The sequence below is a fragment of the Mauremys reevesii genome, linkage group 2 (genome assembly GCF_016161935.1).
Source record: "Mauremys reevesii isolate NIE-2019 linkage group 2, ASM1616193v1, whole genome shotgun sequence".
Taxonomy (NCBI): Eukaryota; Metazoa; Chordata; order Testudines; family Geoemydidae; genus Mauremys; species Mauremys reevesii.
In genome coordinates, this window is record NC_052624.1 from 162,552,505 (window position 1) to 162,624,593 (window position 72,089).

Here is a 72,089-nt window from a genome sequence, read left to right on the forward strand (position 1 = left end):
ACTACAAACAGCTACTTTATATGTACATTTCAGTAATGTTCTCCCATGATAGCATATTGTATTCATATTAGAGACTTTTCTAAATTCATAAGAAAGTTCATTTCATCCTGCAGGGCCAAAATATGAGGATAAATTGCAACCTATTTTGGTTCATTTTTCTCTAATCAGAAGCTGAGTGATTTATAACTTTTTGCATCAGGAACAATGATTTATTTTAGTCTCTATATAATAGCTTGAAAAAAATAAAAGTATTTGATATCTTTGTTTAGAAGCAGTAGCTTCTGTTAAATTGAATTAATTTCCCTTGTTGCTTTAAATAGAAACCAGCTTCTATTTAAGGAAAGGAATACAAGAGAGACACAACACCGACCTTCTTAATGAAATTGATAATAAGATGAAAAGGATAAGTGTGGTGAACTTGGCAGCAAAGAGGAGAGAGAATGGACTTTTTATGGCAATGAACTTTTTTGGAATCTTTCACTGAGGTAGGAACTGATTATTGAATGTAATTAATAAAGACTTTTATGCTTGAAAAAGTATCATAGCCTTTTCATCTGGTTTTGGCTACTGAAGAAGGGCATCTTCTACTAACAATTGCTTGGTAATGCCCCAATTCTGCTAACACTTTATACTCATGTGTGCATATACTTAGTCCCAGTGATGACAATGGGATTACTCATATATGTAAAGTAAAGTATGTATATAAATGTTTGTAGGATCAGCATTTTATGACCCCAAACCAACAAACCAGTTAAGCACGTGCTTAACTTTAAGCATGTGCTCTGGATCAGGGTCTGTATGTACCACCACAGACTAAGAAGTTAGGTCCATAACATTCTACCCACTTCTCAGAAATCCTCCTACCGCATCAGGAAAGATTTTAAAGTGAAAAGCTCAGAACCCTACTGAACCTGGAAATGTCTGATAGAATTTCCTAAGGGAGGTTCTTACAGGTTTTCTGAGACACATTATTTAACTCGAAAGAAAACTATGTACCTGCTACAGACGTCTATAGGGTGATTCAAAAAACCTATAGATTGGTTATAGTTCTTTATTAAACTCTATAGAGCTGTAATTTTTACACATCCCTATGCATTTCTCTAAACCTTTTAGTTTTATCTCTTTCAAAATCTGTAGACATTTTCCATAAGGATTGTGCCTGGTAATTGTACCTTGTGGGCTATATTCACAAAGAAACTTAGTCATGTTGATGCTGTGCATTATCGTGCCTAACGTTTAGGTGCCTAGAAAATCGCTGTGATTCATAAAACCTGAGTTAGGCACCTAGGTATCCTCACACAGTGAATGGGGAGAGATAGGAGCATCAGAATTGGATTCTGAAGCAAGAATATTAGGCAACTCCTGCCCTAAAATGGCATCTCTCATTAACTAGGCACAAGGGTGTATGCTAAGCCTTGTTCTGCTCACAGATATAGGTGCACTCATATGGGAGACCCAGGATCCAGTCCCCCTTTGCCAGTTATTTTTTTTCTAAATTATTCATCCAAGGGGCACAGCCTCACCAAGAGAGACTGAGACAGTGCCCCATCTCACCGTATCCTGTTTCCCATTGGTTAGAACACTCACCTTACCTCAGGTGGAGGTGGGACTTGAACTGGGGGTCTCCCACATCCCAGGGGAGTACCCTACCCACTGGGTTAATATTTTCCCTCCAGCCCTTTGTGCAAGCTTGCTTATAGAGTCCCAATCTAGTAGGTGCGCTCTAAATTCTACAGGATCAAGTCCCAAAGGTGCTTTAGGAAGAAAAGCACTTATCTTCCCCCAGTATGTGCATCCATCTGGTGCTTAGGTGTCTGGAAGACTGGCATGGGGCTGCAATGAGCATGCTCAGAGACAGAAGTATAACTGCCTAGGGAACTTTTACTACAAAAAATTAGGCACTGTGTGAATTTAGGCACCTCCAGGTTTCAGTGGCAGCTATGTGGGGGTTTTGTGAATCCCAAAGTGGCAGTTAGTCTCCTAAGTCTTCTATGAATCTAGCCCTTCAAAAGCTACCCAGCATACTATTCCACCTGCACTTTTGCTCATCTGTGATCAGGTCAAGAACACAGCATAAAACAAAGCCATAAAGAAGTTAAGATAATGTGCCACATTCTTTTTACCCTAAAAGAAATGTTCTCTACCAGGGATCGGCATCCTTTGGCATGTGGCCTGCCAGCGTAAGCACTCTCGCAAGCCAGGCCAGTTTGTTTACCTGCCACATCTGCAGGTTCGTCCAATCGCAGCTCCCACTGGCCGCGGTTCGCCACTCCAGTCCAATGGGGATGGCGGGAAGCGGCACGGGCCAAGGGATGTGCTGGCCACAGCATCCCGCAGCCCCCATTGACCTGGAGCGGTGAACCGCGGCCAGTGGAGGCCACGATCGGCCGAACCTGTGGACGCAGCAGGTAAACAAACTGGCCCGGGTCGCCAGGGTGCTTACCCTGGCAGGCTGTGTGCCAAAGGTTGCCGATCTCTGTCCTATATCATTAAATGAAGATGAAATTATTTCTTAACTTCAAATAACGGTAATATTAATGTGTATTAATATTAACAGATTATTACAAAGGAAAGAATTTTAAAAATCTGATTTACAGTACTTCAACTATTTTTGCTCTTTGTTTACTTTTTTGCATTTCATTCAGTTTGGACTTAAAAATAATACTAGTTTAACTTTTCTAAATATTTTCACTTGCAGGTTCATAGCGCTGCAGCTTTTGGATTTCAGTTTTCTTTAAAAACGGTTTTCATGGCACTTGTTAAAACATTTCCTTATCATTTCCGTTGGACTTTGGTTTTACCAAAGCTGGGTTTTACAAGATTTAAATTGTCCCAATTTTATTAAATTAAATGCCATTAAATGTAATGCAAAATTTAACTTTACATTGTCCTTTTAAATATCCATCCTTCATATTCACGTGCAACTCCTGCATTTCTCAGCACCATGAGAAGCACTATCACATAAATAATTCCAGGGGCAGATTTAAGGGTCAGATCATGGTCCGCAAACATGCAACATGGGGCCCAATGATCACATCACATCAGGTCACATGACCTGAAGTAGCGCTCTGTGTAGATTGAAAGATTGTTTCCTTCAACAACATAAGTTGGTCTATTAAAAGACATTACCTCAACCAACGTCTCATGTCATCTTAGGCTTTTTTAAACATAAACATTTCACAAAAACTCACACATAAAAATCACAGGCCTAAATTAAAATGGAATCTTACCCAAATTGTGTTAGCTCATGCATGTCCAATTACTGGAACCATGGCAACACTTTTCATTGGCAGATTGTTCTGTGATGCTGTCCAGCTCCAATCGTGCTGCTTCATCTTTCTCAATTGCAAGGAGAACAAGATCATTCAGCCATGTCTGTGATAGTGTTGAATGCACATAGTTTTTGACATGTCTTAATGAGTTCATTACAAGTTCAACATTAGCTACTCCAACTGGTATGGAGAGAAATAGCTGAGACAATGTTTTCATTTCTGGTAAAACATCAAGAGAACTCAACAATATGAAATTCAAGTACCTCAGGATTCCAAAAGACAAATTGAATACTTCTGTGTCTTTTGTAAAATAATACATATTGAAAGATATAGTCTCATGAACCAAGTCTAAAGAAACATGAGTATTTTCCCATGAGTTTAAGAAGTTCTTCCTTTGACTCTTCTAAAGTTATATTTTGAAGTCTCCTGGGGATGTAGGAAACCCAAATAGAACATCTACCTCTTGAAATCCTCCACATTGAGATTTTAGCTCACTGATCATATTGTCTAAGTCCTCAAAATATTTTCTTCAATAGTTATCCTTTGCTTCTAACACAGAATCATGTCCAAATTCATCATTTATGCTGTGTACACATCTCTTCCTGTGTCTTGGAAAGTTTTCATTTTCAAAATCCATTGCTTCCTAACTGTTCTGAGATTTTAACAATTTTCTCACACTTTTCTTCCAGTTTGAGTTCGCTGAGATCATTCACTGTGCTCTCAAATGTCCAGAGAACTTAGAACAGGTCCACTTTATTTGACAGAAGTATTCCAAACTCTGCAGCCTTGATAAATAAGATACTATACAACCATAATAGATTAAGGTAGAGCATCCACTCCACAAAAATAGGTTGTTTTTTGTTCAATGTGTGTTCTGTCTGCTCCTGCATTCAGTGACAGTTTAATCTTCTAGGCATTCAGTTATAATCTGAAAATTTACTATCATTGTCTCAGTGGCTTTCATTTGAGCTGCTCATCTAGTCTTTCAGAGTGCTTTTAGGTGTAAAGGCCTCCTTTGTTCTTCTGAAAGCTGTTCAATTTAATCTGTTGCATCAGTCATGTCAACTTCTTCAGGGGCCTGAATTGCATCATCAACTTCCTCGTCTCTTGGCAAAACCGTAGTCTCTTGAGCAAGAATTTGCAGATCAAAATTATTTTTATACTTAGTCATTAGTTTTTCCCATGGGAAGAATCTGCAAAATATTTATATATTTCCTGCAAAATTGTGAAGAAAACCTTCATGTCTGGACTGGCTTTATCTTCAGGAATATGCACCAAAACCAAGATAATTTGATGTGTTGAACAATGAATATGTGGTGCATACAGTTTGTTTCCTTTGCTTGAAACATATTCTCTCATTTTTGTTTGGAATCCTACATGAGTCTAGTTCATAACACTGGCCCCATCATATCTCTGTCCAGACGTATTTGGGGTCTTTCAGAATAAAACGGTTGACTGGTCATACAAGAATGCAGCATCTGCCTCACTTACTGCCACAAAGCTTAAAAATGTTCTTTTATATCTATTTTTCCTTTGATATGATCAATTTTAACAAAGCTAAGCAGAATGGGCATTTGACCAATGTGGCTAATACAGTATCTGTGGTTGCATCTGCAATGACAAGGTGAAAAACTTATTTGAAGCTAAGTATGCACTCCTGGTTTCTGATGCTGAAAGACTTGTAAGTTCAGCAGTAATTGTCTTGTCAAGTATTTGATTCTTTTGGTGTTACTGATATGTTGGGCAAAAGTTGTATTATGTCTGGCAAGTAGGTTAATGATGCTCAAATAAATACTACTATTGTTGCTCTCCAACACTTTAAGATGGTCGTGGGAAGGGGAGACCTAAGCTAGCTAAAGCGAACAATATTTTATTACTTATTGCTATTTCCTGATGTTTTCATACACTTTTTTTGTCAAAACATGCATTGATAGTATGACCCTTCATGAACTATAAAGCTGCCATATGTCACTGCTTATGTTATTTGCTCCTCCAATGAACAGACATTGAGATGTGAAAAAATTATCTAAGTTATATCTATTCTTCCAGTCATTGAAACCTGTTATCCAAGCTTATTTTCTGTATCCAAGTGTGGTGGGGGAACGATTCACTGGTGCAGTGCCTCCTGCTGGTTGTCCAGGGAATTAGCTCCTTCCAGCTCAGAGCACCCTCTGCAGGCAGGTGTCTCGCCTGCCACTGGCCCCATGTCCCTCCCAGACCCTGGTGCCCTTTGCCCAGGAGTTCTTCCCACCACGGTACCCCCTCACTCTGGGTCTCCCCTCCCAGGGGAACCCCCAACCCCCTATCCCCACCTTGCCTCAGTGGCTACTGCCACCATTTATTTCTCACGTCTCCATCTGGCATGGGCCCACACCTCTGGCATCTGGCTGGCCCCGTTCTCAGATCACCACTTGGTGACCATGACAGCCTCTCTCAGTTCGGAGAGGCCAAGGATGGCCTATTGGCATTTTAACAACAGCTTGCTGGAGGAAACGGGCTTCATGGTGTCCTTCCAGGAGTTCTGGCTGGCCTGGCAGGGGCAGCAGCGCACCTTTCCCTCAGCAAGGCAGTGGTGGAATGTAGGGAAGATGCACACAGGGTTCTTCTGTCACCACTACTACTGGGGTGCCAACCAGCAGAGAGATGCAGTGATAGGGCAGTTGGAACGAGAGGTCTTAAAACAAGAGAGGCATCTGGCCTTTGGCCCCAAGGATCCACCCCTCTGCGCAGCATACTGGGAGAAGCGGGAGGAGCTCCGGGTCCTGGAGGACCATCGGGCCCGGGGTGCCTTAGTTCAATCCCGCATCCGTCTCCTTTGGGAGATGGATTGTGGCTCACGCTTCTCCTGGAGAAAAAGAGGAGGGCCAAAAAGCATGTCACCTGCTTCCTGGTGAAGGATGGTGCCCCCTCATGGATCTGGAGGAGATGCGTGGAAGGGCCAGGGCCTTCTACGCCAATCTTTTTTCCCCAGATCCGACTGATGCCAAAGCCTGTAGGGTGCTCTGGACCAAACTCCCAGTGATCAGTGTGGCCGAGCTCTCGGAAGCCCTCCGTCTCATGCCCACCAACAAATTCCTGGGCATGGATGGGCTGACCGTGGAGTTCAACCGCATGTCCTGGGACATCTGGGCCGAGTCGTTGCAAAGCAGGGTCCTCCCTCTCTTGTGCAGGCAAGCCATGCTCGCCTTATTGCTGAAGAAGGGGGACCTCCACAACCTACGAAATTGATGTCCCATCTTGTTCCTCAGCACGGACTATAAAGTCGTAGTGAAGGCCATCTTGCTATGGCTGGGGTCCGTGCTGGCAGACATGGTCTATCCCAACCAGACCTACGCCGTCCTGACCAGACCATAGTCAATAACTTGTATTTGGTTCGGGACGTCTTGGAGTTGGGGTGTAGGGATGGTCTGTTGTTCACCCTCCAGTCCTTGGACCAGGAGAAGGCATTTGATAAGATGGAACACGGGTATCTCCTGGGCACTCTGCGGGCGTTCGGCTTCAGGCCCCAGTTTGTGGGCTTTCTCCGGGTGCTGTATGCTGACACAGAGTGTCTGGTCAGGCTCAACTGGACCCTGACTGAGCCGGTCAGCTTCGGGCAGGGAGTAAGGCAGGGGTGTCCCCTCTCGGGCCAGCTGTACCTTCTGGTGATCGAGCCCTTCCTCTGTCTCCTCCGCCGGAGGTTGACGGGGTTGGTGCTTCGGGAGCCGGAGCTGAGGCTGGTCCTGTTGGCATATGCCAACAACATGCTCCTCGCAGTCCAGGACCCAGGTGACTTGGTGCAGGTGGAGGTCTGCCAGGCCGTTTACTCGGCGGCCTCCTCCGCCTGGGTCAACTGGGTCAAGAGCTCTGGCCTGGTGGTCGGGGACGGGTGGCAGGAGAGCTATCTGGTGGAGTGCGGGTCCCCTGCTCTATCTTGGCATTTATCTATCTGCCACACATCCTTCTCCACTGGAGAACTGGCAGGATTTGGAGGCCAGGGTGGGTGAGCGGTTGCAGAGATGGACAGGACTGCTCCAGTGTCTCTCCCTGTGAGGGAGGGCACTGGTGCTGAACCAGCTAGTCCTGTCCATGCTCTGGCACCGGCTCAACACCCTGAGCCCAGCCCCGGGGATCCTGGCCAGGCTCAAGAGGATGGCCCTGGAGTTCTTCTGGCTGGGGCTGCACTGGGTATGTGCAGGGGGTTTGAGTCTTCCTCTGGAGGAGGGAGGGCAGGGCCTAATCTGCCTTCGCAGCCAGGTCCATGTCTTCCACCTCCAGGCCCTGCAGAGACTCCTTTATGGTGCACGCCTTCCTCCGCCGCCTCCGAGGGCTCCGATATGACTGGTAGCTCTTTTTTCTCCACCCGAGGGGTCTTCCGCGAGACCTCTCACAGCTGCCGGTCTTCTACCAGGACCTCCTCCAGACCTGGAAGCTCTTTTCGGTGACCAGGTCCTTTGTTGCCACTGAGGGGGCGGACCTCCTAGCAGAGCCCCTGCTACACAACCATGATCTATGTGTGCAGGTGGCGGAGTCTCCCTCGGTACGCCGGAGGTTGGTCCTGGCAGAAACCACCAGGGTCAGAGACCTCCTGGACTACAATGGGGGGACTGGGTGATCCCCGTGTTCTCGGTCGATGCATGGGGCTCTCCACCCTTCCGACCCCCCTGCGTGTACTCCAGGAGGTGAAGGCCACTTTGTCACCCGTTTCTCTCATCTTCCTGCAGCGGGCCCTGCAAGAGAGCACTCCCTGCCAACCCCTCAACCCAGGCCCTCCAGACTTTTTTATTCGGCCCCTGTTCTGCAAACCCCTCCCCCTCCCCGCCGCCCCACTCCCGTACTCCAAGCCGGCTGCACACCCTTCAGCCGGTCCGGTTCCAAACCGCGCCTAGAGACCAACTGTATACGCTCGTGCTCCACACACTGCATTTCCTCACCCTCGCATCCCGCCCCGACACCAAGTGGCAGGACTATCTTCCATCTAAAGAGGATGAGGAGCCCTGGTGGGCCAGCCTTTATTCCACCTTGGTCCCACAGGCCGCTGGGTACATCAGTTGGTGGCTCCTTCATGGAGCTGTGAGAATGGGCGTGTACGTGGCGCGGTTCACCCCTACACCCATGGCCTGTCCCTTTTACGGCATGAGGGAGAACCTGGTGCACGCCTATCTTGAATGCGCCAGGTTGCAGCCCCTATTCCGGCTCCTCCAGAACCTCTTGTTGAGGTTCTGGCTGCACTTTTCCTTGCACTTGTTCCTTTTTGCACACCCCATCCGTGGCCGCATGAAGTTGTGAGACCTCTTCATCAACCTCTCCTGGCCATGGCCAAAGTTTTCATCTTTAATACCAGGAGGCGGATGCTGGAAAAGGGAGTGCTCTGCAACTGTGGGGCCTATTTCTGTTCCTCCCTAGTTTCACACATCCAGGCAGAGTCCCACTGGGCAGCATCTGCTGGCTCCCTTGACAGATTTGAGGAGCAGTGGGCACTGTCCGGGGTTCCCTGCTAGGTGTCCCCATCTGGTGCCATCGTTTTGGACCTATGGCCTTCACCTCAGTCCCTGTTTTTCTCATTAGATGTCCTCCGCATTCATTTGGTCCCTGGGTCCAGTGGTCCCTCCTGCTAGGCTGGGGCAGGGGCCTTTAGAAGTGGGCGGGCTTGTGCCTGCCGACCTCCCAGGTTTTCCAATAAGACTACACCAAGAACAGCCAACAAATTATCTGAAAGATATGAGCATGCTAGCCACGTAAATCTTCATATGGTGTATTTTTCATTCTGTAAAATGAATCGCAAAAAATGGCGATTTGTAGGGAAAAAGGGAAACTGCGCATTTGGCATATCACTTTCGGTGGACTGGCAAGGACCAATTCATATAAGCATACACAATTGCTCAGGTGATAAAACTGAATTTTGAAAGTGACTTTTATCAGATGGGAACTTCAGACCTATTTTATCACTAAGGTTGCTTTGACCTACTTAATTGTTGACCTGCTCATCTACAGGGTGTTTGTTTTTTTGGTTTTAAGATCATCTACGGGATTTTTTGCTTTGTTGGCTTATAACTTAGAGAGTCCTCATTTGTGCTGATTTCAAGCAAAGTTTCTCTAGAAATATCATCAGCTACTATTACAGGTGCAAATTCAGTGGAACTGCACTAACCATTTTCCTGACTTAAACCTTGACACAATGTCAGATTCAGGCTTGCTGAATTTAGATGTGGTTCTTGACTTTCTACTTCAGACTGCAGAGGTGAATCAGGAAGTTTACAAAATGATAGTTTCTCCTGCTTAGGATACTTGGAGGCAGTTTGTAATAATAACGTCTCTTTCTTTTTCTTTTCTAAAACCAGACTTGTATCTGTAGATATGATTTTCATTTTCAGACCTCTTCCAGTAGGAGAATAGCTAAGTGTATTTTTGTGTTGCTTAATTTATCCTTCAGTTGTGTGGATAACGTAAAAAATGTTGATTTTCTCTCTAGAATCTACCAGTGATAGGCAGAATTAATGTGCGGGTGGATGGGGAGAATGTTGTGGGGCGGGGAAAGGCAGGCAGACACATACCTTTCAATGTCCCACAGCAAGAGGAGGCTATGGAAAAAAACTACATATCACAATGGCAACCCCTTCAGAACTGGAGCAAGTCCAGTGGCTGCAACACCTCCAGGACAGGGTAGGAAATTCCTTCTACTGCCAGGCACTCCTGGGCATCGTCAAATGCTGTGGAAATTGTGCAAAGGCATTACAGGACTGGTGGGTGAGTCCCCTGGAACCCTTAAAAAAAAAATTGATGATGGCTTGGGTTTGTGTTAGACACATGCAACCCATGCAATTGCAGTGAGGGGGACTCTAGCCATGGTAACTGAATCAGTTACTTGTGAGGGTGGGGCCCCAGAATCAGGCAGGGGAGAGGAGAAGGCAGTGGAGGCAGAATAGCTAGTACAGCTACTTAGGGGCCCATGCACTTGGAGGGTTCTAGCAGGCTCAGGGCTGCTTGGCCACACAAGATATACCCAGCACAGGCTGCTGCTATTGCTTGTGGCCTTCTAGAACTTGTAGGAAGAGCAATGCACTGGTCCCCACTGCCCACATTTGAATTTGCCTAGGGAGGGAACCTCCAAAGGGGTGGTTCTGCCATGAATTCTGATTAGTGGGACTGTCAGTGGCAGTGCCTCCATTTTGATGAGAGGCCCCTCCACTCCTCCCACTCCTGGGCAAATTCAAATGTGGGCAGCAGGAACCAGGATGCTGCTCTTCCTAGTGGCTCTTGCTGCTCTGGCTCCCATTACAGCAGTTCTGGCTTTAACAGTGGTGAGAGTCGTAGGCACAGCAGTATTGGTGCAGGGCCCAGGCCAGAAAGAACAAACAGCACAGCATTTGCTGACCTTGCTGACCTTGCCACTGAGTCATTCCTTTTGGTTTATACTGTAACTTTATTTGTGGTATGATTCTAAAGCCTACCTATTGCTTGAGCTTCCTTCTCTGTGTGAATGCAAACTGCTTTCATATAGACTGTGTTCTTAAACTGCCAGTGTATAGGGTGAGGGACTGCACATAGTCACTCACAATAAGAATTTACTGTTTGCAATCAGCCATTATATGTGATATTTGTATTAATAAGAAATTGCTTGCATTTATATAACTGTTATGAAGAAAACAAATCTGTATGTAGAATATTGTTTTCAGTGATGTATCCATTTATTTAATGAAATGTTTTAATAATAAACATAACTGCAAGTTTTTGCAAATAAAGCAACATTTGTCAAATGGTTTAGGTAGGCCTTTGTCTAGCATGATATCTATTAAAATAAGGAAAAAAAAACAAGACCATATTAGTTGGCTAGTCAAAGAAAATAAAATCAATTAGAATTACTGAGGAATAAAGTCAGTCATGAAATCCAAAAATCCCTCCTAGCCCATCATTTCCCAGTGAGAGGCTTTTTGAGAGGAGTTTGTTGATATAATTAAGGTTTGGGTGTAAGAAAAGGTAAAATAACTAATACAGAGTATATTCTTTTGTTTTACTTATATACATTCATTTAAAATATTATCTTCCCAAGGGCATTCTTTTGTTAGGAGACAAGTACATTCCTAATAACACAATCATCTTTTTACACATAGAGGAACAAAAAGGGATTTCATCTAATCACAGCCTTAAAAATCAATTGGAATTCTTTCACAAATAACAATGAAATTATTGTTGGTATTATTTGAGTCCAGTCACAACGCTGATTCCACCATATCGTTCAGGAGTTCAGTTGTTAGCTGTCACCCTTGACTATTATTCATCTAAGACCCCAGTTCAATTACCCATTGAATGCTCCCAGTAAGACCAAGGCAAAGAATCTTTTTATTTTGAATAGTGTTTTATTGGATTGGTTTTCAAGTATATATTTTATAGCAGCTCCATTATGAGCACACGGGCATAGTGGTAAAACTCTCTCAGAAAAATATGTTTTGGACAAGAAACATTTTTTTTCTCCAGGTATCTGTGTTAAAGTTTTTATGCATTGTCCATTTTATAAAAGGAATTTCAGAAAGGAAAATACATGTAAGAGTAAAAAAAAATATGAAACCAAAATTACAAAATGCTCAAATGTTATTTTTCTTGCAATGTTGTGGTTTAATTAGTATAATGTATTTGTTTAATTATGACCAGATGGTGATACTTTTACTCACCATGAGTATTACCTTACTCCAGAAGTATCCCCACTAATGAAATAAAAGACCATGTTGCACTGTGGGAGATGTATTCTTGCCAGTGAGCCCAACCCATAAGGCATTGCAGCGTCATAGGGAAATTCAGTTTAATACTAAAATGACACATAACATTTTGACTGTCAATTTCTAGCATAAAATTTATCTACATTGTAACAAAAATGATTTTGAAGAAGCTGCATTTTCTGCTGAAAATTCCTGACCAATTCTTACTCTCAGCACAACTGAAAATCAGGCTACGGATTTAGGAGCCAACTTTTTGCTCATAGTTTTGAAAATTGTGGCCTGATTGTTTTTTTTTGTTTGTTTTATAAAATTCTGTGTTGCTACATATGTCTTTTCCAATTTATTCATATAGTTAGTTTCAAAAATATAGTGCATTTTCAGATCTGATTTTACCTATATGTTGCATTAAGCTGTACTTAACTGTACACAACAAAAGGCAACTGTACACAGCAAAAGATGTAAAATATAAAGACATATTTTTAGATTGTTATAAAAAGTGAATATAAAATATATCTAGGACACATTGGGCTAGATTCACAAAGGATGTAGGTGCCTAACTCCCAGCATTAGGCCCTACAGGGATTAAAAAAAAACCTCAACTAACCTGCTGCCAAACCCTGTGTGCACCTAAACTCACTTGGCATCTAGTTTGTTGGAGTGAAAGATCCCTACAGGCCTATGTTTCTTCCTAATCACTGGGCTAAAAGTTGCAAGGGAAATCCTCTTCCTCCTCAGCCCCCAACCCAGCATCATACAAAAATGTTTAGGACCCAACAGCAAGACAGGGTTTGCAGCTAAGAATCCCAAGCAAAGGGAGGCACAAACCGCCAGCCCAGATTAAGGCACCAAACACCCGGAGAGGCTCAGGATTTAACACCCCCCATTGGTTTTGCATCTCCCATTGGCTATATTAGATGAGGAGCTGCCTAGCATGCTGGCTTTTGTGAATCCCATTCTGAGGAGCCTGTTATCCCCATTCATTGTTCAGGGAGCCTAGATGCCTAAGTCAGGTTTTGTGAATCCGATGATTTTCTAGGCATCTAAAACATCCACTTCACCTAAATTCCTTTGTGAATGTAGTCTGTGGCTGTTATGTCACTCAATGGCTTTGTTTTATAGATGTTTGTAATTCTGTACTTTTTTCTTGAATAATGGTGTTAAATTATTTGAAAAGACTTGGGTTCTTTGACAGAAATCTTCATTTGATATTGTACTTGTTTAGACATTTCCTAAAGGCTTGCTGTACACACACCCACACAACCCAATTGTACTTGAAACTGCTTTTGACTTCCATAAACCGTTACATAAATTGCATAAATCTTTCAGATGGACATTTTTGTTTTTTAGACCATACCATTTTGTTCTGAGGGGGAAAGGAGCTTTAAAATTAATTAATTTAAAACACAAGGAGTTAAGTTTCTGCAAATTATGCAGTACATAGTGTGTACCATGTAGCCTTGATTATCACTTGATAATACTGCTAAAAACATAGTGGTCAAACTTTTAAATCTGACTACAGAAATAAAACTGATGTTTTTAATTCATACCCTGGAAGAATGGCACTAAAAGACAAATGTCTTCATATAGTAACACCAATTTTGGCTGCTTCCACACATTAAAATAATAAAATAAAACCTTTCTAAACTCTGCTTCAATAGTTGACCTTCTGTTGGATTTCCATTAGCTGTGTGGATGAATCCATATTTGATTAATACATTTTTGTGGAGATGTTTCAAAGGAATGCTAACCATTTCAGCTGCATACTATGTATTTCTTCTTGTATGTTCTTACAGCTTGTGTATTGTATCAGTTTGAGAAGATTGTTTTACAAATTAAATTACTTCTAATGTTTTTAATCTGTAAAACACAATGTCCTAATTTCCTACTTCCTTATAAAAGATTCTTGTGAGGGAGGGAAAGGAATACCACACAAGCTCTGGTAGAGACAAAGTTAAAAGTAGTGCTCAAATAGCCAACCTCTCATGTAATATGGGCTGTGAGGGATTATCAGGTGCCTCGGCCAGGCATGCATTGTCTCATTAGCAACATGCAGTTGAACTTCTACTGGGGGGAGTGATATATAAAGAAGCACAGAGGGGCTTATCAGGCAAAACCTGTTTGAGGGGAGCGGAGAATGGTGAATAACATAAAAAGTAACATTGTTAAACCTGGTGACTTTCTCTGTTACTTTTGGAGTTATATTATTTGTTGATTGTGAGCATGGGGATGCTTGAGGATTTATTTGTAAAAGTCTTGAAAAGTTTCAAGAGGTTTCAGCACCTATCATTTGTCTGAAAATTCATAGCTTATTTCCTATTTCTTCTTGTTATACCTCAGTTTAAAAAGCTTGAATCATCCAGTGAGGGAAGAGGAACAATATTGTATGTTTAGATGACTAATCGTACTATGAGTAATGCATAGTCAGTAGCTGAAACAAACTGGTTACAAACAACTTACAGGCAGCAGTTTCATTGCTAAATGATTTAGCATGTTCTTAGAGTTAAGAAATATGTTCTGGGACACTGGGATTGGTTTGCAGACAGGAGAAAAAAAGGCTTATTGAGTTGTATGATTTAATTTGTAAATGAACAATTAGACCACCTCCAGAGCTGAAAGAACCACCAGGAGATTGTTGCTTCTTCTCTGATACAAGTTATACCTCAAACTGTTTCCTCTGGATTACAGCTGACAGAAGCTCTTTTGTCTCTGAGGCCTTGTCTGCATGAGGAAAAAAGTGAGTTCTTACTTTGTCAGCTAATTTGAAGTAAAAGTCTAATGAAGATGAGACAGTGTGTAGCAGGTGTGGTGGAAAATCCCTAGAAATGGGGGCGGGCACTGGTGCTTGAACTGTGGCCCTCCTCCCCCCAAGGCTCAGTCTCCTTCCCCCTTACTCACCCGTATGGCCAGTAGAAGTGGGAAGACAAGGGCCTGCTGCCCCCCTCCCCCGCTGGTCTGATGCCCCTAGTTTTCACAAAAGTTACCTAGTCAAGCTAAAGACCATGATGGATTCTAGGGTTTATCTTGACCTGCTAACTCATGTGAAAAATACATGCTGCCTTTTTCTTTACTAGATTTTACCTGACATTAATTACCAAAATTTAGCTAATGCAAAATAAGAATGCATCTTTGCTCCTAGCGAAGATGTACCCTCAGCCTACACTGGGCAAAATGTTTATAGATTTAACTTGTATTTATTTGGTGTCAATAAAGTTCTGCACGTGTCTTTAATTAAGGCTATGTCTACACTAGCATTTCTGTCTGTGGAAAAAAAACACATTTGTTGGGGATGGTTTAATTATGCCGGTGGGAGAGCTCTCTTCCCATCAGCATAGAGTGGCTACACGGGAGACTTTACAGCGACACAGCTGCAGCGATACACCTGTGCCACTGTAAGGTGTGTGGTGTCGCCATAGGCTAAGCATATACCTCTGGCCTGTTCAGCCCGTGTAACACTGACCATTCTTTGATACCTAGTGAAGTATGATGAAGTGATAATAAAATATGGATAAGATATAGATCACTCACAGTTTTATTTTAATGACAGTGTTTACTGATATTTTTAATGTTCCTCAATTTTAATAGATGCAGGAAAAAGTCAATCCACCTAAATTAATATGACTTTAAGAGGAATATACATAGTACAGGTCTTCACCTCAAGTCCCTGAAATATATTTTGCTTCACATCTGAAGTTGTTTTTTGAGATGTTTATGCTATGAAGAGTGTAGCTTAATTTCTTCACTCATTAAATGAGTTCTAAATATGTGTCAATGTTCATTCTAATCGGGAGTGCTTAGTGATAATTAGTTATGAATGCATATTTATAAGTTCATCAATAGGCCAAAGGTGCAGGCAAAATGTAGTTTGGAGTCACTCGTATATGATATTTTGTGATTACTCAGCTACAAAGTAAGTACATGAATTTAAAAGAAGCCATTTAGCCTACTTTATTAACCACTGATTTAAACCTAGTTGGTTCTATTTATCTAGCATATAGAAATGTTGGTCAACTCTCAGTTCTCTCGTTTTAGCACTGGTGTTATTCTGCCTGCTCCTGCTTTCATTGACATTAATGGGAAGTGTACCATTCACTTTTGTAGGAAGAGGATTGGGCCTTAGTTGTAAAGTATGGTATGCAATTCCTTAATTTATGGCTCAGAATTTGTTTTGACTTTTGTAACTTCTTTTGGGAAAATTCACCATAAAAAAGGTAGCGAGAAAAGAGTCTATAATTGCTAGCTCTTTTCATCATGTAGAATTCAGGGATCAGATTCAACTTTCAGTTACCCCAGTGTAAAGCTAGTGTAGTTAGCCTGACTTACATTAGTATTAAGAGAAGACTTTGGTCCTTTCCATTTTAAGGGCATCTGCTTGCCAAGTCTATATTCCTGATAATCTATTTTTCCCTTTTATGAACAAGCACATAATCAGTGTATTTCCAAGCATTAATTAAAGTGTCTAGTACAATTTGATCTGACTTTAATTATCTTGTGTTTACACTTTTAAAATGTCATAATTGTTCCATGTGGCTAACCCTATTGCCAACCTGTTCCACCTGCTTCTTCTGTTTACACATTACGAAGCATATCACTGAGCTCTTTCCAAGCAACAAATAATACAATTAAAACACTTCACGGTGTCGGTGAAATAATAAAATGCAATAAATGCTAATAATATTTTGCACTTTTGTTTTGTTTCCCATCTCAGAATGTCAGAGCACCTTTTTAAACTTTAATTCATTTTTTTACACTAATCCTGTATGGTGAAATGACTTGCCTAAGATTACAAGCAAAGTCTATGCCAAACCTTGGAACAAGCCCTACATCCCTGGTCCTCTAATCCTACTCTTTAGAAACCAGTCACTTGAGCCATGGCCTCACAGCGAGGTGAAGATATCAAAACCAAACTATGATTTAAGTATACTCTAAGTGCAAACAAACAATACTGTTCAGACCAAATGCAATTGAAATATATATTTTTATAAAAGATTTGTTCCATGCAGCAAACTCTCTCATCAGGTCCCTGACCTTCTTGATTTTGTTACTACAATCTTCTCTTCTGTCCTTCCACGGGGATCCAGACCACCCCATTCCAAACAAAATGCAGCTGCTGAAAACTCTTCCTACTTCATAGAAAGGCACAGGCAGGTCAATCCTGAATCCTCTCCACGAAACAAAATTCAAGTGTCTTGTTGTCTTCAAGGCCCTCCCTAATTATACATCTCCCTACTCATCCAGCTCCTTAGTCTGCTACATTGTATCCCCCCTCCACCATTTGATCTATTAATGAAACCAACTTTGATGCACTGCTTGTTGTCTCCTTCCCAACCTATATCTGTTTTTGTCTTTTACAGTGTAAGTTCTTTATTTCTGGGGCTGGGCATTCCTCTTTTTATAGAGTGAGTAATTCATTTTGGAATGTTAATGTATTAATAATTACCAGGACCAGCTCTACAGTTTTCGCTGCCCCAAGCAGCGCACCGAATTGCCTGCCGCAGATGGCGGGGGCACTCCCTGTGCCCTTAGGGCAGCAGGCGCATTTCCATGACGGCGGCAATTCGGCAGCAGCGTCTATGTTTAGCTGAAGCCGCTGCGAACAGCTAAATATAGAAGCTGCTGCCGAATTGCCGCCACCGCGGAAACAGACGTGCCGCCCTAAGGGCACACGGACTGTCCCCGCCACTGGCGGCGGCAATTCAGCGCGCTGTTGGGGGCAAAACAACAGGGACTGCCGCCCCTTGCAGATTGCCGCCCCAAGCACCAGCTTGGAATGCTGGTGCCTGGAGCCGGCCCTGATAATTACTGCTACTTTGAATTCGCATATTGCCTATTTTGTTATAACTGATGTGAACTCGGATTTGCAACAATCCATTATGGAAATACATCAAAATATTATATTGTATAAATCCACCAAAAAATTTTACTATTATATATACTTTATTTTTCATTTGTTTTCTTATTTTTTTTCCAAATACAACAAATATACCAAAATATCAGATTCCTCATAATACACCACATAAGTAAACAGTATAGGATTTACTTATCCTATAAGTAAATAGGATAAAGGCAGGAGAGGGGAAGCAATATAATACATTAAGCATAGGTCTCTAAAAGCCAGCCCAAATCACTTTGAATTTTTTGGGCATTCCCTTTCTATGGAATGCCAGTTGTTCATTAGCTACAAGGTCAGCCATATCACTGAGCCAGGTATCAATGTTTAGTGGGAATTGACTTTTCCAGTTTTGCAGAACTGATTTTTAGCACCCAAAACTGCACATTGGAACCATGCTGCCGTGCTACCAAGTAACCTCCAAGTATCAGGAATATATCCAAGAACAAAACCTAAGGGGGAGGGTTCCAATTTAGCATCCAATATCAAATTGGTCCTTTGACCCATTTCATACAAGAAATTCTGGATACAGGGGCACTCCCAAAACATATGAGCTAATGTAGCACCAAGTGTTACATTTCTAACTGTGGCCAGAATTGATAAGACCTATTCAAATTAGCCTATGTGGGGACCAGAATATTTAAAAAAATAAAGTGTATTTTGTGAATAAATGATAGTCTCCAGTCTGTAGTTGCTTTTTAAAATATTAGCTATAATTGTATTCCATTGGGTCAGAGATAGTTGTGTACCCAAATATCTGTTCCAAACAACTCTCAAGTTATCAGTCTTTGCCAGAGTTTTTTGGCCAAATCATGAAAGGATGCTGCTGGTCAAGTAAATCCAGGAAGTTTTCTCCAGAATAATAGAATTTCTGGAGGTTCTGGAGCTCCCGGTGTATCTAGTCCAAATAGATTAATAAACCTTAACTGGAGATATTTCCATGCTTTGGAGCAGGGCAAAGCAAATTGTTGCTGAAGATGTACAAATGGTTTTAATTTATCATTGTCAATTAGCTGGCAAACGGACATAATTCCTCTCTCCATCCAATCCCTCCACATCCAGGTTTTGCCACCAATTTTAAGGATAGGATTGCTCCACAGGATCACGTCTACATGGAAGGATGGATGGAAGCAAAACTTTCAAGCCAAGTTTGACCAAGCTTGCCTCACAGCCATTATTGTGGGCACTCTGGAGCCATCAAATCTATAATTATTTGATCCTACAATGGCTTAAAGGAGGAGAGGGTATATCAATTCTCATTCAATTTAAACTTAAGGTTAAACCTGTGATCATATCTAAGACCCACAAAGATGCCTGGATTAACAAAAAGGAGATTTGCTTTTTTTTTTTTCAAATTAGGAAAATGAAATACAGCCAGAGACAAGGGAAGCTGTAATTTTGTTCAGATACAGTCTAAATTACTTAACCTATACCCCCTAAGGAACATTTTGAAAATATAGAGTATCTTAAAACAAGAGGTGAGGAATAGAAAAAGGGGGACCCCTCAGGATATACAAATTTCTGGGATGGACATTTATTTTCAATATATATATTTTACCCGCAAATTGAGGGTTAACAAGCTCCATCTCCCCAAATTGTTAGCCACTTGGGCAATAATAGGTTCCATATTCATCTGAAAGATGTCCTGATTATTATTGAGAATCAGCATTCCTAAATATTTCATGTAAAAGGTTTGCCATTGAAAGTTCTAATATGAGAAAAGACCTTCAAGAGCATATTTGTGAATGCCTCAGGTGTCTGATTTACCCCCATATCAAACAGAAGAGGAGAAAAGGGGAAGTCCCACCTCAGATCTCTCTGTAAGGGAAATAGGACAAAAATAATACAATTGGTAACTACCTTGGAAGTTGGGTTAGAGTATAAAAGCTCAATCTAAGCAATACATTGGTTACCAAATCCATGAAAAAAGATAGTCCCAAACTATGTGGCCAAAGGACTTTGCAGGATCTAAAGGAATAGCAGCTAAAAGGATTCTTTAGAATCTCTTGAAGTGACAACAATATCAATCAGTTGACATATATTATCTGAGCCATGTCCATTATAAAGGACCTGATTTATGTGTATCATGTGTAAGAGAACTTTGTCCAATCACATAGCAAGAACTTTAGTTAAAATGTTAGCATCACAATTGACTAAAGAAATTGGCCTGAAATTATCATATAGTCCAAGATCCTTCACAGGTTTAGGAATAAGAGAATTTACAGCTTATTTTAGAGTAGGAGGGAGTGTTTGGTCATTCTTGGCCTCATTGACTGTATTTAATAATCTAGGTATTAAAGTTTCACAGAACTTTTTGTAAAATTCACTTGGGAACCTGTCTGTGCCAGGAGTCTTTCCAACCTTCATTTCTTTTATAGCCTGAGTCATTTCTATGATTTTTAGAGAAGCATCTAACAGTTCCTTCTGAGAGTCAGAGATCTGTGGCAGAGACAATCCACTAAAAAAGTTTTCTAAGGCATCTTTACTGATTCCGTCTTCATCTAAATACAGTTTTGAATAAAACTGTTGAAGATTGTTTAAAATATTTGACTGTGTTGTATATAATTTATTGCTACTATCATGAACAGCAGCAATCTTATTTCCGTTAGCCTTCTGCTTAAGTCTATATGCCAACAGATAGCCAGCTCTCTTGCCAGATTCTCAGTAGTTTTGCTTCAAACAAAATAAAGTAAACAGCCTTTTGAGTCACAACTTTGTTGATTTAATATCTTAGATGATTTAAGGTTCTGAGTTTCTGAGTGTGGCGGACAGAAGCATAGTCTATATCCAAGATCTTAATTTCTTTCACAAGGATATCAATTCTATGTTATCTCCAGTTTTTTTTTAAAAGTTGTCTTAAGAGAGGATACAGCCTCTGACAAAGGCTTTAAAGACTTCCCAAAGTATGGCTGCTGATGAAGCAGTGGAGGCATTTTTTTGTTTTTGTTTTTAATTCTAATTCCTGATGGATAGAGTTAAAAATGATGATGTATGAAACAGGACACCTGTTTATCTCCGCATTTTAATTAGGGGTACGTCCACTGGGGTCTAAAGCACACATGCAGAGGAGCATGGTAAGATATAGCAGTGATACCAATATCACAATCCGTGCCAGAATTTATCAAATTTTGTGACACTAAGAAATAGTCTAACTTTGAACATGTTGAATGAACTTCAGAAAAGGAAAGGGGAAAAACAAATTCTGTAGTCTCTGGCTGTAGGATTTCCCAATCTTCACACATCATGTAAACCTAAACCAGGATTGTATGAATGATATACCTGACACATATTAGTGTTTCCATGTGGCAATGGAGAAGATTTATTAAGGACTGGGTCTAGAGTTTTGTTAAAATCTACAGCTATAATAATAGAATGGAGGCCTATACCATTTATAATTATAATCACCCTGATTTGGCCTGTAGAGACTGACAAGGACAATTATAGAATTGCCATTTTCAGCCTTTAGGACAGTAAATCTGCCCTCTCTGTCAGACTCTGTACTCAAAATATCAAATTTTTATGCATTAGTATAGCAATGCACCTCTCTTTAGAATTAAAGCCACTAGAAACTGAAAGGCTTACTCAATATCTATTCACTTTATAAGCTTCAAGTTCTATCAGATGTGTCTCCTGAAGAATGGGAATGTTACCATTCACTTTTTAAAACACTGAGTGTATATATATATACACTTATAAAGTGAATATATATATATATATATATATATTGCTTATTAGGGTTATTAAAACCCTTTTATGCCAGGAGACACATTATTGGAGCCGACATTGTTAAAATGTACTGGATAAAATATAAAGTTGCTTTGTGAATAAATGAGACGTTGCAGATTTTCTTGTGCAGCATATAGTTCTTGCATATGTAAGCAGCAAATGTTATATAATCCAAGGGTAGGTGCCTCTTCCTGATAAACACTATAAAGAAGTGGGAATAAATTCCCAGCATGGGAGGGCAATTGGAAGGGGATAGAAAGGGGAATTGAATATTGAAAAGACAGTGGAAAGAGAAATATGTAAATACCATATAATCAAATAATCTGTTAAACAGTCCAAAAATACACACTTGACACAGAGGGCGGGGGGAGGGAGGGTGGCTGGATCAAGTGAAAACTTGGAGATCCTCACAGCCCTGGAGACTCAAAGATTACAACTTTAGTGATCACGTATTACCAATAGAATCTTGATACATTAGTCCAAAAGAATCACCATCTAACAGAGCAATGATAAAACAAAATTACTAATCAATTGATTGATTTTAAGCTGGTACTTCTTTCTTGTGAGTCAAGATAATAGGGAGTAAATTGATAATAACCCTTCAGCCCTAGTGAGAGTTAATTTTCTTTTTTTTTTTCTTTCTCACCCATCATAGAGATACAATATCAATCTCAGAGAGCAATACATACATTCCATAATGTTGCATCATTCCTTAGATGTCTCCACTTGTGAAGGAGAAGTTTGCAGATTTTTTGAAGTGTTCTTCTGCCTCCTGAGGGGAACAGAATGATACTATCTTCTTACCATTCTTAATATGGAGCAATGCTGGGTTTTTTAATTAAATACCTTGGGAAAGTTTTTAACCTAAACTGGTAAAAATAAGCTTAGGGAGTCTTTCATGCGGGTCCCCACATCTGTACCCTAGAGCTCAGAGTGGGGAAGGAACCCTGACAAGCTCCTTAATGGTAAACTTCAGGAACTTCACAATTAATGTTCTAAGGCATCTCTCCTGGAGCTGACTTGTGGGTAAGGCCCAAGAGTGTCCAAAATCTAGCGGATCTAACAACTGAGTTAGCAGTTTAGGAACAAATTCAGAAGGTTTACCTTTCTGTGTTCCCTCAGGGACACCCACAATCCTGATGTCACATTTCTGTGGGTGTTTTTCCAGACCAATTAGCTTTGTCTTAATAGTCTTGATATCATTAAAGTTCTCTATAACCTCTATTTTGTTCTCTTTGAGATCATCTTCCACTTCATAAATTCTGTGTCTTGCTTCACCTATCTGTCTGGATAGAGCTTGTAGCGCATTCTCAATCTCACTCATGGTGGTTGTCAGGTTGAAAGTGTAGATTTAATTTCAACAGTATTGTTACTGTGGTTCTTATTCTTGGTAAAACGGTGGCAGGAGATAAATCAATGGAGATATGCCTGGCTGCTCAATAGGTGGCTGGCACAAACAGTACAAGAGTGCCTTCACTTAAATCTTCATTTTATTTTAGTCTCAAGCACTTACAAATCCGCAACAGGTTAGTAAAACACCCAAAAAAAAATCAATAATTACCAAAGTCTTCGAGTGGTACAACAACCATCTGATTGGATCATCTTTTAGCTGCCTCTGGGGACCTTAAACAGTGTTCCTGAAATAGTGTCTCTAAAGAGTCACTTTCTCTCCTTGGTTAGTGTAACAATAACATGTCAATAAAAATATTTGTTAAGCAAACAACTTCAAAGTTTAAGCAAGAGGTTTCCCCAAATCATTCATTAGACAGATGTGTTTTTGCAGAGTCCACATGTCTTGAGGACCCTGATACACAAATCCCAAAGGACAGATGTAGATAAACTTCCTGTTTTTTTTTTTTCCCCCAAAAGACTTACCTCAGCAATTTCAACAGATCTTATCAGGGAGAGCAGAGGGTCAGGCTCTCCCTTCGGTCCCCTCCCCACCTGGCTTCTTGCTTAGATATGTTAAAGCCATTCTAGAGACCTGCTAAGACCTACTGATTTAGCTGCGTTGGGCAATGAGCATGATAATCGATATTGCAGTTATTGGAAGTGGCTCAGGTTTTTTGTTGATTCTCCAAGATCTCCCTATACTAGAGTGACCAGATAGCAACTGTGAAAAAACAGGACAGGGGATGGGGGGTAATAGGCGCTTATATAAGAAAAAGTCCCCAAAAACAGGATTGTCCCTCTAAAAATGAAACATCTGGTCACCCTACCCTATACAGTATCTGTGGCCACCTCTTGTAGTACAACCACCAGCTGTGTTCCATCAGGCTCAGGCATCATTTTGTTTGTGGAAGGTGGGGAGGCAGGTCTCCTCTGTTTTGTTCAGTACTATCAGATTCAGAAAAGAAGATGTAGAGCTAGATGGCTTCTTGGGGGTTTCAGCAGTTGGACACAATATTTCTCGGCACTGGATGGTGGAATTTACGGGACGATGTTTGGGAATTCCCCATGGGCCACTTCAGAGGTCAGCAATATGCATCTATCTCAGACACACAGCACTCTGGTGTCCCTCCTATATACTTTAAAGATAGTGTCCAAATAACCAATATCAAGTAATCCTCTCAAAACATGAGCCACACTAGCTTTAACTTACTTCCATTAACAAAATAAAGATAGAGATGCAAATAAAAATGGTGTAGAACAGGCAAAGAAAAGGGATTTTTTTTTCATTTCATGAAGAAGAATGTATGCAATATTCAAATAGCACAAAACAGAAAACAATTTGGATGGAAATGGAAGAATCTTGTGAAGGTGGTGGTTTTTCCAAAAATCTTAGGTGCTTGGGATTTATGCAATGTGTTCACATTTGACAATCTTTACTTGTATTTTGAACTGTGGGGGTTTCAATGGTGATTCAATTTAAAAGAAACAAAACTTTTATTAATAGCTTAAAGGTACCCTCCCAATTAGTAAAGTGCTCATATGATGTTCCAGTGTTCTAGGAATTTCATTCATGATACCTGGATAGTTTTCAAACAGCATTGTCTTCCACACAAAATTACATTTAATCAACCCCCCCAATTTTCCAGTGAAAGTGTTTGCTTTTGATGGAAAATTTTTAACTTTTCATAACAAACTAAAACATCTGAACATTTAAAAAACCTTGCATTTTGGGTGAAAACTGAAAACTTCTGGCTGAAAAAAAAAGTTTGGAAATGTCATGAGGGTGATTCATGGATAAAGTATTAATAGTACATCATGCCCCATTCTACCCTATTTGCTGGGCCTCCTAGCTACATATGTCATGATGCACCATGGCTATAGGACTCCCATGATGTCTCTGCAAGAGGGAAGACCATAGTGCATCACGTGAGATGTAGTCTAGTGAAGGAACATTGAAGATAATAGGGAAATAAGATATTTAAACTACAACTACCAAAAGGAACCGTAATGGCATTTCTAAATTGAAAGTTTGCAGTTTTCAGACGACAAAAATCAGTTGTTCTTTTTCCCCCCAAAAAAGTATTTTATTCTATGGGAATTCTCTCCCCTATTATATATCGAGCTCTACACCTAAAATGGTGTGTGTTTGTGTGTTTCATTTTCAGGAATCAAAATGTGTAGGATATAATAAAATTCTTGTGCAAGATGCATTGCCAAACTGAGTAGAATTCACTCTGTTAATCAGGACCAAAGAAGTCAGGGGAATGAGTGTTAAATGTGATGAATAGTGTTTGGAGTGAAGAGAAAAGTCAAAAAGCTGTTCCTTTGCTTATTCAGATGCCTGTTCCTGAGGGGGAAAAAAATCCTCCACTTCCAGAAATATACATGTGTTGCTGTTGTGTCAGAAGCTGGGAGGAGTAACACAAGCAACCATTTTTTTAAATATACTATTTTCTTTTGTATGAGTATTTTGTGGCCCCCAAATGCCCTAAAAGTATTGTAGTTTTTTAATTTAAAAATGTGGTCACTGTATATATTAGAGATGTAGGGTGCTTACAGACAGAGGTTCCTCTAAGTGGGTGTGTACATATTGTTCATTAGAATTATTCTCTCTCTTCCTCTCCTTGTGTTCCAAGGCTCTATGCATGTGCTTTTCATGCAACTTGATTTTTCACCTTATTTTACTTTCTTTTTTCTTTTCATCCTCTCCAAAGCAGAATGCAAATACAGCAAGGTTCAAGTTAAACTTCTAGACCCAGGATGTTTGAAAGGGTTTGAAATGAGGCAATATGAGTATCCCCATCTCTGACTTCCAGTTTATAAGAAAAGGCATGATGAACAGCTGGAAAAAATCCAACAGCCAAACAGTTTTCAAAGTGATATTTTGTATCTAAAAGGATGGTACAGAATTGACAATTAGCAACTCTTGTTTATTTGGCAAGTTTAATTCTATGTTGGTGCATATGGAAGAAAATGGCTATAACAGGAACTATGTACTTAACAACAGTTTAGGAGATGAGTAAGTTATTTTCATAGATCTGAAAAAGCAGGTTTTATGGTTCGAATGTCTGAATTAAACAGCTTAACATTTTAATAGTAATTTGAGAAAAAACAGAGGAATTTGCAGAACTGTAAAAGAAGCTAATGAGAAGACAGAATTACAAAAAATATAATTCACACCATCTGGGACGCCTACGCAGCATTGTCTGCTAGATTCAGATTGATTATGTTTGTGAAAGGTGCTGAATTGGCAGCACTGGGTAATATATAGTCACTATCCATCCTGAGGTCCTCTGTGTATCCAAAGGAGAGTGATAGTGTGGTCTGGAGCAATGTGGCCTCTGCGTTGAGCCAACAGTATGCCTCAATCCTATCCTCCAGTGATCAACTGTAAGGTGAGAAGGATAGTCCAGTCTTCCGTCTCCCCTCTACATTGAACAGAAGTAAATCTCAAACCCCTTCTCCATCTTCTGCCTTCCTCACAAGGCAAAAAAGAGGCATGGGAGGTGAGTTGAGAATGAACATAATATATGGGCCTAAGTTTGATTCCCTTCAGAATGTTTTCTGTTTCTCATGGCCCCATCACTGTGCTATCTCAGCTCCTCCGGGTCTTTAAAAATAATGATAAGAAATGAGGTGCTGAGCTATGTGCTCCTGTCTTTTGGGTTTCACTTCTGCTATGAGGCACAGGACCATTGAAAGCTGTGCAGTGGAGATTTCTTAATGCAGCATCAGGTTTCCCTGCACTCCCTTACTCTGCACCCACAGGGTACGATCAAGCTCTCCATTATTTCTTAGTTCCTTATAATTTCCTTGTTCTTTGTCAAAACCTCAGCAGTTGAAGTTCTTTGTTTAAAAATGAACAAATAAATTGTCCATGCTGTCTTAATTGTAATAAGATCCAGTCTTTGCTCGATCCTAAATTAAGTCGATGAGAACTAGACAGCTGCTTGTCCACTAAATTGAAACTTCTGTATGATTTTGAAATTATAGGTTTTTTTTAAATAGCATGAGTGTAAATCTAATTGTAGTTATGCATGATTTTCAAATAATATATTTATTTGGTGTGTGGCTACGCAGCCACGCTGCCATCCTAGACCCTCATTCTGCAGAATGTACATCATTCTAATGCAAGTGCTATAAAAGGAGGGTGCATGCTAACATCAAAACTGCATATCAGAGTGTGCATAGACACAAGTTATGAGTTGATTTCCAGTTTGAAGATTTAGAGATTTGGCCTGTACCAGTCACAATGGTTTGCTCACCACTTGTTTCCAATTTTCCAGTCCCCATAATGAAGAGGAGATAGAAGATTGGAGGAGACACTGACAGTGGTATTGAAAGATAAATGATTGAGGGAAGTGATGAAGGTCCTCAAGAGTCATGCTGAGATAACAGCTCACTCCTACCTCAACCTGCAGCATCTTTCATTCCCTCCTCAATCCAGACATGAATTTAGCTGTTGAACCCCCTGAAGGTTCCATAAACTGTGGGTGGGCACTCATGTTAAAGTCATTTCTTTTAAACTTTCCAGCTCCTGGGTTAAACCCAGACAACTATGATAAGGATTCCTACAATAAAAACAATGCAGAGGAAAATTGGAAATTTGTTGGTGACTCTTTCACACTGGGGTCAGTCATCAGCAGCAGTTCCATGAAATCTGCTAATGGCTCACTATGGGGGAAAGAGAAAATGTTATTGCCTGCAAACTGTGTTACCATAAACCAACACAGAAAAACTTTTTAAACAGACAGATTTTGCTGGAAACCTACTGAATTTCACTGTAGTTTTAAGTGTTCAAACACAGCTTCTCTGATATATACTGCCTGTGCTTTCATGTGTATAAGCTTGAGCTACTAATTAATATGTGATTGATGCAGCGTTCTAATGTCCCAGGAGGAACATCGGTTGGCAAACATTAAAGGAAAAACACCCCATATACTATACCCACCATTCCTTGGTTCTCTAACAGTCACTTTTTTTCCCCTTCCTCTTCTCCCCCTGAAATCACATTGTTCACCTGTAACTCATTCTTTTCCCCTGAGCCATGTTCTTGTCCAATGCTCAATTACTTTGTCTCCCCTTTCTGTGGTTTTCTTCTCTTTATTCCTCCACTCTTCTTACCCGTTTCTCTTTCCAAGTCATTGTCCTCCTTTCTCCCACTCACGGGCCACTACCCTGCACTATCTTCCACTGGCTCCAACTTCCATGTCAGCTCTTTTGGCAGTATAGAATAGGTTCCTTTTCAACAGTCGCCCCCGTTCAGTATGGGTTCCCAGCCATAGACTTTCCAGCTGGCACACTCTCTACCTGTCTAACACTCTAAGTCAGCTCTCATCCTAGCTGTCACCCAGCCCAAGAGAAGCGGGCACCTTCTGCATAACTCTTATGTTAAGGAGGGCTCCTCAGAGCTGATATAGTCAGTATGTCAGGCTGGCAGAAATTGCCAGAAGTACATAGGCCCAGATCCTCAAATGTATTTAGGCACATAACTCCCATTGATTTCAATGGGAGTTAAACACTTAAATACTTTTGACGACCTGGGTTATACCAACTACAGTGTCCCAAAATAAGGACCGGGATGGATCTTTGGTCTTTATACCATTTGTATGTTTTTTTTCCCCAGTGTTCTTCTGATAGCCTTTGTATCGCTAACATTTTTTCAGTGAAATTCAGAGCCTGAATGTAAGGGACCAGCAGTGGGTGTCCAACACACTAGCTATATGCTGTAGCTCTTTGAAAAGATGTCCATTGAAAAGATCAGAAATGGAAGGTAAAATTTGCTTCTCCATGGTCTTAATCTAGAACTTCAGTGCTGATGAGACTAAGAAAGCCCTGCCAGCTAACAGGAGGACAGATATAAAACTATCTCCTGAGCTTATTTTACAAGTTATCTCCTCAAAGGGCTGGAGAATTTGCATGACATACGTCTGTTCAATTTCTGTCTGTGCCCAAGTCAGCACCTTGGTTTTAGGTTCTTTGGAATGGAAACCAGTCAGAGTCTACTTGTTCCCATTCAGCTATCTTTTATTTTAATTATGTCAGTAGCTCCATAACTTTTCATTTTGCTTTACAGAGCTTTTTAAAAGACATGATTCCCTGCCCCAAACAATGTACATCAGAGACAGATAGATGAAGAAGATAAAAAGGAAGGTGTAGGCAAAGAAGGAATGTGGTTTAAAACAAATAAAGGTATGAGTCATATTATATTATGAGTGAATTGTATGTCTGATTTTAATAAAATGGCACTGAGATAGGGCAAAGAGGGAACAGCAGATAACACAGAAGTTGGCAATGATAAGTGAGATATGAATTTTGAGAAGTGCTCTGATGGAAGAGAGATGTCATTCCAGGTGTGGAAAAGGGCATGGCGATGACAGTTGATGAGAAGACAAAGGGAGGGACTAAGTGGAAAGAGTGGAGAAAGTTGAAGGGCTGAAAAAGGAGTGTTGGAATGCAATAGAGGAAGGGTCAGAGCCTTAAAAGAGAGGACAAGGGATTTAAACTTTATGCAGAAAGTGCCAGGGAGTTAGAGAAGAGCAATGACAAGGATGATGTGGTCAAAATAGCAATGGAGGGAGATTATGTCATTTATGACTAGGTAGAGGCTGGAGAGGTGTGGGTCACAGCATCCCAATAGAGGGAGCCAGTATATGAGCCATGCTTCGGGGACAGAGATGGAAAGGAAGGGGGGGAATTATAGATTGTGAAGCAACATGATTTGGCAAGAGCTGGGTTGTTGGAGAGAAAACAAAGCAGGAGTTAACGGCATCTCCAAAAGTTTGAGCTTCAGTGATAAGGACAGTAGAGTGGTTAATGGTGAAAGAGATGGGGCAGAGGAGAAGAGTTAGGAGAAAAGATGAGAAATTCAGGTTTTGCAATGTTTATTTTGATTAAGTGATAGGAATATCCAAGAAGACTGAACAAAGAGAGATGAAGACAAATGCAAGCTTGGGCAGAGATCAAGGGTGGTTGGTGGACTTGAGGCCCTTCTAGGTATGTTGTGAAAGAAAAAATATGGGAGCAGATGAGGTCACCTAGAGAGCAGGGCGTAAAGGGAAAAATGGAGGTGACAAAAGTCAGACCTCTGGAGAATAAGAGTAGAGTTGACGGAAAGGAGGAAGAAAGTCCACCAAAGACAATGCTGGAGTAATAGACTCATAGATATTCACATAAGAAGAAGGTCACAAGGAGAAGAGGGTCAGCATTGTCAAATCATGAAGCAGGTCCTCAAGGGACTCATTTTGAAGCACTTGGAGTAGAGGAAGGTGATCATGAACAGTCAACATGGATTCACCAAGGGCAAGTTATGCCTGACCAACCTGATTAACTTCTATGATGAGATAACTGGATCTCTGGATATGGGGAAAGAGGTGGATGTGATATACCTTGACTTTAGCAAAGCTTTTGATATGGTCTCCCACAGTATTCTTGCCAGCAATTAAAAAATGTGTGGATTAGATGAATGGACTATAAGGTGGATAGAAAACTGGCTAGATCATTGGGCTCAATGGTTAGTGATCAATGGCTCGATGTCTTGTTGGCAGCTGGTATCAAGCGGAGTGCCCCAAGGGTTGGTCCTGGGGCTGGTTTTGTTCAACATCTTCATTAATGATCTGGAGGATGGTATGAACAACACTCTCAGAAGATTTGCAGATGAAACTAAGCTGGGAGGAGAGATAGATAAGATGGAGAGTACGGATAGGGTCCAGAATGACTGAGGCAAATTGGAAGATTGGGCCAAAAGAAAATCTGATGAGGTTCAAAAAGGACAAGTGCAGAGTCCTGAACTTAAGATGGAAGAATCTCATGCACTGGTACAGTCTGGGGACCGACTGGCTAAGTGGCAGTTCTGTGGAAAAGGATCTGGGGATTACAGTGGACGAGAGTTGGACATGAGTCAACAGTGTGCCCTTGTTGCCAAGAAGGCTAATGGCATATTGGGCTGCATTAGTAGGAGCATTGCCAGCAGATTGAGGGAAGGGATAATTCCCCTTTATTTGGCACTGGTGAGGCCACATCTGGAGTATTGCATGCAGGGGCGGCTCTACAAAGTAGGCTGCCCCAAGCAGCGCGGAGCGCTGCGCCGCCCTTCCCCAGTCCCGCGGCGGGTCCCCTCTTCCCGCGGCTCCGGCATCCTGGGGAGGGCGGCATTTGGCTCCTGTGGAGCTCCCGCCGGCATGCCTGCGGCAGGTCCACCGGAGCCCGGGACGAGCGGACCTGCCGCAGTCATGCCTGCGGGAGCTCAACCGGAGCCGCGGGAAGACGGGACCCGCCGCAGGCATGCCGGCGGGAGCTCCACCGGAGCCAAATGACGCCCTCCCCAGGATGCCGCCCCAAGCGGGCGCTTGGCCCGCTGGTGCCTAGAGCCGCCCCTGATTGCATGCAGTTTTGGGCCTCCCACTACAGAAAGGATATGGACAAATTGGAGAAAGTCCAGCAGAGGGCAACAAAAATTATTAGATGGCTGGGGCACATGACGTATGAGGAGAGACTGAGGGAATTGGGGTTAGGTAGTCTGCAGAAAAGAAGAGTGAGGGGGAATTTGATAGCAGCCTTCAACTACCTGAAGGGGGGATACAAAGAGGATGGAGCTAGGCTGTTCTCAGTGGTGGCAGATGACAGAACAAGAAGCAATGGTCTCAAATTGCAGTGCAGGAGGTCTAGGTTGGATATTAGGAAAAACTATTTCTCTGTTAGGGTGGTGAAACACTGGAATGGATTAGGAGGTGGTAGAATCTTGACAAAGCCCTGATTTAGTTGGGGTTGGTCCTGCTTTGAGCAGGGGATTGGACTAGATGACCTCTTGAGGTCTCTTCCAACTCTAATCTATGTTTCTATGAAAGACAGCAGAGAGACTGAGGAGAATGAAGATGTAGAAGATGTAGAAGAGTTCCATAGACTTGACAAAGAAGAGGGCACTAGTTACATAGTCAAGTTCCATCTTGCCACTATATCTTCAGGTGCTTAACTTATGATGAGACCCATTTCCACTTATTGTCAGAGAACTTGGAGACATCTGAAGGTGAATGCTCAAAACAGGTGACCAGCTTTTGTCCAAACATGAGCATTTCTTTCACACAGACTAGTTTTAATAAAGCCTCTCATAACAAATATATTACACTTACCTACAGGTTCTCTATATTAGTGACATTATTTTGGAAGAACATGCAGATGTTCCCTTCAGCAATCACATTTTTAAGCATATAAAATTATAATAAATAAGAAAAAACATTGACTATGGAAGTCACTGTGAAAAATCTCATGGTGCAGAACCACTGATCTCCTTCTGAAGATGTTAGATAGTTGGTGGGTTGAAAAACCAGAAAAGATACAAATGAATTGCTGGCTATGGACTTTAGTGTTAATGTGAGTGCTAGGCAAATTTGATCATCAACTCTGAAATACACATGTATAGGCATTATTTTAGGATAGGCATTATTAGAGTTGTATAGGCATTATTTTAAGATAGTCACATGTCTCACAAATGATGAAGTTGTGAATGAATGAATTGCATACAAACTTTATACAACACAACTATGAGTTAAGCATGCATTACAGAAAGTATTTAGGAGTGATTTTGTATTCCTCGTTCTATCAAGTCAGATGCCCTTAGTTACCATTAATCCTGTACAAGTCTTAGAGGGAGCCATGAAACCCAAACAGCATTTGTAGCTCTAAAAAAAAATTGAATCCCATTGGTTAGCTGGATCACTTTCTAATGATTTTAATATTTTAATATCTATATTTTAATCTTGCAGAGTCAAGAGAGATCAGACTTCTTACCACCTGAAGCTCTTTTCATACATCCTCCAATTGTAATATTCAAACTTATATTCAAGTTTGTTGATGTTTTTCTAAGGGTACTTTAAATTTTGTTTTTTACCGGCATGTAAATCACTGCTTTAATCTCATGAACAGTTTCTCTTGGATAGTTTCCCACACTGGACCCATTCATATACAACATTTTCTCTTTGGTAGCAGAAATACTAAGTAAAGTACACAGATTTCATTGATCTGGACATAAAACTAAGCAGTGCCAAAAGAAGTGGAAATGGATGATAATACAATTGCCCCAAGAAGCAGATTTTGAGTGGAGTATACTTATAAGATCCCACATATACCATATCTGAGGACTATTTCAATCTTGATATTGTAATGAGGATGATTTCCATTTGTACCATTTCCATTTCAATAACAATAATTGTCTCACTGGGAAGTTAAATATGTCAAGTTCTGTAATTGTTACTTATCTTTGACACCTGAGCATGACACTAGAATTGGCATTGCCTAAATATTCCAAATATTCCATAAAATACTATTATCAATCACAGGCCAAATACTCTAACTGAATTTCTGGGGCCCCATTACCTGCTGGTGTAAATAGGTGAAACTTAATGGAGCTGTGCTTATTTACACTACCAGATGATTTGCCATTTTGCCATCCAGTTCTTCAGGAAATTGCAGCACCCTGTGTTTAAAATATTCAGGCCCGGTTCACCTATCATTTACACCAGTGGAGCTCCATTGAGTTTGATGAGGTTAGAACCCATTTGTAAGTGAGGGGACAATCAGGCCCAATTTTTTTTAAAAAATTGCATTAACTCCAATTAGAGAGGGTCCAGCCAGATTTGGAGAACTGAATGTTTGGAATCTCATAGGTAGCAAGGAATAAACAGTTAAGTTTGCATTTGGGAGGGTGCGGGGAGTGGATACATAAATTCTACTTGGGCCTGTGACATTGGGGGAGCCTTTCATTGCTGAGCTCCTATTAGATTTTACAGCTTATTCTCCACTGTTTTGGATCATATATAGACATCTGCAAAAATTCTGATCTGGTAGCATTTTATACTCCTTTGGAATTGGTATAAAGAACTGCACAATGTCTAAAGCAGTGGAGAAATGCTTTCAGTCATACCACTAGTGAATTGCACACACTCTACACCTTGAGATGATTCTCCTTTTGTGCAGAGTCTGTATAGCTAAAGTTAAACTGGCTTGCTCTGGGAGGTGTAAACACAAAACTGGGAGGAGGATGGTTAAGAAAAAATACACAGCATATATTTTCAGTCTGGGTGCCTTGGTAAAGTTATTGTAAGTGGCTGGTATAAACTACAACTGCAATGAAGCAGCTGTAGCTACAAAGGCAAAGTTGTTGTATGTGAACCTCCCTTGGTGGTAATATATATCAAGGCCACATTCTGCCTCTGCTCATCTGATAGTATCTTGCTGCAAGCCAGTATTGTAGGTAACAGATTTTAGGTAACTTTTATTACAGTGGCTGCAGCATGGGAATGAGGACTTGTCCACTTTACTTGGCATTTTCCTGTATCTGTTTTCACATAGTCAACTGGAAATCTTTTTTACTCATGTATTATACAAGATCTCCCAGTAGCAGTGATGGGTCCATTAGTTCAGGGATTAGAAATGCACCTGTGAGCCACAGAGACAAGGAATTAATAGAAATAAATAGCGTTATGTAACATAATGGTAGTATAAAACAGACACTAAAGCAGATGTTTTTTCTCCAATAACAGCTTATTTTGTTGACTACCAGGTCCCTACTAACTCTCCCAAATGCAAGGCTGCCCTATTATAGGAACTTTTTTTCTCAGCATGTCTTTCTGGAGATTGCCCTTTAAATTTGCCAGAGCCAAGCAGCTGCAGCCCAATTAGCCATTTTGCAACTGCTTTGGCTTGCTGCATGTCTCTCCCCTTCAGCTGGGCAAGGATCTTTAAGACTTATCTTTTTCCTTTATTATTCCTTTGGAGATAATACATTCTTACAGGGTGTAGTTGCTGATTGCTCAAAGGAGCTCCTGTCAGCATTTGTGCATTTTTTGTTGTAAAAACTATTGGAGAATCAGGCTGGTATAATTTTAGTCAGTTGCACCAGAATTACCTATGGTAGTTTTCACATATGTCCACCAGACTCAATCTCCAAGTGCTTATGTTCTCCAAGGGAACAAAGGGTAGGAATAAATGGTAAATTTTCAGAATGGAGAGGGGTAACTAGTGGTGTTTCCCAAGGGTCAGTCCTAGGACCAATCCTATTCAACTTATTCATAAATGATCTGGAGAAAGGGGTAAACAGTGAGGTGGCCAAGTTTGCAGATAATAAACTGCTCAAGATAGTTAAGACCAAAGCACACTGTGAAGAACTTAAAAAAGAGCTCACAAAACTAAGTGATTGAGCAACAAAATGGCAAATGAAATTTAATGTGGATAAATGTAAAGTAATGCACATTGGAAAAAATAACCCCAACTATAACAATATGATGGGGGCTAATTTAGCTATAACTAATCAGGAAAGAGATCTTAGAGTCATTGTGGATAGTTCTCTGAAGATGTCCACGGAGTGGGCAGTGGCAGTCAAAAAAGCAAACAGGATGTTAGGAATCATTCAAAAAGGGATAGAGAATAAGATGGAGAATATCTTATTGCCCTTATATAAATCCATGGTACACCCACATCTTGAATAGTGCATACAGATGTGGTCTCCTCATCTCAAAAAAGATATACTGACATTAGAAAAGGTTCAGAGAAGGGCAACTAAAATGATTAGGGGTTTGGAATGGGTCCCCTATGAGAAGAGATTAAAGAGTCTAGGACTTTTCGGCTTGGAAAAGAGGAGACTAAGGGAGGATATGCTAGAGGTATATAAAATCATGAGTGGTGTGGAGAAAGTGAATAAGGAAAAGTTATTTACTTGTTCTCATAATATAAGTACTAGGGGCCAGCAAAAGAAATTAATGGGCAGCAAGTTTAAAACAAATAAAAGGAATTCCTTCTTCACACAGTGCACAGTCAACCTGTGGAACTCCTTGCCTGAGGAGGTTGTGAAGGCTATAAGAGGGTTTAAAAGAGAACTAGATAAATTCATGGAGGTTAAGTCCATTAATGGCTATTAGCCAGGACGGGTAAGGAATGGTGTCCCTAGCCTCTGTTTGTCAGAGGGTGGAGATGGATGGCAGGAGAGAGATCACTTGATCATTACCTGTTAGGTTCAGTCCCTCTGAGGCATTGGCCACTGTCGGTAGACAGGATACTGGGCTGGATGAACCTTTGGTCTGACCCAGTATGGGCGTTCTTATTTTTAACTTTGGAGGTATATTTGATTGATAAAAAGTTATGTAATTCTGAAAGTTTCATCTAGACATGGGGCTGAGTTTTTATTGCATGGTTATATCAACTGTGTTAGCTACATGGGAAATGGATTTAATTACAATAAAGGCTTCCAAGCTGAAGAGATAATAAAGATTCCCATCCTTTAACACTTTGCTGCTCTGTGGATATTGAACCTGTAGGCACCCTTCAAAGTATGTACCATTTTGAAGGATTCTACCATTTCTAATAGAATACCATATTATTCTTTCAAAATTTTTGAAATATTTGTGTGCCCACTCTACATTTATGGGGCCTGTTAGTGTGTATGGTTCATCCTTTTTGGTAAGTTTTATGTTTCTGATCATGATGGGAGGAGGGATAGCTCAGTGATTTGAGCATTGGCCTGCTAAATCCAGGGTTATGAGCTCAATCCTTGAGGGGGCCATTTGAGGATTGGTCCTGCTTTGAGCAGGGGGTTGGACTAGATGATCTCCTGAGGTCCCTTCCAACCCTGATATTCTATGAACAGAGTGCTGACACTGAAGAGGTCACCTTAAAGGAAAGAAATACAGGAGCATAGGACTTGCCATAACAGTTTAGCCAAATGGTCTATCTAGTTCATTATCCTGTCTCTGCCATTAGCTGATGCTTCAGAAACCCTACATTGGATACTTATGGAATAACCAGCCCCTGGGGGAAGCTTCTTCCTAACCACAAGCATTCAGTGACCAGTTAAAATGCATTTGTTGGTTTTGTTTGGAAATATAAGCTTATGTAGCAGGTGGGGAGAGACAGCAGGGGAATCCCTATGTGCAATTTTCACTATTTCAGAAATTGTAGTAGAGGCAGCATCTCAACTTTGTCTCTCTTTTGGCTACTAACCTGAGTCAGCACCATGGCAGCAGCTAATTCTCCTGGCTTCTTCTTATGCATCAAGTTATTTTCCCTCTTTCATGTGCAACTGAAAAGCTGCTCCTTTCAAAAACTAGTCTCTCTCTATATATTGTGATAGACCCAGGCCAGAAGACAGATATACTGGCCATTGGATTAACAGTTTTCTGTTCCCTGACTGACTAGAGCAGGGGCTGCTCCAGGCTAATGAGAACACCTGACTCTAATTAACCTGCAAAGAGTCAGGTGAGGCCATTAAGGTAATGTGACCACTTGACTCTAATTAAGGCCCCGCTGATACTATAAAAAGGACTCACTCCATTCTGGCAGGAAAAGCCAGGTGAGAGGAAGTGTGGCTGAAGGGCTGGTTAATGAAGACCCCCCCACCACCATTGTTAAGGGAGCCTTAAGGTAAGAGTGTAGAAGGGAGAAGCAGGAGAGCTGTGGGGAAGTGGTCCAGGGAAATGTAGCAACTCTGGCAGTGAAAGGTTGGCTGCCAGCAGCTGCTACCATTAGGGTCCCTGGGCCGGAACCCAGAGTAGAGGGTGGGCTTGTGTTCCTCCCAACCCACCACTACAGGCACATCTCCTGGAAGGGCCCCTGTCAGGACAGGAGGCTAAACTGTTCTGAAATAAACCCCCAGGGACAACAGAGACTGTGGGAGTTCTCTTGCCAACCTCATTGCTGGCCTATGATGAAAAGGGCTCAGTAGACTGTAACCCTGGCCCTGTTTAAATGTACAGTGCTACATTGAATGTAATTGGAAGAGAATGCATGATTTTTTTTTTAAGGGAAATGCTCATCATATAATACAGAATGTAAGTGAAATAACTGAAGAAAAATCAGAAATTGGCTGAATGGAGAGAGAATCTCACCCTAAACCTTTCTGATACACTTTTAAAATGGGTTTTAGTTTTATCACTGATTTTCTGATATTTGGCCAGATCTATTATCTTCCCAAAATAATGCTTCACCTTAACCTTATTGCTAGTCCAAGTTCAATCCAGATTTCATTTATCTAGAACACAGAAATGAAACATTACACAGTGTCTGTGGAATTTTGTTTGTTCTACATCTCAGTAAAATCTCTGCTCCATAAACCCAATGCAATAGGATTCTAGTTTGGAACAAAGCTCAGGCCAAGGGCCCATTTCTTTCCTTCAGATGCATGTGCATGACTCCTATTGTTTTCATTGGGATCAGCCTGTGCTCATCCAAGCACAAAAATTGGCCCTGAATGGAAAATCTAATGGTGCAATCTTAAAGGGGATAGTTGATGGCTGCAACAATGATAACTGTGGTCCCACTACCAAAGGCTGTGTAAGCTAGTCTGGTTCATCAACCAACCCTGAGTAACAGTGATGTGTTCAGACTTGTGGTTCTTTCATATTGTTCCTTTGTCTTTTTGTATCATTGGGAAAGTAGCTGGGGAAAGAACACTAAAATTACGTTGCTGGTGTGTATAGCTAGATGGGATCAAAACGGCTCAACTTCTTACTGAAAAAGTGGATCTAGGGCAAAATGAGGCATCCTACTGAAATAGTGGAGCTTCACTCAGAGTACAACACATCATTGCTAGAGAACTGCACTGGCTGCCTGGGAATTCTTGGGTAGAAGTGGAAGGATTGTATTTAAACCTTTAAAGCACTAAATGCTTGTACACCAAATTAACTGAGACAGTTTCTTTCTCTATTATGTCATTCCTCTGCAATTGTAAGCAGGTGCTTGAGCTGGAGTCTCATCCTATATGGGAGGAAATTGCTGGCCAGGTGTTATCTGTCATGGCCTCTCAACTCTGGAATTCTCTTCCCCCTTGATCATTATGATTTGTTCAGCTTCTTGACATTCTGCAAAGTTCTTGTTTTTTCTTCAGGGATTTAGGGAAGAGAGAGACTGACGGGTGGTTGGGAAGGTGGGTATTTGTGTTTGTCTGATGGTAGATGGTTATCAGATTGTGTGCTGTCAGCACTATTTATTTTGAATTCTACTTTAATATAATGAATTTTAAAAGGGTATTAAGAGTATGGGTGTAGATTTGTATTGATGCTTTCCTAAATTAACCTATTAGAACCAAACTTATAAGCATAGGACCTATACTTCTCATAACTTATGTGGATTTCTCATAGTTTGTGATTTTGGTCAGGAAGACCTGAGATTTACACCTTCTGTTGCTAGAAGGCTTTGAGTGGCCATATTTTTCAATATGGTGACAGCTGTGATATCCTAGATGGTTGTAGATTTATTATAATACAGGGTTTCTCTAACAGGGGTTGCCGCTTGTGTAGGGAGCAGCAATTTTCAGCCAGCAGGAGCCACGATCGTCCGTCCGGACCTGTGGACGGGGCAGGTAAACACACTGGCCTGGTCTGCTAGGGGTTTCCCTACACAAGTGGCGACCCCTGTTTGACACACCCTGTTATAATATGTTCTGAAGAACAGTATTTCCAAATGACTGGTGGAGAGCTAATGAGATGATGATTTTTAAAAAGGGCTCGAGAGGACACCCTGGCAATTACAGGCTAGTGAGCTTGACTTCAGTACCAGTCAAACAGTTTGAAACTATAGTAAAGAACAAAATAATCAGACACATAGATGAATGTAATTTGTTGGGGAATAGTCAATCTGAGAGAAATCATGTAAAGGGAAATTATGCCTCACCAATCTACCAGAATTCTTTGATGGGGTCAACAAGCATGGTGATAAGGGGGATCCAGTGGATATAGTGTATATAGATTTTCAGAAAGCCTTTGATACATTCCCTCACCAAAGGCTCTTACCCAAAGTAAGCAGTCATGGGACAAGAGAGTAGGTTCTCTCATAGATTGGTAACTGGTTAAAAGATAGGAAACAAAAGGGTAGGAATAAATGGTCAGTTCTCAGAACAGAGAGAAGTAAATAGTGGTGTCCCCCAGGGGTCTGTACTGGGCCCAGTCCTATTTAATATATTCATAAATTATCTGGAAAAAGGGGTAAACAATGTGGTGGCAAAATTTGCAGATGATACAGAACTACTCACAATAATTAAGTCCCAGGCAAACTGCAAAGAGCTACAAAAGGATCTCTCAAAACTGGGTCACTGGGCAACAAAATGGCAGATTGAATTCAATGTTGATAAATGCCAAGTAATGCACACTGGAAAACATAACCCCAACTATACTTATAAAATGATGAGGTCTAAATTAGCTGTTACCACTCAAGAAAGAGATTTTGGAGTCATTGTGGATAGTTCTCTGAAAACATCCACTCAATGTGCAGCAGCAGTCAAAAAAGCAAACGGAATGTTGCAAATCATTAAGGAAGGGATAGACAATAAAACAGAAAATATTATATTGTCTCTCTCTATAAATCCTAGTATGCCCACATCTTGAATACTGTGTGAAGATGTGATCACCCCATCTCAAAAAAGTTACATTGGAATTGGAAAAGGTTCAGAAAAGGGCAACAAAAATGATTAGGGATATGGAATGGCTGCCGTATGTGGAGAGATTAAAAAGACTGACTTTTCAGCTTGGGGGAAAAAAGAGATGATTAAGGTGGGAGATGATTGCGGTCTATAAACTCATGACTAGTGTAGAGAAAGTAGATGTGTTAAGGAAGTGTTGTTTACTACTTCTCATAAGAACTAGGGGTCATCAAATGAAATTAATAGGCAGCAGGTTTAAAACAAACAAAAGGAAGTGTTTTTTCACACACTGCATGGTCAACCTGTGGAACTCTTTCCCAAAGGATGTTGTGAAGGCCAAGACAAGAACAGAGTTCAAACAAAAACTAGATAAGTTCACGGATGATAGGTCCATCAATGGCTATTAGCTGGATGGGCAGGAATGTTGTCCCTAGACATTGTTTGCCAGAAGCTGGGGATGGGCGACAGGGGATGGATCACTTGAAGATTACCAGTTCTATTCATTCTCTCTGGGGCATCTGACATTCGCCACTGTTGGAAGACAGCATACTGGGTTAGATGGACCTTTAGTCTGACCCAGTATGGCTGTTTTCATCTTAAAAAGTTATTTTATAAAAGCAATACGTCCCATTATGTCCTTATTTCAACTCAATGGACTTTATGTTCATTTTGTTATGAATGGATGTTAAATCATGGGACCAAATTCATCCATTTGACTTCAGTTGAATTACAGCAGGGATTAATCTGGACATACTTTTTTTTTTCTGCCTTTGCCATAAGGCAAGTAGGATTAAGGTATGGGGAAGCTATTATAAATAAAGGTGAAGAGAAACTTGATCTGATGTGCAGATGATATGAAACCATCTCTAAGATCTATGAGAAACTAGCACCTAGATCAGGAAAGGCAACTAGTCTCATCAGTGTCATTGCACAGCTTTTCAATCTGGCCAGTAGCTTGGCAGGTAGCATATGATTTGAGTTAAATAAAATTTGGGACTAACGCAAACAATAATGATGCAAATGAGCCTACTTATGTGGAATCTGAAAGGAGAGCTAAATGTAATGAAATTGCTTGCTATTAATGTTTATGTAGAGCCGTGGTTCCCAGACTTGTTCAGCTGCTTGTGCAGGGAAAGCCCCTGGAGGGCTGGGCCGGTTTGTTTACCTGCCACGTCCGCAGGTTCGGCCAACCGTGGCTCCCAGTGGCTGCGGTTTGCTGCTCCAGGCCAATGGGAGCTGCTGGAAGTGGCGGCCAGTATGTCCCTCGGCCCACGTCACTTCCAGCAGCTCCCATTGGCCTGGAGCAGCGAACCGCAGCCACTGGGAGCCACGGTCGGCCAAATCTGTGGATGTGGCAGGTAAACAAACCTGCCTGGACCGCTTTCCCCGCACAAGCGGCAGAACAAGTTTGGGAACCACTGATGTAGAGGCTTCCATCAGATGTGGGCCCCATTTTGCTGGGCACTATATAAACGGATAGTCAAATTTTCAAAGGAGCTTGACACTGACAATTGGGGACAGGTTTTCAAGACATTTGACCCCTATTTAGGCACCAAAACAAGTGGTCAGACTTTACAAAGAACTCAACACATTGGGTGCTGAATGATTTGGAAAATTTAGGAGTGCATGTGCACCCCCCCACCATGGTCCTGAGCTTTTTTTATATCTGGGCCATAATAAATGATACTCCCTGCCCCAATGAGCTTACAAATGTAATAAGACATCACCGAGTGGAGGTATTACAAGAACAATGCTGCTACAGCAGTATGTAATGCCAGGCTGCATTAAGCCTGAGAGAATGTGAGCAACCTATGCAATAGTAAATGAGAAATGACAATATTGAGGTTCTGATGTAAAACCTAAGCTAATGTTCTTAACTTATGTAGTTCGGCATTGTAGTTTTATTCCCTCCTTTTTTCACTAATGTTAAGTTAAGAACATTAGTGGGGAAAAAAGGAGGGAATAAAACTACAATGCCAAACTACATATATTTTATGTGCCTTGTACATGCCAAAAAATTCTGACTCATCTGTATACAAATACAGATGGCAAAACTTAAATACTCAGTCTTGTCCTTAACTCACCTAAATGTCACCTAGCAGGTTCTATTTAACTAAAGAATTATTTGAGAATTGTATTTCTCATACAGAGATGAAATGACTCTGGATTGCTATAGGGACAGCAAAACCTTTGGTGACTTAACAAACAGACAGTGTTTATAATGAACATTGTTGCTAACTAATGGAAATATGATGCATAGTTCACAAATGATCAGATAAAATAGGTGTATCCATGTTCTGTAAATGATAACATTAATTGAACAATTTTTATTTATCTCCAAACTAGTAACAGCTAGCAGCTATTCAGCTGACCTTGGACACAGGAAATGAGATGCTTTCAACAGGTTTGTGTTCTTTTATGATATGATGGGTCATCTTTCAGTCTCCTCACCTGGAAATGAGATCATGTTACATCTCCTAAGTTAAAAAGGAGGCATTCTTGCACTCAGCAGGCCATTTTTCTCAGCTATGGTATTTTGACACAGCAGATGCCAGGCTTCCTCAACCCGTCTGTGGTCACTCTAGAGTGTCTTAAAGATCCATTTGTTCTACTTCTTCCAGGGATGATACAGTGACTTTTAACCCCACCAATTCACTTTCCAGAAGCTCCTCATATGTGGGACTTATTTGTCTATTCCTTCTCTTGCATACAAACTCTGGATTAGAGGATGCCAGAAGAAAAATTCTTGGTTTCATTCCACTTCTCCTGGTCCATTTAAAGCATACTCCATTGCTATCCAGAGTACACTAGTTTCAGATCAAAATATTTTTGTAAAGCCTAAATGTAGGCTACTAAATCTGTATTTAGGAATTGGACTGATTTTTCAAAGCAACTCCAACTGAATTAATATCATAATTCCCATGGGAGGACTCAAGAACATCATTCCTTATATTCTGTTTTCCTGAAGCCTGTATAGTCATATATGCCTATGTAAATGTGGATGTAAAATGCTACCAAGTGAGATTTTTATATGGGCTTTGCTGTGGTGCCTTTGTCTAAACAAGGTGCACATGGAGTTAATTAGGACCATCTTTTCTATTTGTCCACACAGTATTTGTGCTGCCAAATAGCCATACTTTTCACTCTCAGCCACCAAAACACATGTATTTGTTCAGATTTATATTAGTCAATGAGGAGCAATGTAACAACTTACAGGCTTGTGTCAAAATTCTGTGTCTCTTATGTCTGCAAATGGCTACCACATGCTCATATTGGTGGGGTCACTTGTGGTATGGATTAAGCTGTTTGTGTCCTTAGCCATGCATAGATTGGGTATACACAGGAAATGACACTGGACATCCTGCATGTTTGTATCCAAATATACAGGTTTTGTATGCTGCTTCACAGTGCCCCCACAACCTCTTGCGGCCATTGACTTCTCTCAGCTAAACCTGCATCTGAGACTTTAATGAGGAGGTCAGGGAGCAAGCAGTGTAATTAAGGCAACTTAGGTCATCAGTGACTCACAAGGCTCTTTTGGTGTCCATTGTGTATCACAGAGTAGTTGTTCCCAAGCTCTGTCAGTTTCTTCAGGTCATAATTTTTTTTTCATCCTGACATAAATGCTCTGCTGAATGGAGGGATTAATAGCAGCTATGTAATGGTAGGGGATCTTTACTGAGTACTAAAAATGTGCTAGGCTTCTACTAGCACATTGGGACAGGGAACCTGCTTTCCTTTGTCATTTTTTCCCCTTGATTGCACAGCCCAGTTCTTCATGAATTTTATCTATGTGCTCTCCTCTGCACAGAGCAAAGGAGTGGAGCAAATAGACCATAGAAATTTAAAAGCAGCAAAGAGTCCTGTGGCACCTTATAGACTAACAGACGTATTGGAGCATGAGCTTTCGTGGGTGAATACCCACTTCGTCGGCACTCATATGTCCCTAGATTTAGATTCCTACCCAGTACCATCAAGTGTTCTGTATTCATCACAAACAACTGAAGATTTTTTAAATAGTTTGGAAGCAGTCTTTCTTAGTATAATCTTATCCCTCAGCCTAATGTAAGTTTTTTTCCGTTTTGGGTGTTGGTTTTTTGACTACTGCTTCTAAGTTTGGTTTGTACTTATACAAAACTAAGGTTTTGTATAAGTACAATATTGCTAATACTGTAATTCAGTTTCAACTATTTTGAATTTTTTATTTTCACTTTCAACCATCTAAAATATGCATATGCATCCTTGTTATCACATCTAAGTGCACATTTTCATGTGGACAGGGATTAAGTGGGCATATGAAAAATAACATCAGCTGTTTTCTTATGCAATAGTAATAAAGTCACATCATAAAACAAAGTATTTATTTAATCATTTGTGTTCACATAAAGCTCTCTTAGACTACTTTTGACCATTGTAGTGGTAAATGACAAATGAAATTATGACACCCTTTTTTTCATTGGTGAATGTTAAATTTACAGCTTTAGTACTAGTTTGGTTATCTGTTACGTTCACTGCCAACCATCTCAGTAAGCAGTTCTTTAAAAAAAAAAAAAAAAAAAAAGGCAAGAGACAAGATAAATTATTAATATTTTATTTTATGGTGGTAATAAAAATCATTAAAATAACAAACTGTGATACTTATTTATATTTATTTCTCCCTTCCCAACCTATAAAAATGTTCCTTGGTTTATTTGTCAAATTAAAGTATTTTTAAGGCTGCTCTGTAGAGTAGTTTTGCAGTCTCAGCATAATGTAGTGTTTAGCTAGGTCCGTACATTTACAAATGCCTTTAAGTTGGGCATTAACAGAGCTCCATTCATGTACATTAGGATAAATAAGCATAAGTGGTTACAGAAATAGTAGAAGTACAGTAGGATGGCTGTTTGGCAAGAAATGGACAATATTTAAATACAATGAAATCCACTTAATGGTTTTTATGTCCATCAAATGGTTTTGCAGATTTGCCACTTGAGACAATGCCAGGTTTGGAAAAGCTTGCTAGCATTGGTCTTTTGATCTCAGAAAACATGGCTACACTGAAAGCTGCCTATAGCTGTCTTTTCAATATTGTTCATGCATGCACGTCCATATGTGTATATATGAGTACATTTAGTACATAAACATTTTGGTTTGGTTGATTTCAGTTCTGGAGAAATCAATCTTTGAGAGTCCTGAGCAGAAGAAAGTCATTTACTGTAACTACTTTTGTCTTTTTGTTGTTGCTATAGATTTTTCAATAGTCTTGCAGACTTGGACAGCTTAAAAAAGGGACGAGAGGAAGCGAGCTTGACAGATTGCTTTCCTACACTGGAGATTATAAAACAAATAGTATGTGGTGGTTTAATGGGATATATACCTTTTTATCTACAGGTCATTAGTTTGAATTTAGGCCCGGGTGATAGTGACCCAAGGTAATTTTCATCAGAGAATTGCTCAGTGACCTTTAAATTGATGTTTTCAGCCCATTTTCTTATAAGCGGGGTTCTAATTCAGGATGGTCAGTAAGTGCCATATTTAATGGCAGTCTGAAAAAGGCTAAGGTTTAAGTGGGCATGGAGTGAGAGCTACCCTCTCAACCTTAAAATTTGTTCCTCAGGTTACATTTGAAGTGCATTGGCTGAGAAGTGATTGTGTACCTTGCACTGTCACTGCATATGCTGTAATTTTTTGTGCGGCTGAAAGATTTCAGTCTCTAATCTTGTCATTCTAACACTATTTCTCCCCCTTCCCAAAAAATAAATTCAGTTAAAACTTTAAAAAGTCAGCTCAGCCCAATCTATATTAAATACATTGATTAGTCTCAGTCCAGTTCATAATGGATAGTTGTCCATGTCAGAAAGTCACCATCCCAATTGGCATTAATTATGACCCCTTTTAAACGGCTCAGCAGAGTTCATACATCAAATGGCTTTGAAAATTGACTTGTGCTTTCTGCCCTAGATCTGAGCCCAGTTGTTACCAGTGCTGAGTAAGGGCCAGATTCCATTATTCTTACAAGGAAATTGATGGGATTGCATGCAGTTTAAAGTGCCACTCAGTGTGAGGAAGAATGGCCAAATTTGACTTTGAGTAAATTGCACTTAATGTCCATCTTCTCTGACACAATTTAATTCATGTACAAACAGTATACTAAAATTTTCTATTGTATAGATTTTTTTCCTGTAGATTATTACAAGATTAACAAGCATCAACCTACTAAACTGAACAAATGAGATGTTTATAAGCACAAGGGCCAGTTTCTGATGCCCTCAATTTGAGAAATGCCTTATTTCCCTGCTGGTCATTTTGAATTCAGCTGTACTACCAATACACTAAGTGAGTGAGTATGTCAGAATGTCTGTCTGTAGACACAATTTTATTTGTAATGTATTTAGAAATGATGGTTACTTTGGATTCCATTGTTTGTAGAGAAATAGAGAGAATCTCCCAGGAAAGTTCAATTCTTAGTCCTTTGCTTAGGTAGTGTTGGTCCATTTTAAGGAAGTGTAACCCATGTTAAGAATCATAGATCATTAGGGTTGGAAGGGACCTCAGGAGATCATTTAGTCCAACCCCCTGCTTAAAGCAGGACCAATCCCCAAATAGCCCCCTCAAGGATTGAGCTTATAACCCTGGGTTTAGCAGGCCAATGCTCAAACCACTGAGCTATCACTTCCCCCGGACAAGTGTTGCTGTCTAGTAAACACCTTCCTGCCATAATAGTGGAACATGATTTGATTAGACATCCCTCTCATTAGAACAGCGTGTATAAAATGTTTAGACATTCAAGTAGGATGCTATTAAATTTTAAAACTGTGTCTGATTCACAGATGCTGATTCAAGCAACTCCATACTGTTCTAAAACAAAACAGTATAATTTGAGACAGAACTCATAAAAATGCATGTCTTAATTATGCAGAAAAGCAGAAAAATAAACAGAAATAAGAAGCTTGCAAGAGAACCCCCATTGGCTCTGTAACAATTTATTTGTGCTCCTTGGTAAAGTATAACTTGAACACTGATAATATGTCGAGCCCACACTGGCGATTAATACACTTTTGTGAAGACCAGTGGCCCAAAATGACTTTCCACAGTAGAACAAGATTAATTCTCTATTCATGGTGGAAGATCACATACAGTAAACATGTGGTGGTGATGAGGCATGAGTAAGGGAAAAACTGAGGGATTATCTTTATCATCACTGACAGCTCATCCATGTACTTCTTCTTTAAATCTATTTTTAAGGTATAGTCAGCCTTTAGGTGATCAAAGTTGCTGCACAATAACTTTTTCTTATGTTTAAATTCCCATGATCATCTTAATGGTGATTATTTTGTGTTAGGTCTGCATCTGTTTTGCACTCATTTTCTGCAACCAGAATTTTTTGAAAATATGCATTAGAGCTGGGTTTGGCCTTTATATCATTCAAGCTTAGTCAGCACTTTAGGAAATTATGTCCACTGAATCACTGCAATTGGAAATGGAAAATGTACTTGATCATTTTGTGTTAATTCATTTTTATGGAGAGGTCTGAATTCAATTTTGAATTATGCTCCTTGGGCCACATTGCAAATAAAGGATCAATCAATGTGTTAAATAACTATTAAATGCAAAATTTGCTCCAAAGACCACTAACCTTTTTAGTGCAATGTTACTTTTATAAATGAAGTGCTTGATCCAAAGGCCACTGAACTCAAAGAATGTCTTTCCATTGATTTCAGTGGGCTTTGGATCAGGTCATTAATGAACAAAAAAGAGTTAAAGCTCTCAGAGGTCTGGTCTACACTACGCGTTTAAACCAAATTTAGCAGCGTTAAACCGATTTAACCCTGCACATGTCCACACAATGAGGCCCTTTATATCGATATAAGGGGCTCTTTAAACCAATTTCTGTACTCCTCCCCGACGAGAGGAGTAGCGCTGAAATCAGTATTGCCATGTAGGATTAGAGTTAGTGTGGCCGCAAATCAACAGTATTGGCCTCCAGGCGGTATCCTACTGTGCACCACTGTGACTGCTCTGGAAAGCAATCTGAACTCAGATGCACTGGCCAGGTAGACAGGAAAAGACCCGTGAACTTTTGAATTTCATATCCTGTTTGCCCAGCATGGAGCTCTGATCAGCACGGGTGGCGATGTAGTCCCAAATCCAAAAAGAGCTCCAGCATAGACCGTACAGGAGATACTGGATCTGATCGCTGTATGGGGAGACAAATCTGTTCTATCAGAGCTCCGTTACAGAAGATGAAATGCCAAAGCATTTGAAAAAATCTCCAGGCTATGATAGACAGAGGCCACAGCAGGGACTCAGTACAGTGCTGCATGACAAGCATAACAGAAAGCTAAAGAATCAAATGGACGCTGAGGGAGGGAGGGAGAGGGGATTGAGGACTCCAGCTATCCCGCAGTTTCCGGAAAGCATTTGCATTCTTGGCTGGGCTCCAAATGCCTGAAGGGTCAAAAACATTTTCCCGGGTGTTTCAGGGTATATGTCGTCAATTTACGCCCTTCCTCCCCCACAAAGGAAAAGGGGGAAAAATTGTTTCTCTCTCCTTTTTTCAATGTCACCCTATGTCTACTGCATGCTGCTGGTAGACGGGGTGCTGCAGCGCTAAACTGCAGCATCCTCTGCCCTCCCCTCGTGGCAGAAGGTACAGTACAAAAGTACTGATAGCCGTCCTCGTCATCAGCCTGTGAGTGCCCCTGGTTGGCCTCGGTGAGGTCGGCCGGGCACGCCTGGGTAAAAATAGGAATGACTCCTGGTCATTCCCAGCAGATGGTACAGAATGGCTGGTAACCGTCCTCATCATAGCAACTGGGGGCTGAGCTCCATCAGCCCCCTCCCCTTTCATGTCTAAAGAAAAGATTCTGTACTGCTTGGACTATCATAGCAGCTGGAGGCTTCCTCCCCCTCATTTTATCTCACTAAGAGGTCAGTGTTTCTTATTCCTGCATTCTTTATTACTTCATCACACAAATGGGGGGGACACTGCCACGGTAGCCCAGGAGGGTTGAGGGAGGAGGGAAGCAACAAATGGGGTTGTTGCAGGTGCACCCCCTAGAATGGCATGCAGCTCCACATTTCTGTGGGATCTCTGGGGCTCTGACATGGAGCAGCTGTGCTCTCTGGTTCTCTAGTACACTTGCCCCATATTCTAGGCAGGACTGACTCTATTTTTAGACAAAACATAGGAAGGGAATGACCCGGGGAGTCATTCCCATTTTTGCCTATGCAACCCCGGCCGACCTCAGCGAGGCCAGCCAGGAGCATGATAGCAGCAGATGGTACAGAATGACTGATAACCATCATCTCATTGCCAATTTACAATGGCATGGCAGATGGTGCAATATGACTGGTAACCGTCTCTGCTACCTTGCAAAGGCAAACGAATGCTGCTGTATAGCAGTGCAGTACCGCATCTGTCAGCAGCATCCAATACATATATGGTGACAGTGACAAAAGGCAAAATGGGCTCCATGATTGCCATGCTATGGCGTCATCCAGGGAATAAGGGTGCGAAATGATTGTCTGCTGTTGCTTTCCCGGAGGAAGGATTGAGTGACATTTACCCAGAATCACCCGCTACACTGTGTTTTGCATTGGGATCTCAACCCAGAATTCCAATGGGCAGGGGAGACTGCAGGAACTATGGGATAGCTACGGGATAGCTACCCACAGTGCAACGCTCCGGAAAACGATGCTAGCCTCGGTACATGGACGCACACTGCCAAATTAATGTGCTTAGTGTGGCCGCGTGCACTCAACTTTATACAATGTTTTACAAAACTGGTTTATGTAAAATCGGAATAATCCCGTAGTGTAGACATACCCATAGTAACATTAGTTCACCACATTACATCATAAATATATATCCAAAGCTATCCAGTAGATAAGTTCATGGCGTTTATGGCTCAAATGCAACTCCGCATTTTATTAACAATGTATTATTGGTAAGTTCATTAATAACATATTGTCATCACACTCTTGTGTGGGACAGGAAACCATTTGGAACTTGATAACATTTGACGAGAGAGAGGTTTTTTTATAACTTTACATCTGCATAATTTGATTCCTTTATAGTGTGTATATATGTGTGTGTGTATATATATATATATACATAAATATTAATGAATGGCAAAATGTACTATATGTGGGGTTATTGGTTTCATTTTCCACTTTAAACCTTTTCTAGTGGAGAATGTTTATACAGATACTTGTCCCATAAAATTATCATGGATGTTATTACTTTTCTTCCTAGATATGAAGCCAAATTCTGGCACTGATAAAACAAATAAATGCTAATATGAGCAATGGTATGTCTATCTTATATAGAACTTGATCTTGTGAGGTAGTGCCTGTTCCCTCAATTCTGTGACACAGCAGAAGATACTCAGTACTTTGCATGCCCATGCCCATAGTGCATATTGTAGCCCATTTTCAAAGCATGGGTGAACTTGTTCAGGTTAAAATAACATTCAACTCAAACCTTGAGTAGAACTGAAATCATGTCAGGAATCAGGGCCTGTAACAGAGCCATTCTCCAGGCAACTTAACATGTGCATCTGGCCTGTAGTTTCTGCCTGACTGGGAAGTGTCAGCAGACCAGCTCTTAGACCCAACAGCAGCAGCTCAGTGGATGATCAAAGCATTCACCCACAGCTGTGATAGCTCTGGCTTCTGCCTTGCTCCTGCCTTAGACCCAACCCTTCTCTTGCCTTGCACCATGCCAGGTAACAGACCCTCAGCTCTGATGCATGACTTCTGATTTTGGCTTTGACACTTGGCTCTGGCATTTGGCCTCTGAATCTGGATATGAGCCATCGCTCTTCTTCCTGGCACCAACTCCTGCTCTAACCACTGGAGAAAACTGCCCATGTCCTGGTCACTGACAAATGGAACCTGTCATGAAGGTTCAAAATATTCAGAGTATTTTTTCCTCATTGTTCATTTTCATGCATATCCAGACTTCTTTTAGCCAGGTTTAGAAGTGAAAGTCTAAAATACAAGAAAAGAGATTTCCAGTTGGACTGAGAACAGGGAAAATCTTGGCCATCTCAGAGAAGTACCTATTTTGTCCCATGAAATTTATAGCCAATCTTGTAGGTAGACATTGATAGGTTGGATAAGGTTCATGTCAGCATCCTAACATGAAAGCGCTTTTCAACCCCCTCACCCTTTATGGTTTGCTCTTTGTTTTTGTATTTTCATGTTCAAAAGAATTCACAAATGTATGTTTCTGGACACTTTTGGTGACAATATTTATTATTTCTATAGCTATTCCACAGAAATGCAGCATAATCTTCTGACAATTTTAAACCACAAGAGTTTTATGCCTGGAATTAATAGTAAGAAGACAGTACAGCTATCAATAACATTAAGATGAACATGGATGGGTCATTGATGAGGGCTATAATTCACAGACTAAGACCCTGTCAATGGTGGGAAAAGGAAAGTGGGAAACTATTTTACATCAGATAGTAAATCTATCAACACCTTAAGTTTTATATAGAGAAAAATAATACAACTGAACAAAAGGGAGAGAGATATTCAGAGTATGAGGGAAAATTATTGTTAGAAGAATTTAAGTAGTATATTCAATGAGTTATGCAGATTCAATATTAGACTAGGACAGATATATGGGATGGGTTTCACAATCTTACTAAACATTTTTATTAGTTTGTAAAACATTGCAGATGTTTTGGAATAAGCTCTTAAAAGTGAAATCCTGTTTGCCCTATATGAATGCTAAAGATCTCACTTTTGATATGAATAGGGTTTTTATTTTATTTGTCTCCTTAGCTAAATTTTCCCTTCCTCTACTGTTTAGAAGTGTGTGGCCTCCTGGTTGGTTTCCATCATCCACCTTGGTGGTGCTGATACAGTAGTTGGGATATAAAAGAGATCAGGATACTTTGGGATTAAATGCATTATACAAATGGAATATATTTTATTTGAATGTTTTAAAACTCTGTCATCTTAACATAAAATTACTTCAAACCTAGTAAAAATGTAATATTTGTATTAGTTTGATTTGTTTGTAGCATAATATAAAATTCAAAATTTTGCTAGTCACAAATTTGGCTGGCAAATTTGAATGGATTTTTTTGTCTGTAGCTGTGCTCTCTCGTAGGTCTGTGTGTGTGTGTGTGTCTTCCACACCACCTTGGGACTTCTTCTGTGTTGCCAGCAGCCTTCTCTCTATCAACCTATTCTCCCTATTTCTGTTATTCCATCTGCGCACACTTTTTTTTTTCCTTGAAAGTGAATTGTAATGACCGTGAGAACTGTCAGAGTTATATTAGACACTGAAGTTCTATCTGGTGCTTTTGAGAACAATCTGAAACAATATAAAAATTCCTACTGAGCTCAGTGGTGTGAAGGGTACAATAATACTCAACTTACCTATGAATCACATCCCCTCCTTAGCTCATTTGTTGCACTTTATGGCAATATTGATATGCATATGTAAGCAGATAAACATAGACAAATGATACTCTGATATAAAATCATCAAATTGGACTGGAAATAGATTGTTCTCTTGAACTGTAGTATAAAAAAATACATAAAACAATGAAGTTCTAACAGGAAGCTGAGAGGCACTCACATGCCATGATGGTGGACTCCAGCATGAGAACCTTGGTAGGTACATAAAGAGGAGAACATTTATTGTTCACCCTGTATACAAGAGCTTTTCAGCATTGTATGTTCCAGGGTAACCTCCAAGAATAATTACATCCAGATGGTATCTGCCTACACACCTTTGAATGGAATACATAAAAACCCTTTGTCATCTACTAGTATGTACAGCATAGAGTACAACAAACACAAGGCAAACTGGATTTGGCTTTTTAAAAAGCTCAAGCATGACCGCTGCATCTTGTACAAGGATCTGTATGCTTGCAAAGACTTTACATCAGATCCTGGTTGGAAGCTGGCATTTTCAAAGGTCATGAAGCTCCTCAACACTAGTCAATTACTGAACAAAAGGGTACCACTGACAGTTTTAACACTGTGGCTGAATTAGCTGAGCCCTTGCTGAGACAGTCAAACTTTTTGACCAAAAGCAGCCAGACAAACTCTACAAGATTTCTGCCAAAAGTATCAAAAATCAGACCAACACCATCCATAAAAACATTTTTTTGCTGCATTTGCAAGGTTTTTTTTTAAAGGAGAAAATCACAATAAATGATAAGAAAACAAGTGTGTTCTCTATTGGCTTGCACGTTGTAAAGTTACTTACAGCTGTGTGATCATTCTGACCTGGCGGTATTTTATCAGTTCCTTGCACAAGTGAACTATGGAGCCTAAGCACTGATGAAAACATCCAACATTTCCAGTACTGCATATTGCTGTGGGACACTGGCTCAGAGGGCTATGGTATGCTACTTACAATCTTTTAATGAAGTGTACCATAATTACAAGAGGCTAAAGCAAGACAAATCTTCTTTTAAAGAAGAGGGGGGTAGGAGAGAGGGATTTAGTTTGTAGCACTGGATGTGATTGCAAGGAAACATTATCAACTAATACAGTACTCATACAGATCATAGTGTGGTATTTATTTGTTTGCACTAGAGATAGAATTGTCCTGCTTCCCCTTTTCACTATTATCTTTTTACTTACCTATGGTTCACCACCAACCAATTAGCTGTATGAGGAAATTGTTTCTATCATCTTTTCCATCCGAGTTGTATAGCTGATGTAGACTGACACAGAGGCTGATTCTGTGTTCTGAAAGCTAACTCTTGGTTATTGGTTAGCCATGGCTATGAAACACCAGATCCTTTGTATCCATGAGTACCTCATAATATCAAAATTATTTACATTTTGTTTGAAACATTCATGATAATATGCACATGCATGTTTTCACTAGGTTTTTTAAACATACATATACGTTCTTATTATTTGCATTCTAGTAGCACCTAGAGTCTCAACTGGCTCTAGGAATCCATTGTGCTGGGTTCTGTGCATATACAAAATAAGACTTTCCTTGCCTGTAAGAGCTGACATAATCTAACACGCTTTCTTTTTGCAATATACACACAAATCCACGTAGACACACAAATAGACACACACATACATACATACATACATACACCTTGTAATAAGTATAATAATTATCTAGAAGATGGTAACCATTTGTTGGCTTCCTCAGACAGTGGATGATATAAAAACTTCATTCAATCACTAGACAGATTTTCCGGTTATAGCTATATTCCCCATTTTAAGCACAGAGACTAAGTCCACAAGTCTATACATTTATCTATAACTATTCATATAAGTTAAAATTATATCAAAGGGGGGGGGGAAGACATTTCTGAAAGCACTCAAGGTAGTGAATCTTTCTATGAAGCAAACTTATTGTGTGCATCAAGTATTTTAAATGTGTGAACATAAAGAGGCAGGGAGGGGATAGGGTAGACCAAAAAATAAAACCAGAACTGCTGCAAAAGTTTTTCACAGATGTCAGAATTCACCTGAAATCAAAGTGAGTCTGAATTCTATTTTTTTTTCACAAAGCTCTGCTCATCTTCGTCTTGAACCTGGGGTGATGGTGTTTAGACAGCTCTTTACCTCCTATGTGACTCATCCCTCCCAGGTATTCCTCTCCCTGAATTATTTGCCTTGAAGAGGGAGCTAGATGTTAAGCTGTCTGGAGTGGCTCACGACCATGTGTGCCAGCCTCACGGCAGACTGTTACACAATAGGGCATGAACCCCAAACTGGCTGAGTGTTCTATAATTGTATATCACCAACCAAGTATCACATGTGAACTCCTTAAGCACTATAACAGCCTTGACATGGAATCACAGACAGTCCCCTTGGGCACTCTATTCTATCCCAGAGTTCAAACTGTGATGAGATGAGAGTTTGTGCTTGTCCCCTCTATGTGGGTGTGGGAGGAACAATTGACCAAGTCTCTTTTGTCTATTGATGTTCCACAATGGTTTGTCCAGTGTCTATAGGCCTTCTTTGGCTGGCCAGGAAATGACCTCCAGTAGTAAACTAGTATTTCACACTTGGTAATTCTTCTCTCCTGACTGTCAGGGTTTCCAGTTTCATAGCAAATGCTTTTATAATTACAAAGCAAACACTTTAATGTTGCCTTATAACACAGGCTCAGATATTATAAGTGAGATCAATACTTGCAGATAGTCATGAGCATTTCATAAAATCCAGACACTAAACGTAGCTATACAAACTTGACATTTGTTTTAACAATCATAACATACAGGTGTGCCAGACTGGTTTTCAGCTATACACTTGTCAGTGTTCAGTGAAGCCTAGGGGTCTGGGCATGAGCTGACATCTGTTCTGCCAGCATCACACCAAGCTCTACCCTCCTCCCATGCAGTCTTCCTGAGCTGCTGGCTCACTACTTGCTCTTTGGGGACAACGGGACACTTCCCTTTCAGGGTCTTGGGTAATAACTGGTTATCAGGTACTGCTCACAATTCTTGCAATATCTTTGGAAGAGGGTCATAATGTGCACCCCTCTACCTCTGACCCTCTTACAGGGCAGCAGAAGAACAGGGACACGTTTCAAATCACACTGTTAGTGACGAGGACTGAGCCCTGACTATGGCAGAGATGCCCTGTAATCCTCAGCGCACAGTTGCTAGGGAACACATCCCCTCTAAGACATTAAATGTTAAGGATGGTGGAATTCAAGATGAGGCAGAAGGCAGGGGCTACTTAGGATGAAAGGGTTTTACTAGAGGCTTGAGTTCAGGCTGTGGCTGGGTTAACTCATTTGTTGATTCCATTGTCATTGTATTTTAAATGGATGTTGAGTTCAGTTATTAAAATCAATAGGGATTGGAATAAACCATTAGAAATTATATCTGAGGATTTAAGAACTTGGAGCAAAACCAAAATCTTTATTTTGGGGGACAGGGGCAGCTATAGGCACCAGGAAAGCAAGCACCTGCTTGGGGCAGCCCATTTGCAGGGGCGGCAGAACCAACAGGGGCTCTGGGAGCTGTAGTTCCTTGGTTAGTTCCCTGCCTATAGAGCCAGCCCTGGAGCAGGGAAAGAACTAAATTTCCCAGCATTCCCTTGGCCACTACCAATGCGAAAGGAAGGAGGGGGATGTCATGCGGCAGCGTGCTGTGAGTGGTAGGGAGACCATATTTTAACATTCAAAAAACAGGACACTCCAGGGGGAGGGAAGCCCCAGCCTGCCACCATCCACTCCCTCCGACTGCCCCCCACAGAAACCCCAACCCACCCAAACCCCCCTCCGCTCCCTGTCCCCTAATCACCCCCTCCCGGGACCCCTGCCCTTTGTGGGTTTCAAATGCCTCTATTCAAAATCTCCAGTTTTGGAAAACAGTCACCTACTTTGGTGAAGCATGACTTCTCTTTACAATCTATTAGAATGCTTTTAGGGGTTCAACAAACATGTGTACAAGGGTGATCCAGTGGATAGCGTGAACTTGAATATTCAGAAAGCCTTCAATAAGGTCCCTTTTCCAAGGCTCTTAAGCAAAGTAACTCTATCCACACCCCTACACAAGGGCTGGGAGCAAGCTCAGTGTAGAGTTTTTATTCCAGCTTTACTTTAATCGGGGATGCATCCCCCTGGGGGTATCTTGATGATGATGTTCCTATCCCCTAAAGCCTGCAGAGCAGCTGACAAACAATCCCTATGAGTTTACTTTAGACCTAATAGCAGCACATTTCTCCTACCCTTCAAATAGGAAAAACAGAATTATAAAATTGCTGCATTCAGAAAACATTTTTTCAGCACCTTGATAATACATGCAGTCAGTCAGAAAAAAAATTGTCCAACACTGACTGACATCAAACATAACTCACTATTCAGTTAAGCTTTTGGTTTATCAATCACTTGTGAACCATGTGTATTGTGTTAACTCAGATCATAATTGCCTTCTTGCCAAATGCTATGCCAGATTTTTGACTATATAAATGGATATGTGTGATGTGCTGTCATTCCCTCTCTGCCAATTTAACGGCCTTCTCTTTTGAAGAAAAGAATGATAGGGAGGGTTTGAACACATTTTTTGTGAATTTATATGACAGTCATTAAAAGTAGCTATGTTTGCTAGGAGGGTGCATAGGTTTAATAGAGTAGACGTCAAAGCTATATCATAGTAATCGGAAAAGTAACTAGTGGAATGATATGGTCAACAAAGGTCAGGAGCATCGGGACAAGAAGAAAAAGAAGCAGCTCTAGTGGCAATACTAAGAAAAGCCCATAATAGTAGAGGCACAAGCCATTGCTTTCCACCCTCAGAATAATAGAAAATCAAACTCCACAGAGAAAAAACTATGCAAGCAAAATGAACTTTTGTGCACTTAAACTCATCACTTCTTTCCAAAAGTTAAATAATTAACATTAAATCTCAACTGGATATTCAGATTGTCACATTATTTGACTGTTACATATATAGTTTGCTAAATAATCCTGGTAAAACTGATTATTTAATGAGCCGAACATATGGCTATGATGGTCTGATGATTGGAAATGTCTAAAGACAGCATATTATTATAACACTTTATTCTGTACATTAAAAACTGACAAAATATTGATGGATAATGCTGCACATTGAAATGTGTGGGAGACATGCCACTACCTACCAATCCTCTTGGAAAAAATCTGAACCAAAAGAAAAGAGACTGAACATAACATATTAGGCCAAATCCTGACCATGCATTGAACTGTCAAGGAACAAAGCCAAACCAGTTAGGAGCCGTATCTTCAGTGAGTGGAGACATTAGCAGCAGCTGTAGAACTGTTTTACTTTAACCAATACCAACCCCTGTTCCTAGTTTGGAACCCCTGACTCCATGCTGCCTTAAGGTTGCAGGCAACTTGGACCAGTCTGATAACTCTGAAATAGTTACCAGCTTGTGATAGGGATCCACTGGGGATGGAAGTAGAGAGGGACAGCAGAGTCTCCTGCAATCTCAGTGGTATGCCCACACACAAGTACTGGGGGTTTTTTTGTTTGTTTTTGTTTTGGTTTTTTTCAGGATTCTGAGTGAACACTGATCCCTAAAACCCTCTGATTTTCCTTTGTTTTCCCTCTAAAATTTCCTCTGTGGGTGTATACTGCAGCCTTTGGAATGCAGTAAACTTCTGTGGCATCTGGGCAGTTGAGGAGGAGGGTTGAAGTTAGTGCCAGTTGAAAATTTTCCATCTAAACAGGTTTTTTTAATTGAAAATTGGGGGGGGGGTGACTAAATTGCTTTGTCAAGTGTCAGCTTTTTGAGGAAAACCTCAATTTTCCATTTGAAAAAGGACACCCCAAAACCCAAATATTTAGTTTAAAAACCAAAATATTTGAATTCAGATATGCTACCACACTGACTCATGGGAGTTGTGTCTTGGTTTCCTCATATTCCTATTATTCTCTATGGGCCTAGCTTCCCAGTTGGACTGCATCTCCCATGATGGCACCTGGTGAAAGAGTCCCATGAAGCACAATCTCCCCTCATTAAGAGGGAAGACCATAGTGCATTATGAGCTATATAGTCCAAGTTGGGAGTCCAGCCCATAGAGGGGGAAAGGAAACATGATATACCTAAACCATGATGTGGTCCAATGAGGCACCATAGCACATTTTTTGAATTGTACAATTCCTGAATTGTATTTTGGGTGGGGATTTTTTGTCTCTCCCTCGTGCCCCCCTCCCCCAACAGTCACAATTTTCCTTAGGGAAAAGAAACATTTTCCCATCCAACTAGTCAATGTACAAACAGGGCTGGTTGAGAAGGCAGGGAACTGTCTCTTTTTTGGGCACCATAGATCCAGATTACAGAGTAGCTGAGGAACTTCTATGCACTCCCTGCTCTGTTGGTCTGATTCTCGGCAAAACATGGCAGTCTGGCACAAAGTTCCTCTTCATGAGAGTGAAGGGCCCGAGCACTTTGCAGGATATGACCTATAAATATTCATTATGTAGAAGAACTGGTAAATGTGTTTTTAAAAAGGTCTTGATGCTGGAGGAAGGGACAGAGGAAATGAAGAGAGAAAATTTCATCAACAAATAATGAGCCAGAATAAGAACGAAGGATAAACAGACATTAGCCATGGTATAAAAACACATCCCTACCATAAATGAAAGCACAACCATAATGGGAAAAATACATATGAAATTATAAACCAATAATTTGAAGAACCACATTTCAAAATGTAGAAATGTACAGTGTGCTTGAAATGGAAAGAAATTATCCAGCATCATTAAGCAGACATTTACAAGAAAATCCTGAAATCAAAACAGAAACTAAGAGGCAGATTAAAAACAGCCAAAGGCTTTCATATCTTATTACCATTGACACTGAATAGAGGGTAGGACTTAGCCTTAACAAAGAGAGTTTTAAAACACTATCTCACCACTACTTTGGATAGGCTTGTACAATGTCTTCTGTTCCAGGGATTGTTTTCAGCATAAAGTAATTTTGAGACTAATTTCCTTTTACTCAAGTTACTTTGTACTTCTTTTTTTCTATGTTATCTTTATTTTAAAATGAATTGCACAATCCCCCGTTATATTACTTGAAAGAAAAATGTCAAAGGTGGAGGTGTTTTAATCAAATGGAGATCAGTGATGACATTCAGATCTCAATCTGAACAAAGTGGCAAAGTTTGGGACAGTACTGGCCAGAATCATCTCTAGTTTTAACATGTTATTTATGTAATAGACAATTAAAGAATCAGGTTGGTAACTGGATGCATAGCCACTTAAATATATGAGAATGAGATTGAGTAATACAATTTAAAAAATCAACACTTCACCTAAATGAAAGTGCCCTAAAATAGCCCAAAAATTCAACTGCAAAGCAATTAACATACTAGATTTATCATAGGACTGGAAGGGACCTTGAGAGGCCATCTAGTTCAGTCCCCTGCACTCATGGCAGGACTGAGTATTATCTAGACCAGGGGTCGGCAACGTTTGGCACGCGGCTCACCTGGCAGGCTTGGCTGGCTTGTTTACCTGCTGTGGCCACAGGTCTGGCCGATCGTGGCTCCCACTGGCTGTGGTTTGCCGCTTCAGGCCAATGGGGGCTGCGGGAAGTGGCAGCCAGCACATCCCTTGGCCCGCATCGCTTCCCGCAGCCCCCATTGGCCTGGGACGGTGAACCACGGCCAGTGGGAGCTGCGATCGGCCGAACCTGCCGACACGGCAGGTAAACAAACTGGCCTGGCCCGCCACGGTGCTTACCCTGGCGAGCCGCATGCCAAATGTTGCTGATCCCTGATCTAGACCATCCCTGACAGATGTTTGTCTAACCTGCTCTTAGAATGTCCATCATTGGAGATTATTACAACCTCCCTAGGCAATTTATTCCAGAGCTCAACCACCCTGACAGTTAGGAATTTTTTCCTAGCCTAAACCTCCTTTGCTGCAATTTAAGCCCATTGTTTCTTGTCCTATCCTCAGCCTTTAAGAAGCACAATTTTTCTCCCTCCTCCTCGTAACCTTTCAAGTATCTTTTATGTACTTGAAAACTGTTATCACGTCTCTTCTCAGTCTTCTCTTCTCCAGACTAAACAAACACATTTTTTTTTCAATCTTCCCTCATAGATCATGTTCCTAGACCTTTAATAATTTTTGTTGCTCTTCTCTGGACTTTCTCCAATTTATCCACATCTTTCCTGAAATGTGGTGCCCAGAACTGGACACAATGCTCCAGTTGAAGCCTAATCAGCATGGAGTAGAGTAGAATTACTTCTCATGTCTTGCTTACAACAATCCTGCTAATACATCCCAGAATGATGTTTGCTTTTTTTGCAACAGTGATACACTGTTGACTCATATTTAGCTTATGGTCCACTATGACCCCCAGATCCTTTTCCGCAGTACTCCTTCCTAGGCAGGCATTTCCCATTTTGTATATGTGCAACTGATTGTTCCTTCCTAAGTGGAGTACTTTGCATTTGTGCTTATTGAATTTCATCCTATTTACTTCAGACCATTTCTCCAGTTTGTCCAGATCATTTTGAATTTTAATCCTATCCTCCAAAGCACCTGCAACCCTTCCCAACTTGCTATCACCCGCAAACTTTAAGTGTAGTTTCTCTGTCATTATCTAAAACATTGATGAAGATATTGAACAGAACCGGACCCAGAACTGATCCCTGCGGGACCCCACTCGTTATGCCCTTCCACCATGACCGTGAATCACTACTCTCTGGGGACGGTTTTCCAACCAGTTATGCATCCACCTTATAGTAGCTCCATCTAGGTTGCATTTCCCTAGTTTGTTTATACAAACTTAACTGCAGAACCAAATAGTGTAACATCCAGTTTAGTATCCGTGTAATAAGTGTCAGAGTTAAATCAAGAAAAAATATACATGTTTAGTGTTTGAAGTTTAAACTCTTAATTTATTTATTTTCTGGAGCTTGGTAGCCTGACTTGATGGTGAATTTTCAGCTCAGATTTTCAGTCTTTTGTGCATTTTTCTCTATAAAGAAGCCTTTAAAATTTTGAAATTCCTAGTAATTGATAAAATAACAACCATTTAAATGCAAATGAATACCATATGTAAAAACTCAGGTAGAATTATGAAAGGTGAATAATTTTTCTCTTTGTACTTCATATCAGTAAATGCCAATGGAAAATTCTTAACTGCAGAACAAAATAGTGTAACATTGAGGATTAAGTTTCAGCTGTATCTAGAGAAAAAATGTGACTTTGAACATCTTCCTTCTTTTGATACAGTGTGACAATTCACACAGCCATGCCCCACTGTTCAAGCCAAACTGAGGAAGTCTTTTACTCTGGTGATCAAGGGGAGCAGGAAGGTGAATTGCAACCATATATTCTGGGGGCATGAAAATTTGTTCATTTTTTCTATTGATGTTTCATTCAACCATAGTACCTATCTGCTTTTGCAATTTTGTTTTTTTTTGCCATACCTGTCATGTAGTTGTCGACCCACATGTCATCCTGTAAAATGTGCACTCAACAAGGTCCCTTAACTTCTTCCTTTAATCTTATGGGCTTTCTCCTTTAAGAATTTGATGTGTGGTAGTATTCCTGGACCTTTCTCTCCATAGTCTTTCCTGTCATTCATCTTCCCTCAAGTTTCTTATCTAGACTATTTTTAAAACATTTGGTTATAATAATTAGTAAAGTAGTAAATAACCTAGCAGTAGCATTCGTGGAATTTTTTAGGAGTTCAGATATGTACATGGTTTTCTTTTTTATAAGAGACAGTCTTTGCTCTTCAAAAAACAAGAGTAGAGATACATTTGAACTCCTAAGATTTCCTCTGAGATAGTGTCAGCACTGATGATAAATGGGTTTGCTGCTTTCAATAATGCTAGTGAATGCAAACACCCAGATACTTGCTTGGTTCAGGGGGTAAAAGAAGGCTTTTTGCTATATTTACTATTAATTTCTAAAGTGAATTTAATCTTGGTAAAAAGTTCCCAACTGAGCTCTCCAGAAACTGAAGATCTCTATTTTAATAGTTTCATTTATTTGTATTACAGTAGCACGTAAAGGTGTGCCAACCTATACAAGGACCACAGGCGTCGGCTTTCTCTGAGCCCTGGGGGTGCTCAACCCCCCGCTCTGCCTCTGTCCACCACCTTCACCCAAGCCCCCACCCCTACCCTGCCTCTACTGCCCCCTCTCCTCTCCAGGCCCTGTCCCCACAGCTTCCCTCAAGCCCCAACCCCTGCCCCACCTCTTCCTGCCCAATTCCGCCCCTGTGATAAATAAAGTGGGGGGATAGCTCCCCTTGATGGATACCCAGAAAGACACTTAGCTGTAAAATCCCTCGATAGCTGTTTTTTACTTGCTTTACCTGTAAAGGGTTAAAAAGTCCCCCAGGTAAAGGAAAAAAAGTGGGCACCTGACCAAAAGAGCCAATGGGAAGGTAGAACTTTTTAAAATTGGGAAAGAAACTTTCCCTTTGTCTGTTTTCTCTGGGCTAGAAGGTCAGAGCAGCCATGCTATAAGCAGCTAAGCTAGGTATGATTATAAGTCATCAGATCATGACTAGAACTACTTATCTGAACTCCAATGTGTAAGTAGATCAGAATGTTAACTAGATGCAATTAGGATTATTTCTTTTATTTCTTTTTGGCTTATGGACTCCTCGGTGATAAACCCAGGGGCTTTTGGTTGCTTATAACCTTTAAGCTAAACCCCCAAGAAAGCTATTTTGTGTGCTTGTTTTTTGGAATTGCTCTTTTAAAATCTAGCAAAATACTAAGTTCCAGATGTATTTCCTTTTCTTTTTGTTTTTAATAAAATTTTACCTTTTTTTTAAGAAGAGGATTGGATTTTTGGTGTCCTAAGAGATTTGTGTATGTTGTTTGATTAGCTGGTAGCCACAGCTAATTTCCTTTGTTTCCTTCTTTCAGCTCTTCCCTGTGGCAGGGCGGGGCGTGTGTGTGTGAAAGGGCTTGAGGGCACTCCACAGGGAGGAATTCCCAAGTGTTCCTTCCTGAGTTTAAAGTGGGGTCTGTTGCATTTGGATGGTGGCAGCGTTTACCAAGCCAAGGTCAGAGAAAAGCTTAACCCTGGGAGTTTAATATAAGCCTGGAGTGGCAAGTATCATTTTTTAAAATCCTTGTAGGCCCCACTTCTGCACTCAGAGTGACAGAATTGGGATTCAGCTTTTGGGACACAGACTGTCTTAATTTTGTGTCTTGTACTGTGCTAAATATGTTATCACAGTTTAACAAATAAAAAATAATATGCATGCAAAATATTATGACATAATAAATCAAATTATTTGATTAATGTTATTTAACCAGGCCTTATGACAGGCAACACTCATTAGTTAAGTCCTAATTATATAAAAGATAGAAGAAGCTATGTTATAAAAGTCTCCTATGAACAGGCATCTGTTGTTTGTTTTTGAGATTCAAGGACAAAGACAGAAACTTTTAATGACAGGGAAGAGAGGTTGCTGCTTTCTACTAATTTGACACAGATAGAAAGATTAGACAGTTGGTTCAAATAACAGATTGCACAAATACTGTAAGGATACAAGAGCAGGTCCTCATGGTGGTGATGTATCTGTTGCAAAAAGCAATACAGTCTCTATCTTTGTATTAAAGTAATTGTTTTTAATCAAAATAAGTTTAAACAGAGAAAACACACAGCCAGCACACACAGATCTCCAAGCCCAGCATTCCACCGATCTTGGTTTAAAGTGATAAGTATTTCTACAGCAGAAAGGCAACAGGTGCTCAACCTGTAGTTCACATCTATTGCTTTCTGAAGCAATGAAAATATGAAGGAGGTGTTTATACTTCCTCCAAAAGTAGTACCATGTCATGATTAGAGTCTTGTGTGGGTGTATCCAAGCAGGGAGATGGAGAGAGTCCTGCACAAGTGTGTGTGTGTGTGTGTGTGTGTGTGTGTGTGCGCGCTCCTCCCTCTGTGTACCCTTCCCCAAAAGGGGAAGGCAGGGCAGGCCATAGCTGCCTATATAATTTTCAAAGAAGGGGCTGAGCTCATAGGAATGAACTAATTGCACTGTCTTCGTATTCACCAGAGAGCTCAAAGAGGGATTGTGCTTCTCAAAGATACAAGCCCTCTCAGCGCACCACCATTTGGAGCCATGAAGTGCTATATTTGTCCCTAGTACAGGCTATGGCTTTCTGGAACAATCTAGACATATGACTATTCTAACTACAGGCTATATACCCTGTAAACAATCTCCTTAAAGTTTTCTGAAACACCTAGCCTAAGAGCTAGTGCCAAGGTCTGATCAGTTTTCTACACAGCCATGACTAATTTTGGTTTCCAAAGCTAAAGAGGTTCTTGTCCTTAGGGCCCATTGATTAGGATTAATAGACATTTTCCTGTTTGTTTTTTCAGAGGAAAATTGGGTTTTTGACTAAATGAGAACTTTTGCGTGAAGAGTCTGGCTTGGTTGAAACATTTCAGTGTTTGGCAGTTTGTGTCCAAAAGTCAATTTTTTTTTCTTGGTGGGTTTAAAAAAAAACGATTTTCCTCCCAGCTCCGACATTCATTCTCACAAGCAGATGTTTTGAAGCCAGCCTCAGAACCTAAACTAAGAAAACTCAGTCTTCCAGCATCCATGAAATCCACTCTATTAGTAGATAGCACTGTGGTTTTTATGACAGATTAAGTGGTTATAGTAGTGCCTGATGGCAGAGAAAAAGGCAGTCTCTAAAGTGCCAGAAAATTTATTTTTATCCAGTATTCAGTGAATAACCAGTGCAGTGTGCAGAGTACCAGGATGATGTGCATCACACCATCTAGTGTTGTTCAGCAGAACAGATGGGTTGCTACTTTTGAACCAGTTGGAACTTTTCACAGCTGGTGGTGTTGTTCATAGAAACAGTGCACTGCAGTAGCCAAGCCTGGCTGTCACAAACCTGATCACAGTAGCCACATCATCATCCAGTGAGATGGAGTGTTGTCTCCTGGCCAGTTACAGACAGAAGAAAGCCAGCCCAGCAGCTGTTGCTGTTTCTGTTTCTGAATCCAATTTCAGTGCAGAGTCTAGAAGGAGTTTCTGGGCTGTGCACTATGTTGATGGGCAGAGGACAAGCTCCCTCAGCTGAAGGTGGTGATATGTTTTTTGCTCCATCTTCAAATTGTTTGCATTTTCCTACCAATGCAGTTTCAGTTTCAGCTAGCAGGCTTCCATCTGAAGGCATATCCCAATTAGCAAGGTAGCTTTTTGGAGCGGGGATAGTAGTAGTATGTTATGCAAAGGATAAATATGAAGTTGGGTCTTTTTTGTATGTTAGGCATGTTTTAAAAGTATAGCATCTCTCAATCTCCTCTAAGTGTTTTACATATCCATTGAAGAGGGGAGAGAGAAGATTACATAAGATTAGTGGCCCTTTCTCAGCTGTGGGCTGTGGGTGTCCATTTTTACTTTCTGGGACTGTCCTGAGGCCAACGGTTCCTATCTGCTTTTGCCTGCCAGATCTTTGAGGAGAGGGGCAGGGTCTCTCCCTTTTGGATCAGTTTGAAGAAGCAATGACCATTGACAGCATTACCCTTACATAATCCTTGAGCTCAGAAGAAAGCCATATAATGTCCACATCCTACACATACACAAAAACAGCTGAGGGACATCCCTTATAACTTTTAGTCCAGTAGTCAGGGTATTTACCTGGGAGAGGTGGACATCCAGTTCCAGTGAGTGAGAGAAGGGATTTGAACAAGTGTCTGCCACCTCTCAAGAGAGTGATCTAGCCACTGGGCTGTGATATTCTGATGAGGTTTTCTCTCAATCTCTCCTTTTGAAGCTGTTCCACTGTAGATTATTTTAAACTCATTGGCACAGGGGGATTGGGTCCTTGAGCTCCCACCTCTCAGGTGAGTGCACTAACCACCAACTACAGAGTCATTCTCATGCTTGTTCTGTCTCTGCCAAATGATTATTTCATTATTTATCCTCTTCCTCCTTCTGCCCCCAAACTCGGCTTCTTGCTAAAATAGTGTAGGCATCTAACTCCATCAGAAGGTTTGCAGCTGAAAATCCCAACCAAAGGGAGGTGCCTCCTTTAAACCCAGATTTAGGCACTGATCTCACTGAGAGCTCATGCTCCCCTGGGCTGGGCATCTTCTCTTGGCTAACTTACACAAAGAGGTGCCTGTCTCTCCCCATTCATTGTGCAGGAAACCTACGCGTCGAACTCAGGCTTTGTAAATCCAAAAGATTTTTCTTGGCACCTAAAAGGTAGATGTCGCAATGCTCAGTGTCACCATGCATAAGTTCTGTCGTGAATCTAGTCATTAATCTTTCTGTACCTCAGGTCTCCATCTGTAAAATGGGGATAATGGCACTTTCTGAGCTCTTGAAGGTGTTGTGAGATTAAATACATTGAAGATTGTGAGGCACTTCAACACTCTGGTAATGGATGCCAAATAAGAATGTAAGATAGACAGGAATCATAGAGTGTCCTTTCCGTGAGACTTGATTTTTATTTTTTCTTGCTGCTTTTCTTAATCTAAAATAAATCATTGATACCCTATTGCATATGGAAAAACTAGCAGTATTCATAGATTGGTGTTTGGTTTGAGAGAGAGAGAGAGGCTGAATAAACTGGAGGATCATGAAAGATTATCCGTCTGCTGTATGTGCCCAAAATAAAGCAATAGCACATGAACATTGAGACTTAAGACTGAGATGTTGGAATGACATCACATTGGTTCCCAGTAAAACCATTAACCCAATGTCACTGCTGCAAATCCTTTTAAATTAAGAAAAACAACTTTAAACTCTGAGTGACTCCGCAAGGAACTGACAACACAAAGCACAGCCCAAACCCACTTTATTAAAGACTGTCCTATTCGGCACAGTTTGTTTTATGTCAAAAGTGCTCTCAGTTGAAAAGATCACTAACATATCACAGTATATAATAGCATTAAAATACAGCAAGACGTGTCCTGCACAGCTTGCTTTACAATATATTCATCTTAAAGAAGTGCTTAGTCTGTCTTACTCCTTCCTTACAGCTTACTTTATCATTGCTTCTTCATTACAATACAATGTTTTTAGTGGTACTGCCCTAGATGAAGTTGATATCCGATGCATAATTGGCACAGTAACAGGCTATTTTGCTTTGAAAATCATTAGATTAAAAAAAAATCTGCACCGACCTGTGCTTGGTAATACCTTTTACTAATGTAGCCAGCATTATGGTGAGACAAAGGGATTTTAACACTAGAAGGCAGACTTAAAATATCAGGAGTCTAATTCTCCTTCATAGCGCCATGAGCCAATTATCACATCTGGGGCACAGTTTACATTTGACAAAAAGTTTGCAAGTTTTATCTAATCACCTCATGTTATACCAAAAAAAGGTGTCCCTTTATAGTCGGGGTGGGGGTGGGGATAATGCCATGCACAAGGCCTACTTACCTTTTGGGTGCAATTTGGCCAAGATCCCTCCAAAAAGATGTGGCCAGAGTCAAATCCCATACCTTATCCCCCTCAAAGACCAGCATAGTGAAAAGGTTGTGTTACAGCTGGTCAAGGCAGGCTTATGTTGAACCTTAGTTATTCTGTACATGGAACCACAATAGATTAATATTGATCTTCTTGACCATTGACAAATTCTAGGTATCTGTGGCAGATGTGTAGGTGATTAATGTCATATGTTTTATCACTGACATGTATGTAGTGGAACCCACATGTGGGCCAAGTTGTGTTCAGGAGTATGCAGCTGAGACTGAGTGCACAAGATTTATCTCTAACGGAGTCAGACATTTTAGAGATATGATTCCTGTTGATTATACAATGATTCTGAAGACTTCTTGAGTCAATATAACCATAAACTGGTTTTTAAAGGCATCAATGAGAAGCAAAATACTATTCTTGAGCTGACAGATGTGCACAAATACAGCTGAAATAATACTCCATTGCTAGACATTGTGCACAGTAGCACAGTTGTATGTTCACATCAGTGTCAGCTGAGCTTTTTTTCTTGCTCATTTCTGATTTACTGCATTTATCAGAGGATTTTATTTATCCTGGGACTATGGATTTCACATTATACAGCCTTTGTCTATGTTTGTGCTATCTCTCTACCTGTTTCACCCATTGCCATCAGCTGCTATTTCGGTCACATTCAGTTGTTTACAATCTGATGGACAGAGTGGTGTACACCCTGGGCATCCCAGAGCTGTAAATGAAGGATTCTTTGCAACATTTTAGTAAATATTGTCTTTTCCTTGTGGGGAACATCCACTCTCTCTGAAATCATGACTATTGGGTGTTGGTCACATAGCATATTTCTATGGACTTGATGAGGTGACAGGATACAATTTAGAGTATCCTATTTTGTAGTAATATTTTTAATGTTCTTTAAACCCCCTTTTCCCCTTCTTGCTTGGTTTTTCAATCCCAAAGGGGATGATTAGGCCCCAAAGCATTTAAACTAGATTCATGTTAGGGTCTTACTGTTTGAGTTTCAGCCATTGTCACTTTCAGAGATTTTGACTGTGGTGTTTGCTTCATATCACAAACAGTGCTTTGGATTCTTGTTCATGCTGACTGGTGCAAACCAATGTAGAATTTTTGGAACTATTATAGCAGGAAGTTTCACTGTTAGATATAGTCTTATCAGTTTTTTAGCATGTGAACAAGTTTTAGTGTTTGAAGAAATGCTGTATTGTAGTTAGCTTTTTTATGCAGTAATCCTTTGAGGAAAGCTGTGGAATGTTGCAGAGTTTGTGCTCTACTTTAGATTTTATATTTGTGGGCAATTCTTGGGACTGAGTAGCTTTTGGGGCGCTGGGTATTGGTGTGTGGGCTGAGACTTCTAGAAGAGGGGATTGCTTGTGTGCTATTTGTGACCACCTTTGTCCCAGGACTCGGATAAATAAAACAAGCTGCACTCAGGTTATACCCAGGCTCCATGTCACAGATTTCTCCTCCACCAGGAAGTCAACCTGCAACGCCCCAGAATTCTGCATCCACTCAGCAGTTTTTCACTTGTTATAGCTTACATTTTTATTGGCTTTCACAGAGTCAGGGATATGTGCCATTTATGGTGTTTATATAAAAAAGAATGATTAAATAAAACAGTTCACATAATCAGAATTTTTCTCTACTTCTCTTGGTTGAAGATGTAGTGTAAATATTTTAAACAAGAGCTTTCTTACTCACACTTATCTTCTGCATGATCCTCCAGTATTGTCACAAGGCTACTTCTGTTCACAGTATGTATGAATGGAGATGATTGGGATGTCTCGAGGTCTCTATTATAACCTCATTTCAGACTAAAGCAGGATGGGAAATTGGTTGTGAAAAAGAATTTCACATAGTTTATGCACAAATCTCCTCCTCATTGATGTACGATCAATACAACCTCAATTAAGTGACTGGGATTTCATTAGTTGTAACTCCTATTAAAATCAGTGGGACATGCAACCCTGCAAGCAAGAGTATTATTGGTTATTAAGGCTCTAACTGAAGGCAGATTTTGGCCAAGTAGTGACTTTTTAAATGGTGTAGTTCAGACACAATTCCAATAGTCTTTGTATGCTTAATATTTTGTTTGTATGTTACTCTGAAAGTATGCCCTGTATTGTTTACTTCACATTAATTCAAGTATACATTTGTGTGTATGTGGGTGTCTGAATATATTAAAATGTGGATGAAATTTCAGAGAAAAATCTAAATACTGAAATAATGCTACTAATTCCTATTTTGTTCAGATGATATTATTGTTATATTCATACATTCATTATTTGTATTCTGATCCCCACGTCTTACTTCCAAGGGTTTTGTTGATAGTTTCAAACAAAAATTTTGATCTAAATAATTATTTTAGCTCCCGATTCAGAACAAACATATATGCATAAAATCAGTGGGACTTAAGAACATGCATAAGCACTTTGCTGAATTGGAGCTTCTCTGTTCTTTTGTTTCTGTCTCTGTTTTTACTTGTACCTTGCTTCTCTGTTCATATTGGTCTATGCTATTAGCACACACAACTATCCTTCACCATTCTGACATACTAAGTTGTATTGAGCATTTAAAAAAATAAAAAATATCCTCACCTTGGGTATATTATGTGCATTACTGTAACCCAGCATCTTTGAATGATACAATTTATTTGTGCAGTCATGTAAGAAATATATATTTTTTTCCATATTAGGTGCTAGCAAATTCAGATGTTGGGTACTGTCTATTCAGCACTATCTGATCTGGGCTCCAATTATCTCAGAAAATGCCTTACCTCTCTACCTTCTCAAAATACCTAGATTCAGCAGAAACCCTTGAGCTTGTCTGTTCCAAATGTGAAGCTAATTGATGCAAGGGGCAGTTTGCATTGTGTCACAGGCCTTCACCTCTGGAACTGGCTTTCAAACCTGGCCATTTTTAGTTAATACGATCTATCTCTTGAAGCTTTCTGCTAATTACAGATCTTGGGTAACATAAGCCACTAAGGCCACGTTTACACTTACCTGCTGGGTCGACGCGGCAAGTTCGACTGCTCGGAGTTCGAACTATCGCGTCTGATCTAGACGCGATAGTTCGAACCCCGGAAGCGCTAGTTCGAACTCCGGTACTCCACCGCGGCAGGAGGAGTTGCCGGAGTCGACCTTGGAGCCGCGGAGTTCACTTCCGCGGCGTCTGGACGGGTAAGTGAGTCGAACTAGGGTAGTTCGAATTCAGCTACGTTATTCACGTAGCTGAATTCGCGTACCCTAGTTCGACCCCCGACCTTAGTGTAGACCAGGGCTAAGGAACTCCCGTCTGTGCTCCTTTTTAGGGTATTGGTTTTGCTGAAGTTACAGCAGTGGTGTGTAAACTTTTCCAGTCAGGCCCTGTGACAGAGCAGCCCTGCTCTGCACTAGCCTCAGCAGCATCAGACCAGTAGCTCTGATGGAGGAAGTCCCGCCCCGTTCATACTGGGAATGCTCCAAGTGCTATAGGGGTATAAAAGGAGGGAAGTCAGCTCAGTCTGGGTGGGTGGCTGCATGGGAAGGACCTACCTGGGAAGCTCCTGCGGAGAACCAGCCAGCACCCTCAAACTCGCTGGTATCTGAAGCTTCCCCTGGCCAGCATGAACCCCTGCTGCGGGAGGAGCCTGAGGAGGCAATGGATCCGGAGACACGTGGAGAACCTGGAGATCTGTGGGAGACTCCAACTCTCAAGATGGTAGAAAGCTATTCGGGGGAAGGGACGGACTGGTACCTTGCCCCCAGTAAGCCTCAGCGTGTTTCGGTAGGATCTCCCTGCTGAACCAGTGTCAAGGCCCTACAGCGGGGTAGTCTGTGGACTCTGGCCACTAGGCTGTGCTG

General features: G+C 40.7%; 1 long non-coding RNA gene across 1 annotated transcript; it reads left to right on the top strand.

The window, feature by feature from the left end:
- Positions 1 to 37,310: 37,310 nt before the first annotated feature.
- On the top strand, positions 37,311 to 47,316 carry LOC120398696. The gene is made up of 5 exons (XR_005594637.1): positions 37,311 to 37,379; positions 42,718 to 42,775; positions 45,600 to 45,699; positions 46,522 to 46,686; positions 47,181 to 47,316. It is a non-coding gene; the product is annotated as an uncharacterized LOC120398696 (long non-coding RNA).
- The last annotated feature ends 24,773 nt before the right edge of the window (positions 47,317 to 72,089 follow it).